Here is a 72,089-nt window from a genome sequence, read left to right on the forward strand (position 1 = left end):
GAGTTACGGAAATTTTATTTAGTCCGATATGTGAATGACATATTGATCATTGAGAATGATTTAAGACTTTTGGAGTAATATAATACATCTTTAATATCTAGATTTATGTAGATAAATCCACATGATATTAGCGTCAATAAGAAGTCTTATGTTGATAAGATTCATGACTACTTCAATTAAATTGAACATGTTTGATTGATTCCATTTGCTTCCTGGGATCAATTAAATAAGTAATGATGTATAACACTTCATATACTTTGAGTATGATGAATTGTTTTCAAAATCGAATTTAAGAAATCTTTATCAAGTAAGCCATGAAGATTACCCTTAAGTACTTGCAGAAGTATTAAGGAAGTAATGCAAAGTGTTTGTGATGCAATTTTGTGTAAGGGTATTACACAAGTGACAATTGACAATTGAGATTGCGCATGGTTTCCGACAAAACCATAATCAAAACACATTAGGATGGTTAAGAAACCATTGTGGCTATGATAATTAAGAAGTAGATTTTCTAGAATCGTTCTAGACAATAAAGAACAATGAGAGATATTTATAACGGAAATTGAGTACACTTGCAAACATGAGATGTGCAAGAAGGATGAGTCCCTTAATCGTGAAAACAAGTGGGAGCTATTCTACGGCTAGAGGTCCTATGTCTTGATTGGATCTCGACACGTACTCAGAAAGTTTTGTAATGCAAATGTATACATTACAAAGGAAAACGAGTATGTAGTAAGGTTGAGTAAGGTACAAGAAGTTGATAAAACCTACTAACCAAAGCCTTATCAAAGGCTAAACATGATGAGTCATGTCATTTCAATTGAGTTGAAATAAACAACTACGTACAAGATCAAATTAGATTATAGAATATGAAATAGTAATCAGGCATTGACTATTCATATGTGATAATCACATTTGTCGTTCGAGTTTTTCTTTAAAAACTCCTTTTATACTTTGTTACATCCAAACGGGTTGTAGAGACAATTGAACTCCGTTAAAGTGAACACGGATTAACATTGTATTCGCCCATAGTCACTTGTATGAGGTGACGTCTCGAAGTGACTAGAGTGTGATGCGATTGATGGCAAGTTCAAGTGCCATAGAGTCATGTGAGATGACTAGTCGATCACATAGGCGGAATGTTAGGAACATTTTGTCGGGCCTAATGACCGCTTATAGAGTTACGCAAATTTATATAGCCTGGTCGTGGCGAGAGTTGCTATAGTATTCAAATGAGTCGATTCTTTTGACTAAAGACTATTCTCCTAAGATAGCTCGGTTTCGATTAACTTTGATTTGTGTTACTACGACCTTCGTAAATGGGGTCAAATGGGCATATTTTGGGTTATGATGGGCTGTGGCTAGTCGAAGGGAATGAGTGCGATAGGAATTGTCCACCCCTTTGTCAGGGTTATAACAATATCTCAGGGCCACTCGAGGAGTAATGAACTGGAAATGCGTGGCCACGCTCGGAATGTATCCATGGTGGATAAATCCGGTCAATCAGTTATTCTCCAGATCGAGGAAACCACTCACGATATGATCACTTGCAAGTACGACCTGAAAGACACCTTGCATTAAGTGGGAGATAGTAATAGGACAAGAGAATTGGTGACGCACACTTGTCGAGGACAAGTGGGAGATTGTTGGGAAATGTGTCCTCAACAACAGTGCGATCATATGATTTAAATATCATTATTAAATCTCATTTTAAAGAATACATTTGGGAAGTATTTTTATCACAACTGTCCACACATATCGGTAATGATTGGCTGACTAGAGTTTGACATTATTGTCGTGCGACGGTGGTGATCAATTGATCCCCTAGGTCATACCTATAGGGCAACACTCTTAATTGATTATTTAATTAATCGTATAATGTTACGAGTTAATTAAATTACTTGAAAAATTGACGGACGATTTTGGAAGTAAAATTTACGTGTCTCATTTAGATGAGATTCGGTCGAGTAATCGTCGATTGTATCTTTACTCAGATGAAATTATTGTTTAAGGAAACAATTAAAATTGAATGAATAATTATAAATACAAGTTGTTGTGATTTATAATTGGCAAAATATTTTGGTACAAGTAATTATGAATTACTAAGTCAATTTTGTATATGACGTATTTTTATTAATACGTTGATTTTTAATATGTTAAAAATACATAACAATTTTATGTGACATATGATATGTAACATATTGACAAATTGACAAAGATAATATGGACCCATATTACCTAAAGTGGCCGAAATTTTGAAGAGCATAAACCTTCTACCTCCCTTTGTCCCACACGTTTTTGGTAGTGTAATGGTTGATGTTTTTTCTTCTTCTCTTTGCCCCACCTTGACTTATATGTCCAAAGTGATAATTCATGTCATCATTCATTCATAAAAAGATGCTGCATATAAGTGTTAAAGCAAGCACAAATACTTCTTGCTCTCCTCTTCTCCAAAAACGTGCACTTGGATGCATAAGGAGACCAAATTTTTGGTTCAATTTTCTCACAAAATTAGTATTATCTAGTCTTCATAATATTGGTTTTAATTAAGAGAAAGCTTTGGGTATAAAGCCTTGGGAGAGATCCTACACTTGGGTCTTGGGTCTTTGTTCTTCCATTTAAGGGATAGCTCAAGAACAAAAGAGAAGGAGAACTCTTTTGTGCCCATATATACCGAAAATCAATGTAAGGACATGATTTCTCCTCTATCTTATCTTTTGTTTGCATGCATAAGATCATTAGTTAATTTTATGACAAATTAAATTTATACATATATGAGTATGTTGTTAGGTATAAAGATCTACCTTTCCTTCAAGTCTTACTTCTTTCTATCTTACATATATTTCACCCATTATGAGTGCATGAGTGAAACCGCGAGAATCCGACAAAATGGTCTTGCAAGGTTGAAAGGTATTTGGTTGAGTCTCGGTATCATGTCACATCTTGAGTAAGAGCTGCGTGAGTCTATTACCCGTGCTTTTGAATTTGTTTTATTAGCACAACTTCGGTCATTACTTTGTTATAGATATGGACGGCTGAGTCTTGTATGTGCCTAGACATTTGCTCTGAGTTATTCATTCACCATATGTTTGTTGTTCTTTGTTTGGTCTGACTGCTTTGCTTGAGGACAAGCAAAGGTTTGGTTTGGGGGAGTTTGATGTATCACTTTCATATATGCTTTTATAGCTCCCTTTACATCATATTTCATACCGTTTCGTGCCTATTATATCATTTATATGCCTTATTTCAATGAATTGTCGAATCTGCGCTATTTTATGTTTTGATGCAGAAATGACTCGTTATGAGTATGATCAAGCTGAGATTGGCGTGGCGGAGACGGCATAGAAGAATACACGAAGCATGGCACGGGAAACGAGGAATCATGAAGACTGGAAGTCAAAGTAGAGAAGAAGGGACCTGTGAGCTAGTTCCTCGATCGAGTCACTGCTGACTCGATCGAGCACTTCTGACTCGATCGAGTCACCTCTGACTCGATCGAGGATCCTTTCTGGCGGATTTATTTCCGGAATTTCCTAAAACACTTATCTTTTATTATAAATTGGAAACTCGTGTTTATTGTTGAATTACGTTATATTTTTGCTAAATCTTTTGAAACTCTCTTAAGAACCCTAATCTTCCTTTTGTATGGTACTAATCTTTCCCCATTAATTTAATCATTGTTTTATGTTCTTCAATTATTGTTTTCATCTTGCAATTATGTTTTCGTCTTTAATTAAGTTTGTTGTTGTTATTACAATCATGAGTAGCTAATCCCCTCATCTAGGATGAAGGGGATCTAGGTTGATTAAAAGGGAAAGTCAATTAATTGCTAATGGTATCATTAAAGTTGTTGTTTGATTGTTGTAATTCTTCTAGTTAATCACTTGAGGTCTGAGTTATTAATTAGTGTAGCGAATCGATCCTATCGCCGACCGGGTTAGAATTGATATAGGCTGCGACAATCAAATAGAGAGTATCTAATCATAGCGACCGCATATTAGAATCGATCTAAAGGGCATAATGGAGTCGACCGATCTTATGACCTTAAACAACTTGATAGATTTAGTAATTGATTGATAATCCCGATTTGACCTAGCGAACCTAATTCCTAGACTTTTAATATTATTGTTATTCATCACTTAATTACATTGCAATTAGTTTGTTAGAATCAACTCAAAACAAAACCCCCGAAATTGGTTACTTCTAGGCAATTTAAATACTCTTGGACTTAGCTTTCACCGCCTCCCTGTGGATTCGATACCTGTCTTATCACTAGCTATTCTTGTTAGTCCTGAGATAGTTTTACTTTGATTTGGTAATACGACTTTAGCCATATCACATAACCCGCTACCGCGCACAAATCCCCATACTTAGCACACTTTCGCGAAAGCAAAGATCGGCCGACAACCGACGCCAGCGCAAAATCCGTCATCCCGATCCCGAGTCGAGGAGAAGAACCTGTCAAGTCGACGCACACATCACGCCCCCTGTCCCAAAAATAAAGCAATAAATCCGCAGGACGAAGAGAGCCACCATGCCCATCAACCAAACCGATATCAACCTCCTTTCCCGCAGTAATACCAGATCTAAAGCAGATGTCGAAAAGAGTGTCCCGGACAAGGTTATGCCGATGTTTAACGCCCACAGTACCAGTACAAGAAACAACGTGGTCCCCAAAAACATCCTCAACAAAAACCCGAGAGCAAGCAGGACAGGGCCTAGATACCGTGAATAACGGAACACCCAGACGATACCTAAGCACACTACGGTAAATCCTCCCGTTCATAGTCTGACCCAACCCCGAGATAGGAACCGCACGTAACCAATCAGAGGAGTGAGAACCCTGCTGAGTCTGCCATAAAGCAAGCAATCGTGGTGTCAAGGTGAAAACAGACTCTGAGGCAGCAACAACCGTCGCGAAATAAATGTCTGCCAATTTCTTCATAAGTTTGGGGGCAGCAATTTCACTAGGGTTACCTAAAATACTAGAGCCTGTAGTCGCAGTAAAAACCTGTGCGGCATCATCGAAAGCGGGGCAAGACTACAATACCGGAAGGGCGAGAGCTTAGCACGCAAAACCAAAGAGTCTACAAAACGGGACGCAATAAAAGCATAAAATAAAACATCTCCCGCCGCATAGACACCAAGACCACCAAGATGAAAAGGGAATGTAGCAAGGCGCCACTGCCAATCCCCAAAACCCGGGCTAGACGCGGTGACAATACGTTCCAAGCTGGAACGAAGAGCGGCATCAAAAGGAAGATGAACAGACCCAAAAACACTAGGGGAGCAAGTACGAAGTGAGAAATAGAGCTTAGAAATACCAGTATAGGCTCGAAGTAGAAGCAACTCACATTGCGGGTCCTCAATCCTCGCAACCAAGTCCATTAGCTCAATGGTCTTAGTTACTCTCTTCGCCACAATCTCACTGCCAAAACTAGGACAAGTACTGACAGGTCCACCCAAAACTGTAACACCACACAATGGCCGAGAAATAGAAGGGGGGGAAAACCCCAGGGAGCCGACTCTGGGGATCCTCAATAGGCCAAAAGACCTCCGTCTTGGAGACATTAAGATGCAGTCCAAAACGAGGGCCATCCACCATAATCAAATCCAAGACCTTCCCTACCTCCAAAGTATCACCCACAATGGTGCCATCATCTAAGTACCATGCCTGCATAGTGAGGTCAAAAGTGTCCCGGATTTTGCATACTAAGGGATGCAAAACCAAAGCGAAAAGCAAAGGGCCCAACGGGTCACTCTGCTGAACACCCTGACAAGACCACAAGCAGTGCTCCCCATAAAAAAGACGGGTCGGGCTGGAATAACAAAACTCCACCCAACGGGAAAGAACCGAGCAACGACAGCGGACCTCCTGAAGCATGGTCACACGATCAACAAGGTTGAACGCATTCTGGAAATCAACTAGCAACATAGAAAGCCCCACCTCAGCACCCCGAGCCTCAATGAGCCGGTTCAAGGCATGCAAGATAGCCTCTCCTCCACCGGACACACCCACCTAAAACTGAAGCCCATCAAAATATGAAGATAAAGAAGGACCAACCATAAAAGCACCAACCTTAGAGACAAGCCGTCTCCAGACCGTGCCAACAACAATAGGACGAACCCCACCACCCGGTTTAACGAGTGGCGTGAGAGGGGCGCTGGCAATGTACTCACCCAGAGGAAGAGGACACCGACCCTCAAGAAAAAGATTAACCACCCAATTAAGAGAAGTGATCAAATCATCAGAGATAGCCACAACAGCGCCACTCAAATAAATTCCATAAGGTGTCACACGAAAACCATCCCGCTCACAAGAAGTACCGCGTGGGAAGCTACGAATCATATCCAAAACCACTGTCGAAGAGGCAACCAGAGGATGATGATCTCCAGACAAATGAGGCAAAGAAGGAGGCGGGGCGACCGGATGCTTCTCACGCAAGGCCACAAGAGTGGCATCGGATTAGGGGTGACACCGAGAGGAAGAAAGCACCGACAAAGAAGAGAGTAGTGGCGTCACAAATCTTCCGCCGACATTGGCGGAGGTTATGCTCACTCAAATCCGATCCTCGTCCACGATAAATGAAGAAGGACCCTCATCGAAACACTCCCGCAAATAAAGTGCAACCCCCCCCCGGGACCCCCCCCCCCAAGCAAGGATAGCCTTGGCAATACTCTCCTCCTGACGCTGACGCCGAATAACAGTCCTACACTCATGATTACTCTATTATTATTATTATTATTATTATTATTATTATTATTATTATTATTATTATTATTATTATTATTATTATTATTATTATTATTATTATTATTATTATTATTATTAGAGTAATTTATCGATTACACCCACGCTTAATACACATTTTTACATTTACTCCCACGTCAAATTTTTTTTGAAAATTACACCCAAATTAATAGCTCCGTTTATAAATTGCACCCAATGCTATTTTCCGGTGAATTTTTTTATGAAATGACGAATTTGCCCCCGTGTATATGACGAATTTACACCCAGTATTTTTGAGACTCTTCGCTTACTTTCCCATTACAACTCTTTCACCTAATTTCTCCCAAATACTTCCCCAAAATACTTATCCTATAAAAATTCCCTAAAATTTCCGTCATAATCCAAATTAAACCTTAAGTATTGAGAGATTGTTCATCCATCAATCAATATCTATCAAGGGTCGAAGTAGGAAGAAGGAAGCAGGAAAGAATATGGGAAAAGGTTGATTGACATTCCACTCAATATGTGATTACATATAATCATATACTCAATCATGGCTTAAGGACATCCTTTGATAGCTTGGTATTGCAGGGAACAATTCTTTTCCCATCACTTCCCAATCATGGCTTAAGGACATCCTAATTCTTGTGAGCAGTAAGTTAAGATGTGTTTTGCAAGTCGCTAAAGTTGATTTTCAACGAATAAGCAGATGAGGTTGTTGGGTCTTGGACAAACAAGTAATTGTCAAAAGTATCACTGATTTCCTGAAGTATACGGAAATTGCACCCAATGCCATAATATACAATGAATGATTCCATGCCTTTTCTAGCCTTGAGAGCAACGACTCTCTTACGACATCTTTATTATCCACATTCCAATTAAAAAACCGGTTATTGCAAGTCCTTTGTTATGAGATGATGAGGACACCAGATCTGGGATGAAGAGATGAAGGGGTTTGTTGGGTTCAAGGTGAGTGGGCATTCATACGGTGGGACTCACGGCGGTGAGGCAGAAGTGGTGGTAAGGGGCGATTTGGGGGAGGGACAGAGTTTAGGGATGAGAAGATGGAGAAGATGATGAGTTTGGGTGATAATAATAATAATAATAATAATAATAATAATAATAATAATAATAAAGGAAAGAAGAAGGGCAAAATCGTCCTAAAATAAATGTTTTAACCAAAAGATTTTCAAATTTGACGGAAATTAGGCCTGAATCCGACATTGGATGCAATTTGTAAACGGAGCAATTAATTTGGGTGTAATTTAAAAAAAAAAATTGACGTGGGAGTAAATGTAAAAATGTGTATTAAGCGTGGGTGTAATCGATAAATTACTCTTATTATTATTATTATTATTATTATTATTATTATTATTATTATTATTATTATTATTATTATTATTATTATTATTATTATTATTATTATTATTATTATTATTATTATTATTATTATTATTATTATTTAAGTTCAGTTCAGCTCCAATCAGCTTGGTTCAGTTAAGCTCTATTCAATTCAGTTCAGTTCAACTCAGATCATCTCTATCCAATTTAGTTCATTTCAGTTCAGTTCCATTCAATTTTTAATTCAATTCATTTCACTTCCTTTAACAAGCAAAAAAAACCGGCCATACTCTAGTGTACTCTCACTAGACCTGTCAAAACCCGACCCGACCCGAAAACCCGACCCGACCCGTTTTTTAGGGTTACAAACCCGTTTTTTCGACCCGAACCCGAAATGACCCGTTATTTTAGGGTCGACTCGTTGGGTCAAAGGTAAATCAAGAATTTTATTAAAATATTAATATTTATATATTATATTTGAAAAAATAGTGAAAAAAATATTTTTTTTACTACTTAAAATTACAAAAACAACTAAAAAGTTAATTTTATATAACTTTTATATATTTGATAATAAAATAATTATTAAAAAAACTTTATTTTAATAATTATGTCAATATAATTAATGTAAACGTTGAATATGATTAAAATATTAATTTTAAATATGATTTACATTTTAAAATTTGTTTTTTTTTTTAATTAAGAAAATCATTTAAAAAAGACGTTAGAAATTATTTCTTGACCCGTATTCTGACCCTAACCCGACCCGTGACCTTATAACCCGACCCACCCGACCCGTTTGAAAGGTCTAACTCTCACTACTACTAAATGGACCGAACCGAGTCTCTTTGATTTCTCCGTTCATTGGAAAATCTGAGGACGTCACCATTGATTTCTCCATCCAACATTGATCATATATAGCAAAACACAGCACACTATCATCATTCATCACCAAGTCACTAAGTAAAGATGGCAAACCTCAGATTGTCATCTAATCATAGAAACTCAAGCTCCTCAACTTTTAAATTCATCCCAAAAAAGTTATCTCCTTTATCTCTCACTCTCTATACAATCCTTCTTTTTTGTCTCTCAATTACCCTTTTCATCTTATACTCTAAAGATGTTTTAGATGATGACCAAACCCCACTTTTTTCTAAGGATTTTCGATCTGGGTTTCATCATATTCGCCAGTTTCAGCAGGTAGTTTGCTTATTTCTTTGTTTTTTTTTTTTGCCGAGTTTTTCTGCCTTTTTATACTCGCAATTCAATTTTTATTGTCCGCTTTCCATTTTTGGAATGATTTTAGGATAAGTGATGAAATATCGACTCTACCCCTTGAATCAATGAGGGTGGGAACAATGTTGTTGTGACGGAGATGCTGGTAGTTAATTTAGGGGAAATATTGGATGTTCGAACTTTTTGCTTTTTAAATTTAGAAACGGGACAATACCTTTTGGAGTAAATTTAGAGGGGAGAGGGGACAATAAAAAACTGGGATGGAGGGAGAATGGATTTGTATGGTATGATAGTGTCCAATAGTGTGGAATTCGGTTTCTAGATTTTATCATCAGTTGAGAGGTCAGAGGTGATGGGTCTAGGGGATCCAGGTGTAATTGCATAGCTTATAATCCTGGCAAGGATCGACTGCAATTGAGTTGTTGGTTAATGTTCCTGGCTTCAGTTGATGGTTTAGTCTTGCTAATTTAGTTCTGGATCCATGTTAGTTGAAGATATACGGTTAGGGTCGTTTGAATGACAAACTAAACCGAACATTAACTCACCCCGAGTTTGTCAATTGTTTGGCTGTATTTTAGGTGGCCTATTCGCCGCTGTTCCTATGTTTTATCTGTCATATTTACAAATGCTATCAGGATTTAAATGGCGAGATACCAGAGGCATTGGCAATGCAATTCGAGGAGAGAAGAGAGTTCATTTCTGGATTAAGGACCAACTGCACTTCTGTAATTGAAACTAGCCCAAGTTTTCGGTAATAGAAAGTATGATCTGAAGAAAATGTAGCTTTCCATCTTGAAGGAGTTAATAACTTAATACTCATAAGGTGGCATATGATAATGTTCATGAAGTTTCTTTTACGATGGGAACTGTGTAGTATATAGCATATGAATTGTTTAGGTTCTCTTAGTTGATGTGGCTGTTTGATGTGCTCTGAGATTTCTTTTTAGTAAAAAATTGCTCCTCCGTCTCATCATGTTCCATTTTCAAAATTCCCCACATTTAGAGTAGGAAGGACGCTGTGAAAACGAGGTTACTTCTACCCCCTGCACAAGTTTATTGTCCCTGTTTGACTTTGGTAATCTACATCAACCAATGTGACGTAGACCGTCATTTTCTCCAAAAATATGTAGAGTTACTTAGTAAATTTGTCCTGTTTAATTTTTTAAGTTCATAGTATGTGGCTGTAAAAGTTGTATCTATTGCATACTGTGAGAAATAATTGCTCATATTCGACATCCAAAGTCAGATGAAGATGATATAAATGGGTTGGGAGAAGTATTGCCTTATTACATTTTTTAAAGAAAATGATTTGATGGAGAGGAAGATTGCCTAAGCAAAATAGTTTTGGGATTCTTTTTTTTTTTTTTTTTTTTTTTTTTTTTTTTTTGTTGTTGTATAATGTTCGTTTGAATCTACGTTTCTACAGAATGATTGGAATTACGTGAATGTTTCTTGGCTCTCACTGGTTGTAATTTAAGTATATTGTTATTATTTTTATTTGCTAATTTCTTTTGCAGGTTGCTGATGCACATTTATGGGTTTCAACCTTCAGCCGTAATCTGCGTCCTTGTGTTAAGCCCACTTCCAATTATAAAGGTTATTATGGAAATAGCAATAAGTTCTTTTTATTTTGTAAATATCTTTGCTTTATTAGTAGTAGATAGGTTGCAGATGCTGCTTCTGAGAAACCTTTGCTTAGGTCTCTCATAGGATGATTCTGTCACTGACTTGAGTTTCATATTTCCAAAATGCTTTTGCAGCTGCCTACCAGGATTCAAATAGATTCATTACTGTGAAATGTAATGGAGGGCTTAATCAAATGCGCACTGGTGTAAGTTAATTTTATGTTCTCTTAGTTTGTATAGTTGTACAAATGGCCTGAGGGGATCATTATTCATCTTACGTGGAGTACAGTATGTACATTCACTTACCCCTTGTTTGGATGAAGAGATTTGGAGGGAAAGGGCGAGGGGACAGTTTTTCTAGTTTGGTTGGTATATTAGGCTGGAGATAGGAAAGGGAGGTGACAATTTCTCTTGTTTGGTTAGCTTGATATGCTTTGCATTAATAATATTGGTGACTTATTCTGGTTTTGGTCATCCCTATTCCCTCATCTTACCTTACCTGGAAATCAGGAATACAATATGCACATTATCGGAGAGAAAGAATTCATGTTGAAGATGTAGATTGAGTTTTGGATCTTTTCTTACTTTTTACAACTTTTCTTAGAACAACTTTTCTTTGACTTAGACTTCTTTATTTCTTTCTTTTCTTACAAACTTATTTTGGTGCTTTAATTTTTGGTTTTCACAATTTTCTTACCTTGCTTTATGTTTAGTGTACTTGTTTCATTCGTCTTTATTTTATTTTCGTTTTACTTTGATTTTTTTTTTCTAAAACTACATTATATTTAGGGGTTTTGTAAAAAAAAAAAAAAACTACCTTACATTTTTTTTTTTGTTTCGACTACCTTTGTTTTCTTTATTTTTAGTCTATTCCTTAGGCTGGTAGTATAGACAGATTCGGTCAGTTTTCCGGCTTTAACTTATCTCACATGACTCTTTTATGTTCTAATCTTGCTTAGGCTCGATTTTGGGACGTTATGATTACACTTAACTTTAGTAAATGTTCGTAGTTTATTATAAAAATGTGAAAACATAAATTTTTCTTATGTGAAGTTAAATTGTAGTTTGGACGGAGTTGGTCTTTGTTGTTTGACGTTCACAGCGTCACGTGAGATAGATTAATGTCGCTAAATCGACCAAAAACGCCGGATTTTCAACATAGGTAGCTTTTGACTCTAAAAAAGGAGAAAACAAAGGTAGTTTACAACAAGAAAATAAATACAAGGTAGTCTTTTTACAAATAACCCTAAATATAAGGTAGCTTTTGACAAAAAAACCTTTTACTTTTGTTTACTTAGCTTTGACCGTATTGCGTCGCTGGATTCAAGCCTAAACGAATTCGAATGATGATTCATGTTACCCGACCCCAAGTCATGTTGGGATTTAGTCTTGTTGCTCCTCCTTTAGACGGAGAGCTTTGGAGGAAATGGGAGGGGGACCGTTCCTCTTTTTCGATCAGTAAATTAGATTTAGGTTGATTGAGATGAAGCCTCCATCAAGCCAAATAATAAACCATGTTTCGAAATTTGTGGATGTTTTATAACGAAACGAATCGTTGACACTTTTCATAAAAATGATGATACATACTCTTGGCTTTCTCTTTCCCCCTCCCTCTTACTCTCTCTTTGCCTCTTACACTACAACCACCACCTAGGCACCCGCACCACCACTAGCCACAAGCGCACCACCACTGCCACCCGCGACCTCCGTCCACCATGAACAAGTAAGGTAGTTCCATTTATTTTGTATTATTTGATTTGAATTAGGTTAGGATTTGAATGGTTTGGGATTGATTGTTTGCCTTTGTTGTTGATTTGAAAAAGTTTTTGTGTTGTTATTGCTTAATTCGTTCCCTCATTTTGCGTTTGTTTTGTGTGGTTGTTGATTTTAACGGTTTCGCCTTGAAATGAATGGGACGTTGAATTTCGTTGTCCACCACACGTTGAATTTCATGGTCTCCCCCCCCCTCTCGGGTTGGACAATGAAATTCGACGTCCCATTTCATTTTGAAGCAAAAAAACCGTTACAATCAACATCCAAGCAAAAACAACGCAAAATGAGGGCACGGATTAAGCAATAACAACGCAAAAACTCGATTTAAATTAACAACTAAGGCAAACAATCAATCCAAAACCATTCAAATTCTAACCTAATCTTATCTATATTAATACAAAAGACAATACTCAATCCTCAGCGCGCCACGTCATTAATGTAGGTTTTTTTTTTTTTTGGAAATTCATGTTATGGTGGGACCCGTGAGTGTGCAATGTATTTATTTTTCAGATTTCCCTCTTTTCAAACATGCGATAAATTCCGTCTTACAACAAATTCTATGAAATAATATTATGAAATTTTTTTATGAAATAATTTTATACATTCCGTGTAAATAAAATTAATAACATATACGCAGAATGAATTACAAATGCGAGTAATTGAATTTGAATTACATAATTTTTAAAACAAAATTACATAATAATAAAATTACATAATTTCAAGAAGGAATAACATTTATATACGGGATCGAACATAAAACGCAAATGAATTACATAGATACGTTAAAGTTGATTATATTAGATTATATTTCTTTTATCTGGATGTAAAGTTTTTTATGTATGCAATTTTTATTTACAAGAGTAGATTACGTTATTTCTTTATAAACCAGTGTATGTGAGCACGTGTTTGTAACAAATTTAAACATAAATTATGTAGATCGTAGATTTAGACCAACTAGATAAGTACAATAGAAATGCAAAAACAAATATACACCCAAAAATATTAATACTGGCCCAAACATACCCGTGCAATTTTGCACGGGTTTAAAACTAGTTGAAGTCAAATATCAAAAAATAACATATAAATGGTACACGTGAAATTATTATTCGTGCGACACTATGCTTATCCACACGTTGTACTCATTGATTCGACATACAAAACGAACGTTTATAAGATGACCCTCGGTGGTGTCACACCCGTCGTTTGTCTTTCCTAATTGCTTTTGTATTGGTTCCATATGTCGGAAGAAGGGTACACGTGGTTGTTGCACATTCTCGAGTTTACTGGTGCATCTCCTTCAGCCTTCAATTGGGTTTCATTGTTGCTCTTCGGAAGGTATTTTCTAGACACTCCTCGTTTTCGTTTATTGTGGTGTTGGGCATGTGAACCGTGCCATGGAGAACCGAGCACTGTTGATCCACAAAAAAGAGTGGTGCAAAGTTCATATCCTTAAGAATCCTTAAATCGGTTGGTGGAAAGTACGCATCTAGTGAGGAAGAGTTTAAAGAGGCTTGGTATGTTTTTAGTCAAAAATTGGAAGGTGACTACACTCAATGAGAGAATAGTGTCTTAAGGAGATTACAGACTTCGAATTCTACAAGGGCCTTTTTTAAGCAGTTTCACCAAAAAAACACCTTCAGACGCATCGAATTTTTCCACCAAAACAAGTTGTAGGGAGGATCATTGGATGCATTCAGATGATTTGTGTGTGTTTGCATCGGTCTTTAATTGGACCATTTGTGTCATTGGTCAAAACCCTTATGCAAAAGGACCGAATGAATGGTAATGTAGTACAATCTTACTCCTAAGGAGCTCAAATCAAAGCGTGGCGCCATATGGTGTTTTGTGGATTTTAAATCACAAATTACATGGATGCGCTTGCATTCTAGAGGACAGCTCATCAAGTTCTTATGCCTCCAATACATCCCGCGTGGCCTCCAATACATCCCACGTGGGTAGTGTTGAGAGACCCCACACCTTACACCTTAGAGTTAAGAGGAACATCATTGATAATTGGCATGCATCTATGGGAACGATACTCATAGCGCCTCACACAAGAGATGACGTAAGTGCAAGCTCCGAGGACCGACGTATCTGATTGATGTATGTATTTCCACATGTCTCTTCGTTTGACATTTAAAGAAAAAAAATATAAGAGATTAAAAGAAACTAACATTAAATAGATAATACAATTCATTGAATTCATAATAGTGTCTCAAAATTATTCCCATGAGTGCGAGTATCATAGTAAGAAGGGGGTGAAATCATAGTTAAAAGTGATTTCACCTCTCTTAATTCAAACGCGTCATTTTGGGTTCGCCCTAAAATATAAAATTAAATAACACCCAAATTAAAACATTTTGGTAGTATGTGTGTGTATATATATATTTCCAAAGTACCACCTAAAATACTAACTTCTAGTCTCATATTCGGTAAAGATGACCCTCCAAACATTAGATAAGAAAATTTTATTTAATTGTAACACAGGGCTAACGTGTGTACGCTAAAAGATTTTCACGTTTTGTAAAATGCTATAAATAGCGTTTTTAAACGAGGTTGTGGCATATAATGGTTTTTCTTTCCATGTAGAATCAGTTGTGTGATAAAACAACTCACACTTAAAATACCAAGGATTATGTAAGTCATACAACGATTGTCTCAATCAGTAACCGTGATTCTAACAAAATGCTCATGCTCCTATCACGGGAGGTGGCCGTGTTCCCGAGATGGAAGTACTCGTTTGTATAGCATAATACAAACCGTGTACTCGACATATAAGAAGCCAATTCCTTCCAATATTTGATTAAAAACATACAAAGCCTCTTTAAACTCTTCCTCACTAGATGCGTACTTTCCACCAACCGGTTTGAGGATTCTTAAGAACATGATCTTTGCACCAGTCTTTTTTGTGGATCAATAGTGCGGTGCCCGGTTCTCCATGGCACGGTTCACGTGCCTAACACCACAATAAACGAAAACGAGGATTGTCTAGAAAATACCTTCCGAAGAGCAACAATGAAACCCAATTGAGGAGATGCACCGGTAAACTCGAGAATGTGCAACAACCACGTGTACCCTTCTTCCGACATATGAAATCAATACAAAAGCAATTAGGAAAGACAAATCGACGGGCGTGACACCAACGTCCAGCCACGGTAGGACATTGAAATCCAACAACCAAGGATGTTGAACTTCAACGTCCGTGGATGGACTTTGGACTTTGAAATTCATCGTGTCCTCCCATGTTAGACGTTGAACTCAACGTCTCCACCATGTTGGATGTTGAAACTCAGCGCCTGGTTTGGTCCATGGTTCGTCTCCACTTATTAGATTCAAAATTTCGGCAATGTCATGCGTAAAACCTATTAGATTTAACGTAAAACTATATTTTTTGGATAATTCCCATGGTACCCCTAGGTTTGCACTTTTTCCCCGAATACCCCTACTTTTGTAAAAAAAAAAAACGTTTTGAGTGGTCATATCTCTTAGATACGAGATCGAAAAGTCGCGATTTTTTCATGAATCATCCTTTAGAACCGTCCATGGGTGAACGCACACTGCAAAATGCGAAAATATAGAAAAGAAAAAGTGAAAAACAAAAGGGGAGTGAAACATAATACAAAAGAAGGTAAACTTAAGGTTTTAAAATCGAAGTCCCGATTTCTTTTATAAAAACTTAGAATTTAAATCGAGAATAAAGATTAAAACGATTTTGAAAACCGAAGTAAAACTTAAGGTTCCGGAATACCTTAAAAGTGAACCAAGTATTAATATATAAGTTGTTGGTAATAAATCCGAAAAGAACAAATACATTTTTTAAAAATTAAATAAAAAACGTTAAATATCTCAAATACCGTCAAGTACTAATAATCCACATGTATCATTTCCGTCCATTCCTCTCCGTCACCATTCCCTCATCAAGCCCGAGAAATCTCATATCGTGCTCTATCACTCTCAGCCATACAGCCATGTCTTTGCTTTGGTCTCCCTCTACCCCTAGCAACCTTTTCAGTTCCCCATGTCTTCTCCAGCCTCCTAACAGGTGCGTCCATATGTCTCCTTCTCACATGGCCAAACCATCTTAGTTGGTCTTCCATCATCTTGTCCTCTATTGCTGCCACTTTTACCTTTTCCCTAATCACCTCATTCCTTAAATCGATCTTTCCTTGTATGGCCGCACATCCACCTCTAACATACGCATCTCCGCCACACTCATCTTTTGAACGTGAAAAAAAAAGCAATCGTGTTTTCTGATATCTTAGAACGGAGTTACGACTTGTCAAAGTTTGTTTGTTCAAGAAACTTTGGTCGGCTTTTATTTTCGATCACATATGCAGAAAATGAATTTTTTTTATAATGATTATCTTTCCAAGATCTACAGTTTTAGAAAAAGAATCAGTCGTGGCTTTATGAAATCGTGACTAAGAGATATGCGCAGTTAAAGTAATTTTTCAGAAAAGTAAAAGTAGGGGTATTTGGGGAAAAATCCAAACTTCAGGGGTACCACGGGAATTATCCCTAGATTTTCAAATTTCATCATTGTTATGTGAATTCTAATGTAAAACCTATTAGATTTAACGTAAAAGCAATATATTCAATGTAATAAATTATTTTATTTTTTATTTTTTTTTGGTGCGAAATGTTATAAGTTATTAGTTAGTTAACTTACCACTCATGCGGCGGCGTCCGACATTGATTTTGATCTTAAATTTGTTTTAGATTTGTTGGTTTAGGTTGAATTTAGGAGATTTTGAGAGGGGAGAGAGGAGATAGAATGAAATTAAAAGTATGACTAGGACAATTTGATCATTTCATCATAAAGCGTCGTTCGTTATAAAACGTCGACGATACTTCGCAACCCCCCATAATAAATCCATCCAATATAGGAAAATTTTCCCCTTCCCTCTTCCCCTCCTCTTCCCCTCCTCTTCCCCCTACTTCTATATCCAAACAAACCCTAAAACGCCCCTACTTCTATATCCAAACAAACCCTAAAACGACGGTTTGCCAAGTAATTTTGTCCATTAACTCTCACCTCTTAATCAGAGCAAGGTGATGCATGCTTTTACTTGTACACTCTTGCGTACAAATTTTCATTTGGGCAAAAATGTTTTACTTTGGATGCGTTCATATAGAATTATGAACATATGATAGAGACATGTAAATGTTTTTGCTGAAATATTTCATCGCATGTTAATGAAAGATATATAGTGATCTTATCCATTCGTCTAAATTGAATAAATTCTTCCCTGCATCAGGTGTGCTTTATGTCAAATTCATCACTTTTTTCCCCTCTGATCTAATAGCTCCTCTTGACTTAGATTGCTGATATGGTGGCTGTGGCACGAATAATGAATGCAACACTAGTGATTCCTATGTTGGATAAACGCTCATTTTGGCAGGATTCGAGGTCTTGTTGACAATCCTTTCATTAGCATCTCTTTGTTTCTGCTGTGGCTTACCATGCCATGTTCTTTATTCTTTAACAGTGGGTTTGCAGACATGTTTGATGTGCCTCATTTCATCACGAGCCTGCAGCAGGATGTTGATATAGTGAAGGAGCTTCCTAAACACTTCGAATTTGTTCCACGAGCCCGTAAACATTTCAGTTTGTGGTCGGGAATGAGCTATTATGAGAATATGACTCATTTATGGAAGGATTACCAGGTGCAATTATTTTTCTTAAATCTACAACAACAGCATTACCCCAGTGCCTTAATGGCTCCCGCAAATTGCAGGGGGGGGGGGGGGTCGAATGTACGCAGCCTTACCCTTGTGTTAGCAACACAACGAGGCTGTTTCCGAATGACCCAAGATGAAAATTGCGTCGAGAACTGCAACGAAAGACCGCTACTTTACAAAAGAAAGAAGCACAACCACTTCAGTGAGCCATTTTGATTTATTCCATTATAATCCATAACCAAAGAGTAATGAGTCTTTGGCTCCATTGGAAATATGGAAAGAATTTTTCTTAAATCTACGTTTAGATTAAATTCCACGCTACATAAGAGAATGTTCACTTACCAAAATTTGAGCATATTTCCTTGCAAATGCTCCACAATGGCGGGAATATTTTACTTTTCCAGTTTTTCTTTAGGCAATCTATTCCATTATTTCCATAAGTTGACACAATAGAGAAGACTTCTTTATTTCCAATACTTAACAAGGATGTAAAATAAATATGTGAACTTTTTTTGTCGTATGCTTAATTATCTAAAAAGTCTGTCCATAAATTCATCATCTCTTTCCTGAATTAATTTTGGTCAAAAGTGTGTGTCCTTGAAGATCTGATTATTAATTTTCCGCCACAAAGAAATAAACCCTTGGGATAAAAGGAAAGATGTCTAGTCAGTTGTGGAACTTCCACTAAAGGATATGTTTCCCACTTGACAATTTAGTTTTGACTTGGGAAAAACTAGGAAGGCTGCCTGTGTAATGTGATTCAACTTCCTATCTCCCATTGTAAAAAGTTTACTGTAATCTTGACCCCACTAGGAATATATCTGTGAAACATCGTAATCAAACCCAGAAATCCCTCTGTTCTCACCATTTACCAACTCTGGCCACAATAAGTTACTCGCTAGTTGCTGTGGGAATGTGCTTTGCTTGAAGTGTTTTTTTCTGTGTGTGGCTGGAGAGGAATCTTTGTCCTTTCTCTCGGGTTCACCATTGGCAGATTAGAGTGGGGGTCATACAGTATATTTACTTCCTTTTGGGCTAAGGCAGAAGTTGCTTTGTTAATGCCCCAATTACCTTTCTTCAAAGGTTTGGGATAATTTGTAGTTCTAAGTTGAGGAGCACTTCTTGTCCCCTAATGCTTTTTTTCTTTTAGTAATTTTATTATAGTTAAAAAGAAGGGATCTGTAAGAGTCTAATGTCTGGTGAGCGCCGATAATGAAGTGGGTTTTATACAAACAAGGTTTAGAGAGACATAACTGTCTCATGTAAGTAGTCTCTTAAAGAGAAATTCAGCTTATTAGAACCTTATGTACAATTTAGGTTCAGGAAGCTTCTGGGATTATTTGGGTTAATAATGAACTGAAGAAGAAAGTCTATGAGACTGTGATTTGCTTGAAAGTTCATTGCTAGGTGATTGTGTCTGAAAGTATGTCAACAAGCGAATTATATACTTCCATTTTGTTACACATTTACACTAGGTATAGTGTATCCAAAATATGTGGTGATAACTAAAATATGATTCTTTCAGCATCGAGCTGCATAAAAATTTATATAGATAATTCTTCTACATGCCAGGAATTTCAATTTCTTCTTTTGATATTTTCGTATTGTAAAAATTCGAATCATGTTATTTTGGTTCATTCTGATAAGCCCTTGACTCTACTATTTTTGCAGAACAAATTAGTCGCAATAGATAATTCTTCTAGATAATTATATGCAGCATCGAGCTGAATAGAATTTAAATAGAACTCTTAGATAATTCTTCTACGTGTCATGTGTTTAAATTTCTCCTTTTGATGATGTTGTGTTGTTGAAATTGCAATCGTGTGGGTTTCGGTCCATTCTGATAGCTTGAGAGCGTAGTGGTACTGCTTGTCCAGCTTTGCCTTTTATAGATAACCTCTGTTATGCTCGTCGTAAATACCAGAAAAGTTGTAAAATAAAAATAAAAATGTAGCACTACATTTGCAATAAAGCTATTATGTAGATGTGCTAACTTGTTAAGTAATATTGTCAGGTAATTCATGTCGCAAAATCAGATTCCCGGCTTGCAAACAATGATCTGCCTCTGGACATCCAGAGGCTGCGATGCCGTACCCTATACCGTGCTCTACGTTTCTCCCCCTCTATTGAACTTCTGGGAAAGGTGAACCTCTGATGCAATTAAAATCAAATTCTGAACAGCAGATTCTTGTCAGTGAAGTCAGTATAGTAACATAGGTTTGTCACCACTCACAACTCACAGGATCACAATGTTTTACAAATGTTAGTTGCGAGTGTTTTTGAACCCTATTAATGTGTATGATTTATATAAAACGTTCTGACTTCTTGACAATAACACCACAGAGGCTAGTGGAGCGACTAAGATCACGTGGGGGCAAGTACATAGCTCTTCATCTTAGATATGAGAAGGACATGCTTTCTTTCACTGGCTGTACTTATGGACTCTCTAATGCCGAATCTGAGGAGTTGAGGATTATGAGGTATTGGCATATGTATGCTCTATTTAAAAAATATCTGTATAAGTGTGCTTGTATTATTCTGGTCGCAATGTACACTGTGTTTACCTAAATGCATTTCTACTTCTAGACCTCTCGTCAAAGGTTCTAAAGGTTTGTCAGAGATTTGGTCGTAAGGGGGCTAATGAGTAACTAGAGCCTGCCCAATTGCAATTAACTACCCCATTCTCTAAGCTAAGAGCCTAAGATTACATGTTTAATAAAGTTTTGTAGAAGTTCCTACTTTTATACCGTAATTTCTTTGTTTGAGCACCTCACCATTTTTTTCATTTTTTTTTGAATTACCTAGGGACGTTTGGTATGGGGGTGTTAGGAAAGGGAAAGGTAATGAAAAGCCTTCATTTGATGCCCATCACTACCACTGTCGCTACCACACCCCCGCCCATACCGCCCCCTATTACAGTCCAACATAGCCGCCCTCCTGCCACCATGGTCGCCAACGACCCCACAACCAGTGGTGACGACTCCTCCCAACCTCCACCTTCACCTTATAAACACCACCACCCCCACCCAAGACAACTCACCACCTATCAAACTCGTCCCCCATCACCCCCAGAATGCTGATGCACCACCATCCATTCCACCACTAAAGTCCTCCCCACTGCCTCATACCGCTGGCACACCACCCATAACACCACTCCCCAAATTCAACCCTAACCCCACACTCAAAACGCCACTCCCAACCCTAGAAAACTCCCCCCAGCCCACCCCAAAAAAACATTGGGTCTGGTGTTTTGGGGGTGGTGGAGGGGGTTTTAAGGGCAGGGCAGCGGATTTTGACGGATGGGGAGGGGCGATGAGGGTGCGGCGGGGAGGGGGTTGCCGGCAATGGTGAGGAAGGAGAGCCGCTGATTGTGGTGGTTGTAGGTGTTAGTAGTTTTTGTGCTGGGCTTAGCCCTTAGGGTGTTTGTTGGGAATGGATGGACTATGGAATGTCATTTTGTTTTAGGTTTCAGACCAAACAAGGTTTTTAGTTAAAGGAATTTGATACCTTTCCCCTTGTATCCCCTTAGTTGATTTCATTCCCTTTCCCGAACCAAACCACTCCCTAGAGAAAATCATGCCATTCTCTTTATAATGTTCTACACTGCAGCAGAATCACACCTATTTATTTAACTTATGTGCTTCTTTATTATGTATCCAATGAAAATATTCAATTCGAGAGCGCAAGGCCATCTGCCTTCGAATTTTTCAAGTTAAAGGAGCTCAACTGGATGGCTTTATGTCATTGACCCATGCTCTTTGTGTAGCAGCTTGCAAGTTTCTGTCATTTTGGTGAATATGTTAATTCTCACTCATATACATGCATGAATGCTTCAAATGCCGTTATATACGATCTCTATCCCAAATTTATCGTCTTCATTTGACTTTGGTGCTTAACCAAAATCAACTTCAAACAGTGATGTCTCCAGATACAAGTGGAGATCCACTTTTATATCTCTCAGGTGTCATTCATCGAAACGACTATTTTAATCAACAACATTTACATGTTATCATTCAAAATAATTTGTAACTAGCTTATAGTGTGAGAAAATATTAGTCAAATTCGACATCATTTGACAACCAAAATCATATAGGGATAATATTAATGATTATGGAAAATGTAGGGAAAACAGGCTTTGTGCTGATGTGGAAGTAGTCCGATTTAATGTGATTTGAACTTGGCCGCTTGGTGCAGGTGGTAGCCCTCCAAATCCACATTGAGAATCATTGTTCTGTTAAAATTTATTACACTTTCATGTACTTATTAATATACTTCTCTGCTAATATTTATCAGGGAGAATACAAATCATTGGAAGATAAAGAAAATAAATGCCACAGAGCAAAGGAATGCAGGCTATTGTCCTCTAACGCCGAAGGAGGTTGGAATTTTTATTCAGGCACTTGGTTATCCTTCATCAACATTAATATATATTGCTGCTGGGGAAATTTATGGTGGTGCACGGCGACTCTCAGACCTGACTGTTAGGTTTCCTAATGTGGTTATCAAGGTAGGCGCTAAATTGCTGTCCTTAAGGTCAGTAACAGGGCTGGACATTTTTAGAAAGCCGAGTTCAAGTTTGTCATCAACTAGTTTTTTAATGGCAGGAAACATTGGCAACCCAAGATGAACTAGAAGCATTTTCTGGCCATGCTTCTCAAACTGCTGCAATTGATTATATAATCTCTGTAGAGAGCAATGTGTTCATTCCTTCTCATTCTGGTAATATGGCAAGAGCAGTTGAGGGGCACAGACGGTTTCTGGGCCACAGGAAAACCATCACGCCAGACAGGTAATCAGCATCTGACCTGTAAATTAGGAATGTGTATGGCAGCAACTCATGGATAGTTGATAGACATTAGTCTTAAACAAAACTACCCCAATATCTGGTACATAGCCTTATCCCAGTGTTTTAACACGAAGAGGCTGTGTTTAGATGATCGACGATGTGCATTACATCGAGATTTGCATCAGAGACTACTACACAATAAAAAGAAGCAGAATAAATTTAGCGAGTTATTTTGCTTTATTCGTATTGTAATCTAGAACCATAGTCCATAGATACAAAGTCTTTGGCACTGTTGCAATAGAAACTTGTATAGACACTACTCGTTTTGAGAAGAGAGAAAATATGCAAGGATGAATTTAGTAAGAAAGTAATTTATTCATCATCGAATGTATAGTTTCTATAGGCACGATTTCATAAACTCATATTAGTGTCTCGTCTGAATATATGGGTATGTACATTTTAGATAAAATGTCCGTACTTGTTTTGATCAATTTTTTATTTTCGTTAAGAACATCTTTCTTTAATATTGACTATATTGAGGGCAAGAACTTTAAAACCTTAGACATTAGAGTGTTCATTCTGCTGTCAATGTGATGCATATGTTTAATTTTCTTCGTAAAGCTAACTCAGAGGAACTTGTTTTCTGCAGGAAGGGTCTCATTGAAGTATTTGATAAGTTGGAATCTGGACAACTAGAAAAGGCTTCATCTTTGTCTGAGATTGTCAAGGAAATGCACAGGACGAGGTTGGCTCATCTTTTTTCTCTGTGTCTCTTTTCATAGCTGGACATTGCGACATCATTTTCGCACCTTTATAAGTGTCTCACTTGTATTTGGTATGAAAACAGGCAAGGGGCTCCTAGGAAAAGAGGTGGCCCACCATCCGGGATTAAAGGGCGAGCACGACTCCGGTATGAAGAGTCCTTCTACCAGAATCCATTCCCAGAGTGTATATGTAATTCACTAGAGAATCGAGACAAGCCTTGATCGCATAATTGTTCCTCCCAGTTGTAGTCCGTAGTACGCTACGAAGTACTTTGTGGCATTTATGGCAGTCTAAATCATCCATCAATTTTGGTAAAAAATTAAAAACAGTCAAGCTGTTGCAGTTCTCACTTTGTATATTTTCATCATTCGTTAGCCTTTTCTTTTTCCCCACAATTTAGGGCACAATTGTGGATCGTCGTCGTTTTATTCTAGTACTTCTTGTAAAGCAGTAGACCCTTTGTATATCGAACAACAATAAGTCTTGTTTCAGACGGTATGAAATAAGACGGATTAAATGTCACCATTTTTTAATAGAATGTAACTATTTAATGACAAAATGTTATAACTAAAGTAGTCACTTTTTTTCCCTAAAAATGACGGTAACATTTTATTGGAAAATAGTACTCCACATTTTATCGTAAAATGGCTACATTTTCTTCGTCTTATTTTAGATGGGAAATATCCCTTTCTGAAATAAGAATTTACGATCGAACCAATGTTCTTTTCATTAAAAATAATTCATTTTTCAACAAGTTATTTTAGGCTAAAAGCTAAGAGGTTACCAAAATGTCAAAAGGTCACAAGTGTAACATACCAACACCAAAGAAATAACAAAAAAATTCCGTAATTGCTCTTTTATATATATATATATATATATATATATATATATATATATATATATCTCTATATATATATATATATATATATATATATTTTTTTTTTTTTTTTTTTTTTTTTTTTTGTCGTAGAATGTGAAATACATTAAACCTGCTTAAACTTACTGACAAACCTCCATTAACGTTACATATCACATCACTACCTAGCTGCTTACCAACTTCATAGCACGAAGCCAACTAATATTCCTAGCACTTAACAAATCTACCCTCAATATATGTAGCCTATACCTTACAACCTCTTGTACTCTGCGCAGCACCAAATCAGGGCGTTGTACTGCACCCTTAATTCTGGTCTGATTCCTTACTATCCATAGAAAATATAGCAGGCTAGCAATGCTAGCCATTACTATCCGTTTCTTCAGCAAACTCTTACATCTCCATCTCAGCAACCAATCCAAAATAGGATCAGTCCATGTGATGTCTAGCCAGTCAGTAAACATTGTATTAGGATATTAGGTCCATTAGGGTTTGCATAATTAGGGTTAGGTTTAATAAATATGTGAGCTATATTATAAATAGCTCACCATATATTAGGTAAAACACAGCAACTATTATCAATATAATTTCTTTATGCAATCTCCCCTCTATAATCTTATCATGGTATCAGAGCCTCTTCCTTGAGGACTCTAAATTCGTTTCTAAATTCGTTTCCTCTTTCTTGCCGGTGGGCAAAATATGAGGCGATGCCCACCGGCGGGATATTCTGATCTAATAATTACTCCTATAAGATTAGTTTCATTTTAATTTTCGTTAAAAAAGAGAGAGAGAGAGAGAGAAATAGAAATAAGTACGGTGGACTAGGAGCATTGTTATATGTTCCAAAAGCATCCAGGCTTTGTCGCTTTGTCATCTTATGGTGATGAATCAAGGAACGGTTAAATCGGCAAGGATGCATTTTCGAGTCTCTTGATTCACTCGAAAATCACCCCGACCTTATTTCTTCGGAATTTCATTATTAATCTTCAAGTCCGTTTAAGGTGGTATAAATTAACTGGCGAGTTACGCAATCAATTTGGAGTCCGAAAAAATTAACGTTCTCCAAGTATTGAAATTAACGGATAGTTTTCCGTCTTGATGAAATTTGTCTAGGTCCGATTAGTGTTCCTAACAAATTGTTTGATTTTTGACAAGTCCGAAAAACTTAACGTTCTTATTCGAAGAAATTTCTAACGAGTCTTAACACTCGTTTATTTTACCAACCTTGCGAAGACGGAGATGGACAATGAAGACGAAGAAGTCGATGAAGATTGATTTTTTTCTTATTTTGATTTTATTGTAATTCTCCAATCGTAAAGTTCGTACTATGTACCGTCTTTACGATTGCGGGAAGGTATTAGGATATTAGGCCCATTAGGGTTTGCATAATTAGGGTTAGGTTTAATAAAGATGTGAGCTATTATAAATAGCACCATATATTATGTAAAACACAGCAACTATTATCAATTTAATTCCTTTATGCAATCCCCTCTCTATAATCTTATCACATTGTTTACTGTAAACACAGTCAAATAATATATGATCCTGTGTTTCTTGAGCACATCCACATATGTAGCACATGCCATCAGTCATAATAACAAACTTGTCCAGCCTCAGCTTAGTAAGTAGTCTGTTCCTTGCATATAGCCTATTAATGAAATTTACTTTAGGCAGGCTAAGCCTATTTCAAACATAAGGTTCCCATCTCACCTTCTCCCCGGTGCCAAGAAGCCAATCACATACTGTATGAGTTGTATATGGACCATGCACCCAGTATGAGTAGAGAAACCAGCTTTCAATCTCTCCTTCACCTTGCAGATCTGTCTCCAAGCCCAGCTCAAGTTAACGGTTGGAAATGTTTGATGAATATTATTGCTTACAAGATGTACATTATATAGTGCTAATTACAAGTATGAATAGAATACTAATTACATAATCAATTCCTAAGATATACAAATTATAGAATCAATTAGAGAGGAAATCAAGGGTGTGAATAAGTGATTGATACACATTAGACAATCAATTCTAGTTTATTACGTCTGATATGGAGGGATTGATTTTCTTATTTGATAAAGATTGGGTTTGACTTGATTTACTCTTGATAAATAGGACCACCATTCAGCTTTGTTTTATATATATATATATATATATATATATATATATATATATATATATATATATATATATATATATATATATATATATATATATATATAGGGTCGGTCACGTATTTAACTAAAGTTCAAGCATTTAACCGTATTTAACTAATTTAAATTATCATATCAAAAAACAAAACCCATCGGACTTCCCTCACACTTATCCTTTATGTTTGTTTATTCACACACCCCACCTAACTTTCCATCTCCTTCATCCACCACTATCACCATCACCATCCGCCGTTGTTTCCGGAAGACCGCCGGAGATGATGCTATCCTCCGCCGGCCACGCAGACCAAGCCACCGCGCTTCTTTTGTCGCTCTTATGGCCAACAACCAAGTTATGGATTTTCGGACATCTTCCATGAGGTGCAGTTTTTGACTCTAAATTTTACAATTTCTTCGACTTCGACGGTACTATATTTTTTCTAAAATCTTAATTCGTTTATCGTAGATCTTGTATTCCGATTGAATTTTGCAAAAACAAATTTCACTGGTTAATAGAAACAATTGCGATTCTGAGAGGGTTGAATCTATTATGAGGTACAAGGATATGATTACTAGAGGTAGTGCTAAATGAACAATTTCTTTTTATTTCAATTTTTATATTTAAGTGTTTTGGTTGATTAGTTTTGGGTTTGATGAAATGTAAAGTATTGTTGTTTAGGAATGAATGATTAGGGAGGACGAACTGGGATTATTAGTTGTTGAGATGTAAAGCTGGTTTGTGGAATTATTGGTGAAAGAGTGCATCTAGCTTGTCAAAGATGTGTATCTAGCAAGCTAAAAGAGTGTGTCTAGCATGTCATAGATGTGTATTTAACAATATAAAGGAGTGTATCTAGCATGTCAGATATGTGTATCTAGTAAGGTAAAGGAGTGTATCTACCATACGATGGATGTGTATCTAGGTTACCATAGATGTGTATCTAGCAAGGTAAAAAAGTGTATCTACATTGTCAGAGATGTGTATCTAGCAAGGTAAAGGAGTATATCTAGGTTGGTATTTTATTAAGAGAATGACATTCTTTCGAATAAGCATCTGAATTTGTCCCCTTGTATCGAAGTATAGCATGTTTTGTTGGTATAGACTGCTATCTCCAATAGTGCTCGAACTTTTAATTGTCTTTGATTTTAAAATGTTTGTATTTAGTCTATAAGATGATTGAGTGCTACCTCATACTGTTCAACAAATATGCTACACTTCTTTTAACTGTGAAGTAACAATCAGTTGATGTAATTTTTGACAACGTTCATTTGGGTCATTTGGAAAGAGCTTTAATATGTTGCTAGCACAGGGGTAAAGTTGCGTTCATCCGACCTTACCCCATTACTTTTTTTCTTAATGATTGACAATCAAATCTCAAATGATTTAGGATTGTGGTTTACCTCGCGGTTCGGTACCTAGTCTCTCGTCTTCCTACAAATCAAAAATCGTATGGGGGTGATGCTTTTGAATGCCTCAAACAATGGACTCCGGTATGAAACAATTGTTTTTATTATTATGCTATCTCCTTTATTCTTGCATCTTAGTCAATGTGGAGTGGGATAATTGCATTTAAGAATGGGAAGGAAAATAGTTCAAGATTTAAATGAAGGGTTTACAATCATGCTGTGAGCTTTTTATGTTCTGTTTCATGTGAAATTTGTTGTGAGATTGTTTTACACATTTCTCTGGGCAATTTCTGTTTAATCACATGTCATCTAGAAATGACGTCACAAACTGTCTTCATTCATACCCTCTTACCCCACCCGAGGCGCAATCGCTAAAGCCTTTGAGGCATATTGGGGTCTTGTTGTTGGTTATAGAGTGACCAACAAATAAGCATCATTGAATATTATCTTCCTTTATACAGTCGACTTGATGTAGTTATAAAATCGAGAGCAGAGGCGAAACCGTGTGGAGAAGATCATAAGACGAAAAGTGAGAGTATCGAGCTTGAGGCAGTCAAGCTTCTCAGTGTATTAACAGTAGGTGTTATCAGAGCTTCTAGATATGCTGCAAATAAAATGTCAAAGGCGTGGAAGTCTCGGGTTTAATGCTCTCCGTTTGAAGGCCAAGTCATCAAGAACTTGTAAGAACAGGGCCAAGACTCTTATTACTAGAATATGTTCAAGGTCAATTTTTGGCAGAGAATAGGCTAGCTCGGTAGAATTAAATTTGGTAGAACACCTCGGATGCATATAGAGGTACTTGTAAGGATCCGTCGAAGAATCAGAGGAGGCAAATTGGTGATTGCGAGTAAGACAACAATCTTAGTCAGTCTTTGCTTTAGTTTGAGTTTAACGAAGATACAAGACATAATTTAGTTATGCGTTCTCATTTTGTCTATTATTGGATTGCTCAACACAAATTGCCAGAATTTTTAGTAATGATCTTAATTGTCACTATTATTATCTCTGTTCTCCCAAATTTCAAAATTTTCCTTACGGATGCCTGATATCTCTTGCGAATTTAGAAATGCTTGCTAAATAGCAAATGTGCATTACCCATGGAAACAAAATGAAGTTAAATCTTTCGACAGGCACGACAAGTAGGTGGCAATGAAAGGTGGTGTTTTTGCCATTTCGAATCTGGTCCAGCTTCTAGTCAAAGATTAAACACTTTAAATTATTTCAATAATTTCACCATTTTTATCCTACCAAAGAAAAAAATTAATTTCACCATCTTTAGGTGACAAGTGACAACCAACGTGGGGAAATTACTCATGCTCGAATACATGTTTAGCAATAATAATTCATTTAACACTTGCAGATATCAGTATAATTAGCAATGGACAACTGAAGCCTCAAAGATGCTTTGAAACAAACTCATATCACAGTTTGGAAACAGAAGTAGGTTGTGTGAATTGCTGTCGGAGGACCCTCCTAATCACCTTGTTCGTGGAAGTGAAGTCATAGGTACTACCGAGGAAACCTGCTGGATGATGATGAACAAGTGAAGCTATGGATGATGATGAATGAGCTTTTCCACAGAACGGTCAAAATACTAGGGGAATATAGAACATAAGTTCACCTTGAACAAAGGGTTTACAATCATGCTCGAATGCATATTTGTTGAGCCACTTAAACCACCAAAACATGAGAACGCATAACTAAATTCATGGCAATGAAATATAACTACTAGATACACATGTACCCCGTATTAATACTAAGTGTATCCCGTATAAATACCATGTGTATCTGGGGTGGTATTTTGTGTATCCACTTCCACCACCTTCATCACAACCCCCACCACCAACATTTCCCCCACCACCATTACCGCAACAAACTAACACAAGACAACGCAACCAAATCAACGCTGGTAACAACTCGACCACCTTATAGAACCACCGCACGACGACACCAACATCTACCGCACGAAGACACCATAGGCACCACGAACACTCTTACCATTTTCCACACAAAATGTCATCATGTGAGGTAGAGAAACATTCGCCTCATTTTCAATCTTGCACACACTCGTCGGAGATCACCGACAGCCGCCCACCACTAAGAAACGCCATAAACATTGCCGGAGTTCGCCAATCTTAATTAATTTATTAAAATCATTGTTGAATTAATAGATCTGAAGTTCTATGATCTCAATCGCATCGCCAAAGAGAGACAACATTGTCGGCGGCGTGGCGAGGCGCTGCCAGGTGAGGAGAGCCCACGGTGACCGGAGATAGGGTGACCGTCAGCAAGGGGATTTGCGTGCGTCGTCATCCGCGGCGTGCGATTGTGCAAAGTAATTCAGAAGGGATGTCTGTGTCATTCGGGTAGTCCCTGCGACTTTCAAGGTGGCTTGGTGGTGAAGACGTCGTCGGGGATATGACGGCCGTGGACTCTTGTTGTGGTTGTATTAGTGTGTGGGTGGGGTAAGCATAGAGGGGTAAGATTTAAGGGAAGAGGGGGATTGGTTTTAGTGCGCTTTATATGGCCATAGGATCTGTGTAAATCGACGATTCATACGAGTTCGTAAGTTCGCACCGAACTATAGGTTTGCACAGATCCTATTTCTATATATATATATATATATATATATATATATATATATATATATATATATATATATATATATATATATATATATATAGCCGGATCCGATGAGTTTAGGGTTTTAAATGAGTCCGTCCTATCATTTCAGACCATCAGATCCAACACAATGGACGCTCAAGATGCTGACACGTTGCATGCCATATGTCAGACTCCAGAGTTGAACAAAACGTCCAAAACACGCGATGTTTCAAAATTTTCAATTTTTTTACTTTATCTCTCCTCTTCAAACATCTCTCAAACGTTTTCCCCAAAAATTATCACCAATACACCGTTATAACAATCAAAAAAATTAAAATCATCAGTTGTTCAAAATTCAAGAACAATAATCGTTGATATCACTCAATTATAGGTATAATCGAAATTTAAATCTCCTTTTCATGGTGTATATAAGTTTTATAATTTAAATTTTAGTGTTGTGATATTATTTTGTTGTTTTCTGCTTCGATAATGGTATGTAACAATGGTAGTTTGTATACATGATGATGAATTGAAGCAATGTTAACAAAAAAATGCAGAAACCGAAGAAGTATAATGACGAAAACGAGTAAAAAAGTAGATTCAAGTCCTAAAACGAAAAAGGGGAAAAGAAAAAACAAGGACGCAGACGATGAAGTTCCTACTACTAGTGCGAAGAAACTAAAAGTGACTTTGAAGAAGAATGTTGGTAATGAATTGAAAGCAAACAATATGGAGAAAGACATTGTTGAGAATGCTGAAAAGTCTAAAAGGAAACAAGAGTATGTAGTGTTTCTATCCTTCATTAAGTTCTAGTAATGATTATGTATGTTATATTAATGAACTGTTGATGTTGTTTGTTTACACGGTTAACCTAATTTGTAAACTGTCATAGAATGGATAGGAATGTTATACTGAAGAAATATGTATGTTATAATTTCTATTTGGAAAGTGGAATGTGTAATTGTATCTGTAAAATATTTATTATGACTGTTAATCAATGTGTCTGTTACTGTTATTCAATGTGTCTGTTACATTAGCTGTTATTGCATGTTACAGTGAGTGAATTTGTTGTTTCTGTAATTTGATTTACATGAATAAATTGTTGTTGTTGTTGTTGTTGTTGTTGTTGTTGTTGTTGTTGTTGTTGTTGTTGTTGTTGTTGTTGTTGTTGTTGTTGTTGTTGTTGTTGTTGTTGTTGTTGTTGTTGTTGTTGTTGTTGGTGTTGTTGTTGTTGTTGTTGTTGTTGTTGTTGTTGTTGTTGTTGTTGTTGTTGTTGTTGTTGTTGTTGTTGTGGTGGTTGTTGTTGTTGTTGATTTACTTTTCTGTAACATGTATAGTTTATGTTGCAGAATTTGTAGTTAAATGTCGATCAACAACTTTGGTCGAAATTATTAACAATCTCACAGATGACCAAAAACAAGCAGTTAAAGAGATTGGTTTTGGGGGCCTGTTAGAATTGAAAATAACCGAATTCCCAAAGGGGACAATAAAATGGGTGATAAAGGCATTCAACCACAACAACTTCCTGTTCAAAGCTTCTGGTACGAAGGAGTTTATTCTGAAAAAGGATGATATTCATGACTTTTTCATGTTACCTAGGCAAGGTAATGAAGTGGAATTTACACCGATTGGTCTTTGTAAACAGTCAGCAGAGGAGCCTTTAAAAGAACAATGGTGCCAAAGGTTTGGATTAGGAGGCACAACAGAGATGATCAAGATGAACCAGTTATCTGAAAGGTTAAAGCAAACAACTGAGAGTGGAGATGACTTCAAGCGGATGTTTGTGGTCTACAGTATGTGCACATTCTTAGCACCTAACACAAGTCATATCCTATATTTCAAGATGCTTAACGCTGTCCAAGATGTTACGAAAATCAAAGATTTATATTGGTGCAAGTATATATTTCAGAAATTGGTTAAAGCAGTGGAAGAGTTTAAAGGTGGTAGTAAGAGTTTTTGCGGATGCACTATGTTCCTCATGCTGGCATACATGCATAGAATAGAGTTTAGAGGAGAAGTACAACCAACTGAACTTCCATTAATACAACATTGGACAGATGAAAAGTTGAAGAAAAGAGTGGGTTATGATAAAGCTGTAGGATACTTGGGAGATGGGACAATGACAAAGACAAAATATCTAATCTGTCTGCAAAAATCAGAAACTGTTTCGCAAGTAAGGGGAAAAAAGATGGGAGTCAAAAAACTAGATTTGAGAGAGGGAAAGTGTATGTAGAAATGGAACTGCCTCCAGGAATTGAATCAGACGAACAGTTAAAGAAGAAGGCCATTGATGTAAGTTCATAACATAGTAGTTATTGTAAAAATCATTTTTAATGTTAATTCTTTTGAAAACTTAAATAACATTAGTACTTATAATTCTTCCTTGTAATGTTATAGAGGACATTCATTTGCTCTTCCTCGAGATAAAAAGGGATTCTGACCTTTTCCATGCAATAAATGTTGAACGTATGCATATATTCAAGCGAAAAGTAGGGTCGGAAACAGGTGTTCCTGATAAAAGCAATGCAGAATCGAGTACCCCAGTTGCTCCAATACAAACTCAGCAACTGTACAAGAATCCCGTGTACCATGCTTATATGGACGAGTTGGTGAAGAGGACGAAACATGCCCAAAGCCTTGATATACCTTCTTTTGAAGAGTTTGAAGAATTAATTAATGCATACAACAAGTCCTTAGATGAAGAACAACATAATGCTACAAAGGCAAACAAGTCACCACAGAATATTGGAAAAGGCTTAGAAGAGATTGTTTTAAACATAGCCAAGGAAGCCGTAAAACCTGCTGCTAAAGAAACATTGAATGAGGGGACAATAGACAAAGGGGATTTGCTGAATTCACAGAATACAAACAACAGCGACTTCAGCTACGAGTCTGACCATGTGAATGAGTATAAAGACATGGCAGAGACTCCAACTAGAACAAACGTGGAAGAACCAGCAAATGGAGATTCAGATGCCACCGAAGATAGAACAATTGATAAGCATTCATATCTACTACACACAAACATAGAAGAAGAATGCATGGATGTAGTCGATTATGATTTCGGATGTTCACTGGTATGTGGACATGCAGAAGAGAAGACAATTCTGTTGTCGGAGTACATGATTGAACATAGTGAGTTGATGAGGCCTCTTCTTCGACTGAGAAAGGAGGTAGTAGACTACTGTTACCTAACTGACCACAACTACAAGAATGAGTAAGTATACAACTCAACTTTTTACATTCGTATATATTTTCTATATTTGTATGATATACATTTGCATTTTGCAACTTCCTTTTTTTTTTATTTTTTTATTTTTTTTATTTTTACAGTGAGAGATTAGCAACATTTGGATTGCTGCACTTTCTGTCAAAGGATGATGCAAAAAGTATGATGGCCAATAAGTTGATAACAACATCAGTCATAGAATATTGGTCAATTATGCTTAATGAACTGATTGTGAAGAGGGTGCTGACTGATGAACCCTACAGATTATACTTGGGAATTAATCATATGGTATGTTATTCTGAAGGGTTATATATGTTATAGTAACTGTAGTAGTATGTTATACTGGTAATTATATTGTATGTTACTCTGAAGGAATGTATATGTTATAGTAATTGAAATAGTATGTTATATTGGTAAGCATAATGACAACATTTAAGCTTTCAATTTTTAGGAACAAATCATTAGCTTATTGACAACAGAAGATGATAAAAGGGCATGATATGTGGAAGAAATATTTAATGAATGGAGAGGATGGTGCAAGTGTTGCAAAAGTCCATTGAATTTGGATTCTGACATGGTAAGAAAAAATAGTTTCACACTTTTTCAATAACGAACTATAAGAATGTATGACCGCCAATATCTAAAAAGCTTGTTTCTTGATATTTTCGTAGGTATTCATTTCAATGATATTTAATAAGCACTTCTTTTATGCTTGTATAAATTTCATTGACAAGAAGATTGACTACTTAGACAACAGAGAGTATGGAGGGGTCTTTACAGGAAATGAGTATGTCGACATGGCAATGATAACAGTACGTTTTCTAGTGGCTTTTGCAATTGCAATTTGATATATTGTTGTAAGCCTAAAACTGAGTATCTTAATGTGTTTACAGTATCTGAATGTGTATTGTTGTAATGCAGGCCCATATGTTTGGAGCATTTCTTGCTGAAAATGGTGTTCAAAAGGGCGAAATGGTTAAAAGTTTTCCAATGAGAAATGTGCAATTGAAGTGGAAGTGTACAGAATTGTATGACAATGTCGATTGTGGAGTGTTTATGATGTTTTACATGTTGTTTTACATTGGTAAGCTATTTGATTGTGACCTTGGAAATGCGACAACGAGGATTGTATATCGGGCAGAGATATTAGCAATACTTGTGATGAGTGAGCTTAATAGTACAAGAGATAAACTGATGGAGAAGGTTGAAGAAATCAAGACTGAAAGAAAAGTTTTACTGCCTGTGCTTGTTGAGCAGCGTAGGAAAAAGGCTGAAGAGAAAGCAAAGAGTAAGTGTCTTGTAGAAACTCTTTGGATACATATTATATTCCATACGTTTTGCGACTTGTAAGTAATATTATTTGCATGAACTGAAAATAGGACTTGAACAAGAACGATTATGGTCAACACCAAAAGCAAAAAACCAGAACAGCTGTGATGACTATCTGAAGACACCTATGTCAGTCGTAGGCAGTCGAATAAAGGGAGCATCAGATGGCATTGGCTGCACATTATACTACGGAGAACCAGAACCTAATTCTATTCTTGTGTCAAGATTTATGAGAAATAATAAATCGCGTTTCTCATTGATATTGATTACGAGGAAGGAAGTGGCTGATTATTGCTTTCTGGATGACTACATATTTGATCAAAGGTATTAAAAACTGAATCCTATCTACTGTAAAAGGGAATGTAATTACACATGTAAGCTGTTAACTGGTAATTTTTTTTTTTGGACATAGAGAGTCCGTGGTGGTGTATAATGCAAAAAAAGAGTTTAACGAGAAAAGATATACAAACGTTGATGCCAACAGTACATCTAAATCAAAATGTCGTAGAATGTTGGGCTATGCTACTGAATAACATAGAACACACTGAGAAAGGCACAAAAACACTTATGTTTTTTTGGAATAAATCACATGGTAAGTAGTCATACTGATCATCTTCAACTGTTACTGTGATTATGCATGTATGTTACAGTGATTGAATAAGTCTGTTATTGTGAATGAATGTGCATTTATTTGACTTGTTATTAATATCTCAGGAGGACGTCAATGCTCTGATTGAAAGAGAATCCAATGATACACAGGTTGATACACAAGCTAACAGTGTGTATGAGTGTTGGGATAGGTTTATAGTTGATAACTCAGAATGCAATCTTGAGGCAGAACTGATTTTTATCCCCTTATATGCTGAAAGACACTACTTTTGCATGTGTATCGACATGTTAAGCAAGAAGGTGGATGTACTCGACAGCCTGATTCATAAATCATGGAAGGATAGCAATGTTTATAATATTACAAGAGTAGTGGTACGTGTCAATATCTATTTGCACATTCAAATATTCAAATAACACTTTGTGACAGTTTTAAAAGACTAATTAAAAGAGTGTTGTCTTGTTTGATGTAGGCTGGTGTACTCAGTGATTACTTGGAAAGTAAAGGAATGAAGGATGCAGAGGCAATAGAAGGATTCCCTATCTTTGAGACAAAATTGCCATGGCGGACACATGATGCCACTGACGAGGAATCGGGATGTTTTTTAATGATGCACATGATTGCATACGAGGGGGAACCGTATGAATCTCAATTGGGCAAGAAGATTACAAGGCGCATATTTTGTGCTGAAATGGCAACATCATTGGTCTTGGCAGACATAAATGAGAAGCGAGATGAAGTTACTGCAAAGGTGAAGGCATTAAAAAGTAAAAAGGAAGATATGTGGATAGAAATTAAGCGTAGAAGGGATGAAGTGACTGAGAAGAACAATGACAACACTGAACCTGTTGCAACAAATCCCAACGTAACAGATATTCCTGTGCTACATTCAAGTCCACAAACATTTGCAACGTATGGGAGGAGAGTGAAGCAAGCAGCAAGGAGAGAAGGCTATCCAAAAAAGAAAAAGTAGAAGGTGGACATGCTGAAAAGAATTGAAGTTAATTCATTTTGATGCATTTTGTAAATGTGTTCTGGAGAACATATGTTAAGCAGAAAGATATGTAAAAATAAGTAGTTAAAACAGATTGTTATGGTAATTGTGTTTCATTGTTACAGTATTGAATCAATGATGTTATATTGAATTAAACCAGCATTTCCAGCACGTGTTCACTTCGAGCATTTTCAATCAAAACAGTAATCGTGTTAGCATGTTATACTTACAGGTTGATGATGTTATTGTAACAATGCACATTCAAAGAACATCATTAATATTTCATTCTGATAGTTGTATTATGATGTTGTAGTAACAGTTTGATGATGTTACAGTGGAACAGCGGGACTACCTAGAAAATAAAAATGAAAAATAAATAGTGTCTATTGCAGCAACACTTTGAATATGTTATAGTAACATTAGAATGATGTTATTGAGAATCACAATGACATTGTCTCAAGTACAGTGATCTTGCTGCCAAAATCATCACATTGCCATTCTAAATGTTATTACAGTAGTTTTATTATGATGTTATAGTAACAGTTTGATGATATTACAATGAAACAACATGGTTACCTTGGAAAAGTAAAAGGAAACAATCAATAGTGTCTGTTGCAGGAACACTTTGAATATGTTATAGTAACATTAGAATGATGTTATTGAGAATCACAATGACATTGTCTCAAGTACTATTACAGCAAGCATCATAGTTTCCAAAAAACTGTGTAGATATAAAATTGTATGTCTCAAAAAATCACAATAATCGTTTGATAGGACTGTATTTTCTTATAACCTAAGATATGAAGAATACAAAAAACGTAAAGTAATGTTAAAATTGAATTGTATTAATGTCCATGTTGATCATCACTAATTCCACAAGTGCAACAGCATCAGTCAAATAGCATCATCATCTTCTGAAGTTTCCTGTGAAGAAAAGCAACCGTAAAATGGTGTTAATCACAGTAACAATGGAAGTTAATCTGAAAAAAAAGTAAGATAATTAGATAAAATGTAAGAGAGAATACATCATCTAGTTCCTTTTAAGGGCAATTACGTTTGTCATGGTTAGCCATCTGTTTGCAGCAGGCGCAAAGTCTTTTAGGCTTCTGTGCTTTTGCTATCGACTCGTTCCTGCTGGACAAAAGCCTTTTGCCGCTACCCTTGTTCCGGACTTGTTTGGGTGGTAAGATCCTCACTTCTGAAGAACTTGTAAAACCCAAAAGCTGCTTTATCTCTTTCTCCTTGGATAATACCTCTGATGAGGACGAAGGACTGACTTCTTCTCTAAAAGACTCAAAATAGCAGCTAATTCTTTGATGCGATCTACAGGCAAGCTTTTTGCAACACCGATTGTCGAATAGAACTCTGACCAAACATTAGAAATCTCCATCTTGATAACATCAGCAGGGTCACAGTCCTCTATGATATTGCCAGGAAGAATTGAGAAAGGGTTTCTATATGAAGCCTTACACCAACGAGGAACGATGTATTTGGAAGGAATGCTTTTAAGGAGATTAGCTAAGAAAACCCAAAATACATGCTTGCAAAGTAAACCTTTACTTTCAAAAAGCTTGTAACTGCAAGTAACCTCGTGTGTTGCGACATTATATGAAACCTGGAATGTAGAATATCGCAACTCATCATTAATGTCATATACACGAACGTCCCCATTAGTAAGGCCGCAAGAAGAAGTGTTCTTCAATTCAACTTGAACATCATAAAACACTTTATGGGTGTAGACAGATGCAGCATGTAACTCAATTTTAGTAGCCACCGCAGAAGTGACTGGTAAATTGTGCTCACTGTCCTTATCATGACATTTTTGCAAATAACGCTGTTGTTCCATGGCAGTTTCAAACCGCATCCAAAACTCAACCAAAGTTCTAAAATGAGTCTGTTAACGCTTATAGAAGGAATTTGAACTCTCGGATCTCTGAGTTGTTCTTAACAGCCCTCCCATTGGTATGTCTCTAAAATAGGCAGGGATCCAACGGTACTTATCACGATACATGCTTGAAAGCCATTTATGGCCAACAAGGTTGAAGTCATTCATAACTGCAAGCCACTTCTCTTCAAACTCTTTTGGTTCTAAAGTAGAATCCCAAACAACCGAATACAAACGAGAGAGAAAATCAGTCTCTTTGCATGTGATTGCACCTACTTTAGAACTAACTTTTTCCATAATATGCCACATACAAAAACGGAGGCGGGCTGTTTTAAAAACATTAGGAATAGCAAGTAACATCCCAGCATCTTGATCTGTTACGATACATAAAGGCTCCTTTTCACCCATACAATCCAAAAACTTTTTGAAACACCATGTAAAGAAGTCTTCATTCTCATGATCACAAGCAAATGTGACAGACCGTTTGTGGTGATCAACTCCAATAAACGGAGTGAAAATCATACCATATTTATTAGTTCCGTATGTAGCATCAAAGCTAAGAGCATCACCAAACTCAGCATAGTTCTTCCTAGACTTAGCATCTGACCAAAATACCCTGCTCAAACACTTCTGATCATCAATCTCGTATGCAAAGTAGAAACCAAGTTTAATTTTTGCTAGCTCTTCAAGGTGATTAACAAAGAGAGTTGCATCCTTTAAACCTATAAAACATTTGAAATCCCTAGCAAAATTCTTAAAATCTGTCAAAGTTGCTCCAACATTAGCATAACCATCTGCATATTCTTTGCATTGCTGAAAACTAATGGACGCCCCCAGCTGCAACTTTGAATTATCAATGATTAACTTTTTTTGGAAATAAGAAAGTTTCCTTACAAATTTCTGGAACTCGTTGTCGTTAATAAAGAGAAGACAATGATTATGAACACCAACAAATTGATCGACTCTACAACCTCCACCCCCCGTCGCTTCAACCCTCATCATTGCTGGACACCCAATCCTAGTAATTTTAACATTCCTTGAAACATAAGGCTTAACAGTAGAATCTTTCTCAACATCTGTAACAGGACACTTCAGTTTATTTTTATTCTCTCTGTATCCTTGACGATTACAAACAATAGACTTCCTCAGTAATTCACCACCACGGGTACGTTTTGTAGTATACACCCTTGACTCAAACCCACAGGAAATTGCATATACCACAAAAAAACACATTGCTGAATCAAAGTCAACAAACTGCATTTTCAGTTTAGGTGTGAACGACTCCTCAACTAGCCTAGTACATCTCTCACTACCACCAGGAGTGTTGCTCAATTGAAGTGGATGTATTGCTGTTGGATGTGATGTGCAAGTTGGGGTAAAAACAGATTCACGACAAGATTGAACCTCTGAATAATATAAAGGTAAAAAAACACAATCAGAGAATAAACAAGGTATGTTACAGGGGTATGTCATACATGTTATAGTAACATATCATGGTTGTTACGTTAATGCATCATATGTGTTGCAGTAAGTGAAGATGTGAAATTAAGATTGAAAACAAACATGTTACACTGATTGTACAAATTCTGGTACAGTAATGTATCATATCTGTTACAGTAAGTGACCAAGTGAAATTGTAAAACTTTTAACTTATATTCAAATATAGCATGTTCCAGTAATATATCATATGTGTTACAGTGGTATAAATATCTGTTAAATAAACATGTGGATTAATGAAAATTATCAATTAAAATTCAACAATAAAATAGAAGAAAACACATAAGTTAGCATAACATGAGTTCTAATCAATGAAAAATAGGTAAAAAATGCACATGCATGTATAGAGAAAGGAGTATAAAACGAAAAACAGAGAAACGATGTTATAACCGGGATGAATGTCATATTCAACGGAAAAATTAGTCAATGGAGTAGACGGAACTGTCGACATTAAAACAGAGACCTGCAAACACAAAGTAAATATTGATTAAAACGATGAATAAGCTAAAACGAACAATTGAAATCATAATTTGATGAAAACGAAACTGAAGATGAATTACGATTGAAGCCTTGTAGAGAAAAGTGCAGGAAATACCTAAATCTAAAGAATAACAGAAACGGATTTAGATGACGATCAGAGTAAGCTTCAACAGCTGTGCACAAATTAAACAATAAATCGTCTAAGAACAATAACAGTAACAAATTAGGAAAAAACAGTAACAAATTTAACATAAATAATGAGAATTAAAAGTAAAGATGATAAGCAGAATTCACCAGAAAATTGCAAGATGACGGTGAAGTAACAATGTGAGAGAATTTTGAAGAGAGATAAAGAAGAGAGAGAAAGTTGTTATGATTTATGAGGAAGATTAGGCAGAAAGATGTGTTTATATAAAGCTGAGTTGGAATATAAATCTGAAAGTAAAAAAATAAAATCTGAGATTTAATCTCAGCCATACGATTGAGTTGATTAAGAGATGATCGGATGGCTTGGAATGGTAGGACGGACTCACCCTAAGACCATCCCCAAGCAAAGGTCATGCTAATTAGGTCACCATTTATACTTCACTCTTAATTATTTTCCATTTCCCCAAAATTTTTCATTTTTCCAATCATTTATCATTTATTCTCCCTAAATAAACTCTCTTTCATCCTATTACTTTTGCTCCTACCCAATAAAAATACACCACCTCATTTTCACTAGGTCATGAAGGAGGTCATGAGGAAGGTCAATTTTGTTGGTAAAGGTCACAAAATGACCTTTTGGCTTTAAAGGTCATCCTAATTTTTGTGTTAAGTGGTAATTAGTGTGACCAAGCAAGGTCATGACCTAGCAATTGACATTGCTTGGGGATGGTCTAAGAGGGTAGACTCAATAGATTCTATCTATCTATCTATCTATCTATCTATCTATCTATCTATCTATCTATCTATCTATCTATCTATCTATCTATCTATCTATCTATCTATCTATATATATATATATAGATTTAGGATCCTATAAGAACCCCCTACCCATGAGAACCATGAGAACCCCAGGTTCAGAACTTTAATACCAAATGTTTAGAACAAAAAAACTCCCTTATTTTCAAAACCGCAAGCTTAACAACAGATTCATAATCACTTAAGCTACCAACCACAGTCCTAATACACTCAAAAAACACAGATTTCACCATAGTACCCTTCGTAATCTCGCAAATCGGATCAACTATCTTATTAGCAAGCCTAGGTTCTAAAAATGCCAACTTTGCAAAAATCTTCAACACCTTGATCAACACCCAATTATACTTACAGTCAATCAAAATTCTATAAAACTCGGGCGCTAATGGAAAATAAGTTTTAAGATCACGGGAACAAAGATCACGCCAACTTTGTAAGTAAGTGAGTTTGAGGAGCGAGGTGGATTTAGTATATGGGTTAGTTGATTTGATTTCGCGACGGATTTCTTCGACGGATTTGGAAATGAAGGTTGATAATGGTGTTGAGGCTTCGGGTGTATGGAGACGGATTCCTTTGATTAAATTGTCCAAGGTTCGTTGAAAAGGGTGTCCATTGTTGATGAATTTGACATTTTAGGGTTTAATTGTCTAGGTTTTGTTGATTGATTGATAGGATAATTGGGGATTTTTCGATTGAGATTGAGAAAATGATTGATGCTCAACTGCTCATTGCCAGTAAAAATGGTTTAATTAAAAGGTATGAGGAAGGTGAGTCACCTGGGTTTGTGGGATTGTTACTTGGTTGGGACTTGGGCTGGTTCAGTGGTATGTATCGTTCAGTGGTGAAAAGGTTGAACCTTTGGTACAAAGGTTCAGAACTTATGGTATAAAAGTTTTGAACTTAAGGTACAAAGGTTCTGAACATAAGGTTCTCATGGTTCTCATAGAAAAGGGGTTCTCATAGGATCTCAACCCTATATATATATATATATATATATATATATATATATATATATATATATATATATATATATATTTTTGGGATCCAGTGAGAACCAACAATATAATGAGAACCATGAGAACTCCACCTTACGGAATGTTTTTAAGAAAAATAATGACATATTTGGATTCGGCATAGAATTTTATGGCTAGAAAACATATTTCTTGATCCAAAAAGTATTAAACTATTGACGAAAATCGAGGCGAAATACATTTTATTAATTTTCATGCACTTATTACTCATTTTCAAGTATCTAACAATTTTCATGCACCTAGAACTCGTTTTCGTGCATCTAGAACCCGTTATTTTCATGCACCTAGTAATCATTTTCATGCACCTAGAATTCGTTTTCGTGCATTTATAGCCGTTTTAATATACCTAATTGTATTTTTGTATATTAAGTCTATATTTTGTTAATAAAATCGATAAATTTTGTTTAGTTATATTAAAGAATATGTTTGAATAAACTAAACTAATGCTAAATGATCCATCAAAACTTTCGAAATAAGTTTTGGTGGAGATTTAGTGAGGGTTCTCAAGGTTCTCATTATGTTAGTGGTTCTCACCGGATCCCGACCCTATATATATATATATATATATATATATATATATATATATATATATATATATATATATATATATATATATATATATATATATATATATATATATATATAGGATCTCGTGCGAACCTTAAGTTCGGTGCGAACTTACGAACTACCTTATAATAGTCAGGTGAAACATTATTAATGGGTCCCCGTTCATTTCTCAACTACTCATCTTTTCCCACATTCAACTACACTCCTCTATTAATCTCCTCCCCTTCCCCGCAGTAAACTCTCCCCGGAGACCGGAGGTCCGACCACCGTTCATATACCATACCTTCGACGACAAGCAACAAATGCGACTTTTCTCTCCTCTCCCAACCTCCTCATTTTCTTATGTCGTCGACGTGCCACACCAAGTCGTCACCACCGCGCCAATATGAACCATCGATGTGCCAGATCTTGTTTAATTATATATTTTTCAAGATCTTTGAAGGTGCAATAAAGTAACGCCAGCGCCTAAGCTCAATTCCGGCAAACACCTTCGTTGTTCTCTTCGTTGATTTATTTTGGTATTTAAAATCTCAATTATTTTTCATTTTTTCAAAAACTTTGTGATTTTAATCTCATATCTACAACTAAAGTAGAATTTCGAAAAAATTCGAGTAAAAATAGACTACTCGAAATATTTAAGTAGATAAATGTTCTTAATACGAGTCCATCGGTGGTGCCGGAGTTCGGGTGGTAAGTGGTTGACAGATCGACGGTGAGAGGAGACTCTTGTGGAGCTCCGATGTGGTTCAACAAGAAATAACATGCGGTTGTGGTGGTGTTCAATAGTGGTCGCGGCAGTGCTGAGAGCTGATGGTGGTGTGGGAAAGGAGTAGTGTTTGGGTGGTCAGTGACGAATAATGGTTTGGGTGGCGAGTTGTTGGTGGTGGTGATTTCGAGTGGTGATTGGAGAATGTGATGTCTATTAAGGGGGTGGTCATGGTAGCTGGGATGGTGGTTGTAGAGGAGCGTTGACGTGATTGTTGTGAGGGGGTTGGTGGTGTTGCGTCGGGGTGGTGATGGTCATAGATTGGGTGGTTGATTGTGGCGGTGGTGGTCGCGGCGGTTGGGTGCATGAATCTTGATGTCAAATACACTATCATATTGGTAGATACATTTTTTAAATTTGTGGTGGTGGTGGCGGCGGTGGCAATGGTAGCGGTGGTGGAGGTGGCAGTTATGGCCATGGATACACAAAATTACACCCTACATACACATGGTATTAATACAGGATACACTTGGTATTTGTGATACTACGTATTTATGAGTCTCTGGGTACTCTATCGAGTAGGCCTTACTCTGTCGAGTAAGGGTGAGTTGCAGTTTAAAATAGTTTCTGACCTGTTGGGTACTCGATCGAGTAACGTGGATACTCGATCGAGTAAGGGGGCACTCGATCGAGTACGTTGGCTACTCGATCGAGTAACCGGTTTACGGGGATGATTTCTCGGGTTTTGTTAATAATGCGATTAGAGTATATATTACTTCCGTCATTGTTCTTTAAACACTTTTTAAAACCTAATCACTGTGAGAAGAGAAATCAAACTACGTCATTCGCTTTAATCGCATTGTTGGCAAATCCCGGAGCTTGGAAGGTCGGATTTTACCTTTCTTTATACCGTTGTGATCCTTGCGTCGAGGGTAAGACCTATATACCATTTTTATAGCATTTCATTAAAGTTGGTTAAACCCTAATATTGGGATTTGGGGTTTTGTTGTTTTGTACGATTGGTAGTGATTATATGTTTGTATGTTAGGAGGAGGATTCGTAGAGGAAGCGTTTTGATATTAGCTGTGAGATCGTCTGATTGTGTTGTGCTTTCCAGGTAGGGTTTCCCTACTCAGTATTAGTCCCATAATGCATTGTTGGTGTTGTGTAATTGATGATTATTATCGTATTGGTTTTATGACGGTTGTTGATTGATTGTTGTTGATGGTTGTGATTGTTTGTCTCTGGTTCTCGAGATGCGTTCTCGGCTGAGTGGGGTCACTTGCGGGAGTGGCTTCACGCCCTAGTTTCGCCCTTCGTGGAACCCGCCACGGAAGGGGAAGTGCACATTAATGGGACAGGGTTATCGCTCGGTATGATGAGCGGGGATTTGGTGGGTACGGCTGCGGTCCCCCATTGGCAGGTCTGGTCCAGTGGACAGTCGGTGACGGAGATTGATTGGAGTGGGTGATTGTGTGTGACTGTTTGAGCTGTGTTGTTTACTGTACTGTTAATTATATATATTGTGTAATTAGTACTGACCCCGATTAATGTTTTAAAAACTGTGGTGATCCATTCGGGGATGGTGAGCAGTTATTGAGCAGGTATGAGTCGAGTTACTGGGATAGCTGGGATGTGCCACGATTTGATGATAGAGGTCTTCCGCTGTAGCTAGTAGTTTAATAAACATTTCAATTAGCTGATTAGATAGTTGGTTTGAGACATGTATTCGTACTTTTGGTTTTGGTTTTGAGATTGTAACCTTTTGCTAAAGTATTTATATTTAAATGTTGTTTCGTTATTGTTTATTTGATTATCATTGCCTCGGGTAACCGAGATGGTAGCATCCTTATACCTGGGCGGTCCTGGTAAGGCACTTGGAGTATGGGGGTGTTACAGTATTAATGTGGATGCATGTGTATCTGGTAGTAATACAATGTGTATCTAGAAGTATTATAATGTGTATCTGAGAAGTTAAATACTGTATATTTGAGTAGTTCCCACGGTTCACACCGTACTTTAGTTCACACCGACCCCAACCCTATATATATATATATATATATATATATATATATATATATATATATATATATATATATATATATATATATATATATATATATATATACATATAGGGTCGAGATCGGGTGAGAACCACAGTTATAATGAGAACCATGAGAACCTCTTAAATGACTTATATCATATCGCATTTTTCGTCTAACCCTTTGTCATTTAACAAAATTACGTTTTCTGTCAAATTTCTCGCTCTCCCCTCACGAAACTAGAATTGAAGAACAAGCTTCAATATATTCTGCTCCTACCTTCATCAATGGCGACATAAATCGAACCATCTTTCAGTGGCTATCAAAATTCGATGAGGTTTGTTTAATTTCTCTATTAATTTCCCTTAATTTCAACTTTATGTGTTTCGAATTTGTTAATTCGTCAACAAATTAGGGTTGACGAATTGATGATTCAAGTTTATATACATATAATTAGGGGTACGGAATTGAAATTAAGGCTGGGTAAAATTGAGAAATTACCATTGTTTCGAATTTGTTGATTTGAATTGTGCTTAAGATCTGATTTTCAGGCTGAACAAAGTACACATTGTGCACTACGATATTCCAAAATTTTATAAAAGGTTTATATATGGAAGGGCTCATATATTCCATACGGCGAACTAGCAAAGGGCCTTTGGCAATCAAGTTATCAACACAAGCTGCTAAGAAAATCGAGGCTTGATGCCTCACAAAGGTTCATAAAGGCCGATAAGGTGACCATCCAAGCATCTCATTGCTCCAATCTGGTAGCAGGGGAAAGAGCATAACATTACTTCTTTTGTTTTTGGCTATTAATGAACACAACATCATATGCTTATGAATAATTGGATGAATTAACAACTTTTAGAATTTTTGCCGCTTTTCAGGAAAAGCGCAATGTAGCTAATTTTGATTCACAACTTTTCCCATATTGAAATTCAAGATCTTATGCACAAATTTCTTTGATTGATTCAATTTTTAACCTAGGATGATATGCAATGAATTAGGGTTCATAAACAATAAATTTGAAGTAATGTACGAAGTGCAATTCTTTGTGTTTGAAGCACTGTACGAAGTACAATTCTTTGTGTTTGTTTTGTGTTTGTGTATCTGAGAGGGTGAACTCGTGAAGCTAATTGATGTAACCGAGCTCTATTTTTGTGTTCCTGTGACGTGAAATAGTGTATCTTAGCTATAATTTAGTGCATTTGTGAAATGTAATATTGCATCCGAGTTATAGGTTGGTCTTAACCAATTCTTGCTTTCTATGCCATGGTTTGGTTATGTTGCTGGAGTTAGTGTCCTCCACAATAGTGCGTTTACATAATAAATCTCATTAAAGGAATATCATAAGAATATTTATTATTTGATCCTCGTCAGTTGATTAACGTAAATCAATAATGGTTGGCTGACTAGAGTTTGACGTTATTGTCGTGAGACGGCGGTGATCAACTAACCCCTTTCGGTCACACCTATAGGAACGAACCCCAATTGATAACTAATGAATTGTATGAGATACAATTTATTTAGTCCCTTGATTTACAGACTAAAAGGTTAGTCGATTATTTTTAGAGAGATTTCGAGTTGCGAACTCGTGGCACGGCAGTTATTATTTAATTATGCGATAATTAAATAATAAATTTTATGAGACGGGTTTTAGTTAATAAATTGTTAATTCATTAAAATTGTACTAATTGATTAATGTGATTAATATTAGTACGTAAATAATATGTGTAGCGGTACACGTATATTTACGAAGTGTTTTGAACAAAATTTAATCGGGAAGCATTTAAACATAAAACGATGTTTAAATAAAATTTACACGTATTTGGGCGACAAATATAAGAACTAAAATGGACCCGTAAATGGGGCATTGGACCGTATAAAATAGATTGTTGTAGATGATTATAAACATAATCATTTCACTTTGCTTTATATTCTTCCATAAGTTATCTTTTGTTCTTATACATGTGATGAATAATTGGACACAAAATAAAGCAAAGTCCACTCCCACACTCTCCCCCTCTCAACCGGTTTTCCCCTCCATATAGACCAAAGGTTTTGTTCATTTTTACACGACTTCACTTGTGCATTTTGCATGTGAAATCTTTGTTGGTCTTTCTCTCTAAAAACTAATAAAATCATTTTTACTAAGTTGTTAGTAATCAAAATAATTAAGAGTATTAGTAATATTTACATATAATCAAGGGTATATCTTATCAAATATCTAGTTAATATTTGTTAGAATTTTGGGTGTTGTTCTTGGGTGCTACTAGAAGGAGGTCTTCTCTTTGAAGATTTGGTAAAGGAGGATCTTGTAATTTATTTTTAATTAGAGAGTCTAATTAGGATCTATGATCTTTCAAGTGGTATTAGAGCTAGGCTTGTAATTTGCATGTTGATTTTAAGCATATTAAACAAATTATGAGATAATTTGAAAAACTCAAAAATTGTGTTAGAAGAGGTTTTAGCACGAAAATTTTTGGGCATGCATACCTACTGATTTCAAAAGGTTTTTGGTAAAATTTGGTGATTTGTGAAGTTATTTTGCTATATTGAATGGTTTTTGGTAAAATTTGGTGATTTTTGGTAGAAAACCGTATTTTGGTTAAGAGTTAACTAAATATAGTTAAAGGTTGATTCGGGTCATAAAATTTTTATGGTGTTTCATGCATATTTTCTACAGATTGTATGTAAAATTTTGAAGGTTGGTTTGAAGTTTTGCATGTTTATTGATTTTATGAGATAAAAGTCTATAAAAGTGAAATAATTTAACCATATACTTGAAACATTTGTTTCTGGCCTTGATAAATTTATGTACATTTAAAAATATGATTTAAAAGTGAAAAGTGAAATTTAAAATGTATTTTCACCTTGTTTTAATATTTATTGGTTTTAATGGTTAAAAACCGATAAATATCGATCTTTTTCTTCATAAATATTTATCCGAATTTTTTGGGCATTTTTCATGACATTTTGGTGTTCTTGGGAGTGTTCCAAAATACTCAAATTTTGTTGTTTCAATATTTGGTAATATTTTCAATTATTTTGGATTTATTACTTAAAAGTTATGATTTTTCCGATTAATTTAGCAAATATCACCAAATCAAACTAATTATTCATCATTAAATTAGTGAGGACTAATTTGAGGTCCAAAATAGTTTGGACAATTATTTTGGACTTAAATGAGATTTAAGAGTTGATTATTGATTTTTACAAGTTAAAAATCGATTAAATCTACAAAACCGAGATGGATACCAACGATTTTTAGATAGGGCGATTTTGGCATCATTTTACAGCATTTTAAGCATATTTATTTAATTTGAATGAATGATTGTCATTTATTTTAAGTATTTATTTTGTTGTACCTAGTATCGCCTAGTTTATTTTAATCGTTATTACCCGAAATGAATGGTAATAGCGATTTGTTTGTAATTTAAATACGATCTCGTATCATTGGTTTGTAATTAATTAATAGTTTTATTTATTTTATTAATTAATTTATAATAGGAATAGCTACGTAATTTAATTGTAATAGTTATTTTTATCGGCGTTTCCAAAAGACGGATTTACATCGAGACCGAGTCTATTTTTGGAAGGTGTTCCAAATCCCACAAGAAGAAGCCACTTTTGGAATGAAGAGGCAAGGGACCAAGGAGTTGGTTTCCGATATGTAATAGTCTAGTTTTTATTAACTAGGTGGCCATACTAGGATTATTCATATGCTTGCTTGCTTTTATTTTTCCGCGCATGCCAAAATCGCCATTCACATGCATTTTATTTTCGCGTTTGTTAATTCACATCATTTACATTCACCGACTTAGTTCAATTTTAGGGAATTTATGACTAAATTGACAATATCTCTCACATAACTAAAATTGAGATTAACCTTACCAATTAGTAACACCTATGAATCCCTTGTTCATTAGAACCACGCTCGCCTAAGCGGGGTGTTCTCTTTTTACCTCGGGTAAGTAGGGTGGTAAACAGTTATCACGTGCTAAAGTTGGTTGGACTCAACGGGGTATAAGACGGTCTTGTATTCCGGGGCTAGTATATGGATTTAAGGAAATTCGTCAACCAAGAGGTAGAATTAGTCAACCGTTGACTTACCGAATTTACACGATTATGGGATGTTTCGCCCAAGCGATGCTCATTTTTTTTTAAAATATGGGTCTTGGAATCATTTATATAATTTAGTGGGAGATCATTATATAAATGTTAAAACATGTTAAACATGTTTTCACAAGTATTTTTTAAAACAATGAATGTTAATATTTCCTTATTTTGTTGTAGCATTTTAATTCGCAATGGCAACTTCTTTAACTCCATCGACTACTACACTAGGCAAAGATTTATGGCTAAGGTCCGTAATGGACAAATGTATCTTAAAAGATGACGGTAGTAAATTTCTTGAATGGGAATCCAACATCCAAATTGTCGCGTTGTCCGATAATGTGCTTACTTACTTAACTGATGCCCCTCCCATCGAGCCCGGTTCAAGGGCTTCATCGGCGGTGCGGACCGCCTATGATGACCATGTGTGGATGTCGAATGATATAAAAAATGTGTTGATATGGTCGATGTCCCCAAATCTCAAGCTTTTGTGCATTTCTTTGAATGCGTACGAGATATTCACTCGTATGAATACTATGTTTTCACAAACACCTAAAGTCCGCCAATACGATGCGGCGGCACGCTTCTTTGAAGCAAAGCTTGAGAGGGGCCAAAAGGTTGGTCCTCATGTGCTAAAAATGGTCGAATATGTCGACATCCTAGAGCGTCTAGGTTGTAAGATTCCTAAGACTCTTGTGGTGGATCGAATCCTCCACTCATTTCCTTCCAAGTTTGCCCATTTTAGGGTGAACTATAACATGAATGGCATGGATAAAAGTTATCATGAAATTCATGCGCTCCTCACCCAAGTGGATAGGGATATGGAAGCTAGTGGGAGTGAATAAGGGGATGTTCTAACCATGAAGTTAAAGAACATGTCCCTTGGAGTTAAGAAGGGAAAGGCGAAGGAAAAGTCCCAACTCAAGAAATCGTCAACGAAACAAGACAAGGGAAAAGGGAAAGCCGTTGAGAATGGAAAACCCAAGGCAAAAAGTGTCACTCTCCGAGGCCAAATGTTTCCATTGTAATGGGAAGGGGCATTATAGGAGGAGTTGTCCTAAATACTTGGAAGACCTCAAGGAAGGGCGTATGACGCCTATTAGTATGATTTCCTCTCTCTATGTGATGAACGGTAATTATGCTTGCACTTCCACTTGAGTACTTGATACCAGATGTAGCTCTCACCTTTGTAATCATTTGAAGGGTTTAAGGGACGTGCAAGCACTAGCAAAAGGTGATGTGGATCTCCGCATGGGCAATGGAGCTAAAGTAGCGGCCATTTTCGTGGGGACCTATGTGTTCACTTTAGCTAGTGGTCTAGAGTTGTATTTAAATAAGTATTATTTTGTACCAACTTTAACCAAGAACATCATCTCCATTTCCGCGTTAGACGCGGAAGGATTTTGTTTTATGATTAAGGACAATAGTTGTACTTTTTCATTGAATGATGTGGTTTATGGCAAAGCCATTTCAATTGGAGGCATTTATGTTTTAAATGAAGTTAATGACGTTTATCATGTGGAAACTAAAAAGCTCAAAACGGGTGATCCAAATGAATCTTACCTTTGGCATTGTCGTTTAGGTCACATAAACAAAAAATGCATTAAGAGACTTGCTTCATCTAAAGTGCTCAAACCATTTGATTTCGAATCTTATGGTATATGCGAGTCTTGCCTTTTAGGCAAGATGACTCGTGCACCTTTTGCAGGAAAAGGGACACGAGCTAGTGAGGTTTTGGTTCTCATACATACGGATGTGTGTGGACCATTAACCATCACCGCTAGAGGAGGTTTTCAGTACTTCATTACTTTTACTGATGACTTGAGTAGATATGAGTATGTCTATTTGATGAAGAACAAGAGTAAAGCTTTTGACAAGTTCAAGGAGTTTCAATATGAAGCAGAGAACCAATTGGATAAAAAGATTAAGACCCTACGATCCGATCGTGGTGGTAAATACCTAAATTCTGAATTTGATTCACACCTGAAAGATTGTGGTATAGTATCACAATGGACTCCTCCTGGCACACCACAATTAAATGGTGTAGCTGAAAGGAGAAACCGAACTTTACTAGATATGTTTTGGTCTATGATGAGTCTTACCGAGCTTCCTAATCCGTTTTGGGGTTTTGCCCTCTTGTCTGCAATATTTTCACTAAATCGAAGCCCAACTAAAGCGGTCGATAAGACTCCATATGAGATATGGACAGGGAAAATCCCTCATTTGTCTTTCATGCGTATTTGGGGTTGCGAGGCTTATGTCAAGATCAAGTCTGACAATAAACTTGCACCCAGATCTGACAAATGTTTTTTTGTAGGATACCCAAGGGAAACACGTGGCTATTACTTCTACAATAAACACGAGAACAAAGTGTTTGTGGCTCGTGATGCTGTCTTCTTAGATAGGAGTTTATTTCTAGGAGACAGAGTGGGAGAAAAGTTGAACTTGATGAAGTACGAGAGCCACAAACCGAGAATGAAGTAGAGGAGAACGTGGAGGATAGCATTCCCTCTTCCTCTAAAACGGTAATTATTCCTAGAAAGTCAAGTAGGATTTCTAATCCACCTAACCGCTACCTTGGTAACATCGAAGAGGATGGTGTTTTGTTACTTTTGGAAAGTGATGAACCTACTACCTACAAATCGGCCATGTCTAGTCCCGACTCCTCGCATTGGCTAGAAGCCATGCGGTCCAAAATGGATTCCATGTACGAGAACCAAGTATGGGACTTGGTGGATTTACCTGAGGAAGTGCGACCCCTTCAGTGTAAATGGATATATAAAATTAAGCTCAGCGTGGATAAACATATATATGTTTACAAAGCTAGATTGGTGGCAAAAGGTTTCACCCAAGTTCATGGTTTACACTACGACGAAACCTTCGCTCCAGTCGCTATGCTTCGGTCCATTAGGATAATCTTAGAGGTTGCTGCGTTTCATGATTATGAGATTTGGCAAATGGATGTCAAAACAACCTTCTTGAATAGGATTCTAGAAGAGAAAGTGTACATGATCCAACCTGAAGATTTTGTGGATACATCTAACCCTAAGAAGGTGTGTAAACTCAAGAAGTCCATCTATGGTCTTAAGCAAGCATCTAGGAGTTGGAATCATCGCTTTGATCATGTTATTAAATAATATGGTTTCAATAGAAGTGTTGAAGAACCGTGTTTATAAATGAAGTTTAGTGGGAGTAAGGTTGCATTCCTTGTCCTATATGTGGATGGCATATTGCTCATCGGGAATGATATTCCATTGCTCACTTCCGTTAAGGAGTGGCTAGTAAAACACTTCCAGATGAAGGACTTGGGAGAGGCACAACGAATCTTGGGTATCCGGATCTATAGGTATAGGTCCAAAAGGATACTAGGATTGAGTCAAGAAGCATATATTGACAAAGTTCTTGACCGGTTCAATATGAAAGACTCTAAGAGAGGATTTCTACCTATGGTCCAAGGGATTACTTTGAGCAAGTTATAGTCTCCCTCTACCCCTAAGGATATTGAACACATGAAGACCGTCCCTTATGCTTCCGCTGTTGGGTCTATCATGTATGCTATGATTTGCACTCATCCCGACGTTACATATGCCTTGAGCATGACAAGTCGTTATCAAGCCAAGCCTGGTGAGAGTCACTGGATAGCCGTAAAGAACATCCTTAAGTAATTGAGAAGGACTAAGGATTCATGGAGGGACTAGGAGTAGTCCATTCCGCCAAAAATACGATCACTCTATATTGTGATAATAGTGGAGCTATTTTTCAAGCCAAAGAGCCGAAGTATAGTAATAAATCTAGACACATTAAAAGGAAATACCATCTAGACAGATGATAATATTGCTGATCTTTTAACCAAGCCTTTATCAAAGGCTAAGCATGATGGTCATGTCGTCGCAATGGGATTGAGACGAATACCAGATTTTCTTTAGATTATGGATATGTAATAATTGGATAGTGTATCTCTTATTATATATATGATAATCGCATTCATTGTTTTTGTATTCATTTATGAATCTTTTATTTAGTGTGACTAAATTTTTAATACCTTGTTTATCTGAATAAGTTGTGGAGACAATGTTGAACACTATTCAAGTGAATAAGATGAACATTATATTTTGTCCCTAGTCACTTAATGAGGTGACGTCTCGGAGTGACTAGATTGTAAGTCGATTGATGGTTGTTCAACACCATGAGGTCATACGTGATGACTAGTCGAATACCTAGGCAGAGTGTGTAACACTTTGTCGGACAATGACCATTTAGAGAGTCCCTAAGTTCTATTATAGAGGCCTGGTCGTGGCAGGGATCTCTAAGATGTTCCTATGAGTCGATTCTTTTGACTGGAGACTATTATCCAAGTCAATGCAGTTTCTGAGTGACTTTGGTTTTTGTCCTAGGTCGTGCCGTGAAAGGAGGCCAAAGGACATATTCCGAGTCATGATAATCTGTATTGGGCAAAGATAGATAGGGCATACAAGAATTGTCCACCCACGTTGGGTAATTATATCTCAAGGCCACTCGAGGTGTTGTGACAATAAATGCGTGGCCACGCTCGGAAGTAATCTGTGGGAGATTTTTCCGGTCAAGTAGTCACACTCTCGATCAAGAAAACCACTCGCGATATGTTCATGTGCAAGTGCGACCTGAAAGACACCTTGCATTGAGTGGTTGATTAAAACGGATAAGAGAATTAGTAGCGCACACCTTCTGTCGGACAAGTGGGAGATTGTTGGAGTTAGTGTCCTCCACAATAGTGCGTTTACATAATATCATAAGGATATTTATTATTTGATCCTCGTCAGTTGATTATAATGGTTGGCTGACTAGAGTTTGACGTTATTGTCGTGAGACGGCGGTGATCAACTGACCCCTTTCGGTCACACCTATAGGAACGAACCCTAGTTGATAACTAATTAATTGTATGAGATACAATTTATTTAGTCCCTTGATTTATAGACTAAAAGGTTAGTCGATTATTTTTAGAGAGATTTCGAGTTGCGAACACGTGGCACGTCAGTTATTATTTAATTATGCGATAATTAAATAATAAATTTTATGAGACGAGTTTTAGTTAATTAATTGTTAATTCGCTTAAATTGTACTAATTGATTAATGTGATTAATATTAGTACGTAAATAATATGTGTAGCGGTACACGTATATTTACGAAGTGTTTTGAACAAAATTTAATCGGGAAGCATTTAAACATAAAACGATGTTTAAATAAAATTTACACGTATTTGTGCGACAAATATAAGAACCAAAATGGACCCGTAAATGGGGCATTGGACCGTGTAAAATAGAGTGTAGTGGATGATTATAAATATAATCATTTCACTTTACTTTATATTCTTCTATAAGTTATCTTTTGTTCTTATGCATGTGATGAATAATTGGACACAAAATAAAGCAAAGTCCACTCCCACACTCTACCCCTCTCAACCGGTTTTCCCCTCCATATAGACCAAAGGTTTTGTTCATTTTTACACGACTTCACTTGTGCATTTTGCATGTGAAATCTTTGTTGGTCTTTCTCTCTAAAAACTAATAAAATCATTTTTACTAAGTTGTTAGTAATCAAAATAATTAAGAGTATTAGTAATATTTACATATAATCAAGGGTATATCTTATCAAATATCTAGTTAATATTTGTTAGGATTTTGGGTGTTGTTCTTGGGTGCTACTAGAAGGAGGTCTTCTCTTTGAAAATTTGGTAAAGAAGGATCTTCCATATATTATTAGCACAAGAATAAACTAGATAGGTGATCTAGTTTGTGCCCATATTTACCATCAAAATCAATGTAAGGGAATTGTTTTTCCTTAATCTTTATTTTTATGCTTTTATATTAGCATGCATGTTACATATATCACTAAAAGGACATATTATGAGATAATTTGTTTTTAATTAGAGAGTCTAATTAGGATCTATGATCTTTCATATGTATATTTTGCCCCACGAATCGATTTATGTATCTAGATGTCTGACTTGTGAGAGTACTAATGTGTGCATCTACGTGGTTTGTCTGGTTCATGGTGGAGATAAGTGCGGTTGTACAATTTATGAAGTTAGATGTTGCCGAAACATGCCTTACACATGTGGCGGAACTTATTCAGTTGTAGAATTTTTGTTGTAGGATCAATGGAATTAATTGTCGCGCCTTAATATCTGTTGTGAGTTGAAGAAAACATGGACCCAATTTAGGTGATGATGAAGAGTAAATTTTCCACTACCTTTACAAAAAAGGTTTCTACAAGCACCAATACTTATATTTTACTTATTTTGAAAGCCAATTAGCTTAAATGGTAGAGCATTGTGCAATGCACAAGATGTGGGTTCAACTCCCACATTGGCTAGGAAATACTAGTGTTTTACATTCAAATCGCCGAAGACAGGATGTATGGTCATAGTTTCTATGCATAAGTGATATGTCTGTCGTGTACCTATCAAAAATAAACTAACTAAACTAACTATATAGCTAGGGAAGTCAGGTCGGCGGGTGCGGGACTAGGAGTAGGAGTAGGAGTCGGGATGGGAGTAGCCGTGGAAGGCTGGACACTCCCAGAAGGTGTGGACCCCTCTCCAGTCTCAAGTCTACGCCGCTTCTTAGCGGAGGGTAAAGTGGGAGGTGGTCGGAGGGGAAGGTGGTAGTCAGGCAGTGGTGGAAGTCGGGCGCCCCTAGCGACAGTAGCAAAGGGGCTAGACGGGGGAGAGTGTCACAAGGTAGGTCCACAGACAAGGAACCGTCTATCTTCCATGTCTGGTAGTCTATGGTTAGCCAATACTGAGAGTGCATGGCATCCAGGCTCAAGTACCTCTCTACCCGGAGGTATGGTAAGTCACGAGGCCAGGCGGGGAAAAGGGAACGGGTAAGAATGGTGGCCATGCCACCACAGGCAATAGATCCCGTGACCTTCAGCCCCTGGGCCTGGAAGTACTGGGCGGTCAGATAGGCGATGTTGAGGGTAAAAGGACCCTCGCAGTCAATGTTCAGGTAACCGCCTAAGATGGAGAGCTCGTTGTTGTTGATGTTGTTTGGCTCCTTTTGGCCAAAAATGGTGCTCCCCATCAGTGTAAGAAAGTAACGGGCAGGGGGAAGGTGGACCTGTGCGAGCTTTCGCTCGGGAAAGGTGGTCTGGGCCAAGGTCCGCCAAAGCTGACGAATGACCCTCCTAAGGGCAGTAGCGTCGTTCGTAGAGGAAAGTCCAAGTCTGCTTCCAAACTCCTCCAAAGTCATCGAAAAAGTCCGGTTGAACAACTGGAAAGACACAGAAGAACTAGTGGAGGCAGCGTCGTGTGCCCCGGAGGAGAAGGTGAAGCAGCTGAGGAACTCAAGACTCAGCTCCAGAAAGGTACGGCCACTCATAGTAATGAGTTCGGCCATCCTCGTGCCCCGTAAAAGCTCACAAACTGACTCGTAGATGCCGAGTCTATCGAGTGCCGGTTTATCTAAAAACCGGGTAGGTAAAAACTCACAGCCTAGGAGGTTATAAAAAACCTCTTACGATGTACACCGTTAATGAATATTACCTCCGGGTTGTCTGGGTGAGAGTCGAGAGAGTTGTCCCCTCGAACAGTGACCGTGCCAGAAGGAGCAGCTGAAGTGGAAGTGCTAGGAGCTGGCGTAGAACGGGAACGTCCTAGACCTCGGCCCCGGCCTCTAAAACCCGAAGTAGAAGCCCGTCCAATGACGGTGCAAGAAACTAAGGCCGCTCTAAAGGCAGCTGCAACTGCAGGTGAGAGTGCCACAGGCGTGCTCACCGTGGCTGGAGTAGAGGCGGTGGCTACTGTGACCACCACTGAAGAAGAAAGACTAGCAGCAGTGCTAGCAGTGGTGGTGGCTGTGACAAGGGTAGCAGCTGAAACAGAGCTAGCAGCAGTGCTAGCTGGCGCAAAAACAACACCGGCCGCCGAAACTAAGAACACGAGAGTGCTAGCCGGTGCGGAGACGGTAGTAACAGCAGGGACTACCGTCTCAGACAGAGACAAAGACGGACTGGAAGAAGAGCTCGACGAAGGCATTGAGCTAGAATCCATCCTAAACAAATTGGGCAGGGGAATTTGATAAGAATAAGACATGAAACAGCGTGAAACTACATGAATTCGGCATGAAAATTCCTCTAACCAGTCGAAAAATTCGACTTACAGCACAAAAATTCCCAACTTTCCTCAAGAAATTCGAATAAAAGCGTGTAAACAGCGATAGGGCGAGGTAGCAGGCATCAAAATCATGAAATTAAGCAATAACTGAGGTAAATTAAGAATATGATAGAATGAAAACCCAGTTGACAGTATGAAAACCCAGTCTGACAGTCGAAAAATTTCGACTGTACTGAACCTTTATCGCATATTTCTCGCAAAATTCGAATTTAAACATGTAAAAGCAATGAGGCATGGGGATTGATCATCAAGTAATACAAAGAAGGGCAAGCAATGACAGTTATAGTCGAAAAACTCGACTAAGCAAGGAATTTCGAAACCCTAACCTAATTCACCTCATAAAAATGCGAAATAAATGAAATTAAAATGCAATGAGGTGTAGGAATTACTTACTTGATGCTAAAGGTCCTACAAAGAATAATTAATCGACAAGAAATAAGCAAATCATGCGATTTTTTGAACGAAAACCGCGGAACCCTAATTCCCTCAGAAGACCATGTAAATGGGCGTGAATCAAAGAGAAAACAGAGGGCAAATGACGATTAATCAACAATAAGCACAATGTAGGTGACGGATTTGGCAAAAGGGCAAGAAAAATGAGGGATTTGGGGTGTTTTTAATCGCAAAATAGGAAAGGGTCGAAATATTAGGGATGAAATGAAATAAGAACCAAAAAGAAGGAAGTTAAGGAAAAACTCTCTGCGTCTCTTGCGATTTCACTCGATCGAGTGGTTTAGAACTACTCGATCGAGGAATTTATGGATCCATCTACTCGATCGAGTAGAAATTTACTCGATCGAGAACTCCCCATTTCTGCTTTACTCGATCGACTGATATGGCATTACTCGATCGAACAGAATCCACTCGATCGAGTACAAAAAGTACTCGATTGAGCTCTTTTCCTCGTGTTAGCTCTTTAATTCATCATTCTTCCTTTAAATTTGCGTAAAATTCCCCAAACCTGCATAAAAACACTTGCAAAAATATCCCAAAATACCAAATACGCAAAGTAACAGTCTATAGTCTCTATCTACGCCAAAAATTGTCTAAATTCTAATTGTCCTAATTAAAAGCAATAAAATAAATTCAACGGAAAATTAAAAATTGTTTATACAAGATGGTACACGGGGCATTTCCCCGCTCACTTCCCAAAGCAATTTAGTAGCCCCTTGGAGGACTCCTGATTGGAGGACGTCACCTCAGCAACATTGATCGTCCTCTTCAGCTTCCATGAGCTTGAACTTGAATCATGAGGAGGAGAATAGTTCACATCCACATATGCGCGACCTTTTCTCACCCTTGCTCCTTTTTCACCAGCTTTAACACTGTCACTCCCACTTTGACTGACATTAATTGCACAATGCCCTTTGACAGCTCCTTCATTGTTTTCATCTGTACCTGCAGCAAGGAAAACAGACGAACTTTCCTCCTTTTTGCTCTTAACCTGAGGCGGAGGGGTCACAATAGCAGCACAATGCTCCAAATTTTCATTTGGAGTGTCAATAATGGGGTCAATAGAAGAGAGGGCATTGCAAGGTTGAGCTTGCATGGGAGCCCTCCGGAACTTAGACTGATGGAATATCAGCTCCTCGTCCCCAACCTGAAAAGTCAATGTCTTGCCCCCGACGTCTATTACTGAACGGGCAGTAGATAAAAATGGTCTCCCTAAAATAATAGGGGTATGTTCATCTTCGGGGATGTCAAGTACAACGAAGTCAACGGGAATAAAGAACCTCCCGATCTTAATAGGTATGTCTTCTATTACACCTAGTGGTCGTGATATGCTACGGTCGGTCATCTGAACAATCATGTTGGTGCAATTAAACTTTGTCAAACCAAGTCTCTTAGCCAGAGACAACGGTAAGACACTCACGCTAGCGCCGAGATTGCATAACGCGTTATCAATCAAGTGGGTACCAATATGACACGGAATTGAGAAACTACCCAAGTCTGACTGTTTGGGAGGTAACTTATTCTGAACTAGGGCCGTCCCTACCTCAGTCAAGGCTACCGTCTCATTATCACTAATGTGCCTCTTACGTGATAAAATCTCTCATAAATTTAAGGTAAAAGGGTACCTGTGTCAGCAGTTCGGCGAATGGCACAGTGACCTGCAAGCTTCTCAGGATCTCGGCAAATTTGCTGAATTGTTGATTAGCTTTAGTACTCTGCAGACGCCTCGGGAAACCGTGATGGGTATCTCGAGTCCCTTGTTTCTCTCTTCGAACGTGTCAGCCGGATCAAGCTCTGTATCCTTTGGACGCTTTTTTCCTCTCGAACGAGGTATTTCAGGCGATTTCTCACTCGATCAAGCACTAGCAGGCTCTCGATCAAGCTGTCCATTATCCATACTACTCGATCGACCAAAATTCCCATTCGATCGAGTAGTTTCTTCAACAGAGTCACTCAATTGAGTAGAAATTTCACTTGATCGAGCAGTTGCATTTTCCTGTTCACTCGACCGAGTAGAAATTTCACTCGATCGAGCACTTTCTTCAGCAAATCTACTTGATCGACCTCCAGAAACTAGTCGATCGAGTACCTTTTTAGCTGTCAGCTCATTTCCTTTGACAGAACACTGTTCATCAGCTATTATTTCCTTCCTCGGGTCTGATTTCAACACTTCCGGTCCCTCATATGAACGACCGCTTCTCAAATTAATTAAATTTACCGTCTCATGTGGATTTTTGTCAGTTTGTGACGGTAAATGACCCGGTTTCCTTGTGGACTGGTTAGCGGCTAACTGGGCAACTTGAGTTTCAAGTGCCTTGATAGAAGCATCTTTTTATTGGTCGCTTAACTTCCACTGCTTTGTTAAAGACTGCAACATCGTCTTCAACTCACGTATCTCACTTACCTCACCAGAAGGCGAGGCACCTTAATTAGGTGTAGGAAAGGAAGGAGGCTTCTGAAAGCCTTGTTGAGTCTTATGTGGGGGAACATATGACTGCTGCTGGTGTGGAGGAGGGATAGGATTGAGCACATTTTGACTAGTCCACCTCAAATTGGGCTGGACTGCCCCTTGGTTATTATAATAGGAACCCCCTCCTTGCCTGTATTGTTGAAAGGCAAGGACTTGCTCCTTCTCTGTAGGACATCCAACAACAGTGTGACCGTCGTTGCTACCACACCTCTCATATGTGACGGTCACCCCTCTAGAAAGCATATGGACCGTCTGAGGCTCCCCAGCAGAATGTAACTCTAACTTATCAAATCTAGCATTTATGGCTTCCAGCTGAGCCACAACTTGCTTATCAACTGCATGAACTGTTCTAATACCATCCCTTGGATTTCCATATTCAGCACTGTGGTTCGCCATCTCTTCAATAAGGGCACATCCCTTATCATCATCGGCATTCTCTTGGAATCTCCCATTAGATGACGCATCAAGTATGGCTCTATGATCATCATACAACCCATTGTAGAACTGGTTAGACAGAAACCACGGGTCAAAACCATGGTGAGGAAGAGACCTCACCAACTTCTTGAAACGGGACTATGCTTCATAGAGAGTCTCATCAGGTGCCTGCTTAAAACTCGTAATCTTTGCCCTCAGCTGATTGGTGCGCTGAGGAGGGAAATATCTCTTATAAAAAGCAAGAGCAAGGGTCTCCTTGTTTGTAACCCCTGTGGCCGTACGGTCCAAGTCAGTCAGCCACTCCCTGGCTGCATCGGTCAAAGAAAAAGGAAATAGAAATTCTTTAATCTTGTCTTGAGTTACTCCCTTTGTGGCGGGGATAGTAGAACAGTAGTCCGTAAAGACCTCCATATGCTTCCTCGGGTCTTCACCTACCACACCTCTATAGAGATTTCTCTCCACCAGATTGATATAGGAAGGACGGATGTCAAATGTATTCCCATCCTCAGTCTGGAGATTGAAACCTTTAGGAATATACGATGCTTTAGGCTCCGAGTGACTAGCAATGTTCGGCATCTTTACTGGTTGATTGGCATAAATAGGAATGTCTTCTTCTAAAAACTGGTCTTCTGCAAAAAGAGAATGATGTAGCTTTGGCTCGAAAGTACTCAAGTCTTCCTTTCGTGAATAGTCTCTCTGGCTCTGAATCAGCTGAAACTAACTCAAACCTGTCTGACCTGGGCATAAACAACACTGAAAGAAAATAAATAAGAACTGCCTCAAGGAATAAAAATTCCCTGAGACGGATAAAATAAACGAAACAAAGACAGATAGGGCAATTGCCTCCCCGGCAACGGCGCCAAAATTTGATACGTCTGTCGTGTACCTATCAAAAATAAACTAACTAAACTAACTATATAGCTAGGGAAGTCAGGTCGATCTCCTCAGGGAGGCAAGATATCTGTAGAAGTCCGTCTATTTGGTCACAAATGGGGGGTGTTTAAATTGGTTTTCTAAACTAAAAGGTTTAAAGTAAAGAGAAGAAGAGATAAGAGCAATAAAGGTAAGAAAATAGAATTAAACTACCGGCTAATTTTGTACCTCCACCACCCTTTGAGGCGTCCTCGGTCATGGACCAAGGGCGTCGTGACGGTTTGTTAGTTGAGATTGCAGAGAGACAGGCTCGTATGGAGCGGGACTTAGCTTTGACTTTGTTTACTCTATATGAGTACCACTTGAGTCGACACCGTCCGATCCCAGAGGGTTGGCCACACCCTTCCTTTTACCGGTACCCAGCCGAGGGGTACCCGGGGTCTGCTGAGGAAGAGGAGGAGGACGAGGACCCGAAGGTGGCAGCGGAGAGAGCTCGAGCTGAGCAGAAGAGGAGGAGAGAGGAGGAGGAGGATCCAGAGTTCACGGTAGAGGACGTCCGTGACGACGAGGCTGATGAGTAGCTACTGGTCTACTCACTTCCCCAGTTTTCTGGCTGATTTGAGGAAGTTCGTGTTTTGTATGTACATCTTACTCTTTTATTTTTGTCTCCTTTTTATTTTCTTGTTTTTATTCTTTATTGGTTGTATATCCCCGTTCCTCTGTATAATCTATATATATCTATGGTGTATGCTGGAGGACAACGAGGGCGTTGTCCGTTTTGGTTTGGGGAGGGTATTGCATCCTTTTGAGTCTGCATTTGCATTTGCATTCACGTTTATTTATTTCAGTTTGCATTGTTTGTTTATTTCATTAAAAAATAAAAAAAACCAAAAAAATTTAGAAAATTTCAAAAAAATCCAAAAAAATCCACGTTTATTTTTGCATATAGGTTGAGTCGGAACGGTAGATTTCCGTGATGAAACTGCACTATAACTTGTCATTTCACTTGAGCCTTGCACTTCTGTTGATAGTTATTAGCTTTGTCATACGCATAGTCTACGAGTTTCTGTTCAAATATAGCTGACTGTTTAGACTTGACCTGATAAATTGGCAAACTACTCCATAAATTCTGAGTTTTAGAGCCCATAACTGGTGACATTCATGACCGGTTCATTAGGAATTGAGAGTAGTACTCCTTCCATAGCATGTTCATCGTTTTTGCACTTTTATGACATTCAATTTCTTGTCAAATGCACACATTCGGGTTTTTGGTTGGTGTCACATGTAGGGAGGTGCTTGCAAATTTCCCCTTTTCCTTATATTTTTCACCCATTTAGTTCCACTTAAGCCAAAACTTGCCTTTTTGACCCATTAGCTACATCCCAAACTGAGCCTGCCTAGTCAAGCTAGTTTAGTATATCTTTTGTGGTATGATTTTCCGTCTGCAGTTTAGCCCGTATCTTTTTGTATGGAGTTGGTGTAAATAGAGGAAGGAGAAAAAAAAGAAAGAAAAAAAAAGAATTGAAAAAGAAAAAAAAGAAGGAAAAACGTGAAAGAAGAAAAAAAAATGAAAAAAAAAGCTGATTCACGTGAAAAAGAAGAAAGAAAAGAAGTTTGAAAAATAATTGTTTTGTTTCATTTGATTCATTTAGACGGTGTTAAAAAGGAAAGTTTGTGACCGTCTAACTCCTCCATTCTTATTCCATATTTTTGAGGAGATTGTGTTTGAGTTTAGTGAGCTGTGTGCCAAATAAAGGGCACTTGTACTCTATTTTTCAATCAGTTGAGATTCGGATGGTTTATTATGGTCCTGTTAGGAACTAGCTTGACGCTTTTACCTCCACATTACCATAACTTGTTTTGCCTTTTCTCACCTGAACCTCACTATTCCCATATTATTTGTAAGCCCTCGGTTGTGACGGATATTATTGGTTGGAGTGTGTGCATTAGTACTTGAATTGTCTTTCATTTTTGTTGCATGCATGCTATGTAGGTCGCAGTTAGGTGAGTGACTGTCTTTCCTTCTCTCTTTTACATATAACATTCACCCTTTGCTTCATGAGAGAAGAGTGACCACGAGAGAGTCCGATTTTGTTGGTCTTGCAAGGTCGATAGGTTGGCTATATTTCTGAACAGCTTATAACTCGTTTGCGTATTGACTGCTTAGCTATAAATGTTAGTTTTGTTGCATTAAATTGGTTCAAGTAGACAAGTTAACCTAGCTCTGAGTTATCATTTCCGTTCCATTAGTTGCATTTCAGTTACTCGAGGACGAGTAAAGGTTCGGTTTGGGGAGATTTGATACGTGCATATTGTATTATCTTTTTAGCCTATTTTAGCACGTATTTCCATGCATTTTTGTACTGATTATATAGTATTATGCCCCAAATTGGCTACTTTGGTTTGTTTTGTCCGTTTTGTAGAAACGAACGCGAAAGTAGTGGAATCGTACCATTTTTCGTCCTTTTTGCATGCCTTTAGAGGAGACGGGATTTTCCAGAGTGAGATACTGCATTGGAATGCGTGAAGGCATGGTTTACAAGGCAGTCGGTGACGATTTTAGGCTGATTTGAAGGAAGAAGACTCGATCGAGTGGTTTTATTACTCGATCGAGTGGTTTTTATGGCCTTAGTTGATCGATCGAGCAGTTATTTACTCGATCAAGAGGTGCTGAAAAGAGAGGTTACTCGATCGAGTAACTAATCTACTCGATCGAGTAGATTTTCTGGTGTTTTACTCGATCGAGTGGATTTTTTCTACTCGATCGAGTGGTTTCTGCTAGCGTGGGATTTAATTAGCCCGTAAGCTTGTTTTAGCTTTTGGACTTAGTTTATTTTCTATTTAAGCATTACGTTACTAGGTCATTAGGATCATCTATTCTATTATCATCGATACTTTATTTCAGTTTTTCATCTATCATTTTCATCCTTCACTGTAACTTTGCTTTCGGGATTATTTCGCTTGGATTTTGTCGTTCTTTACGCCGGATTCGCATGATTGTAATCTCTTTCTCCTTTCTTAATAATAATCGCTCTATTGTTTACTTTAATTCTTTGTTTTACTTGATTTAATTTCTGCCCTAATTCACTTTTATGCAATTTAATTATCATTCTAATATGTTGAATGCTGGTCATTTATCTGCTGTTAGTTTTGATAATATTAATTGCGATATGAGTAGCTAAATCTATTTCATGTTGGTATTAGGGGATCTACGGTAGAAATGTGACGATGTAGTAAATAGGTTAGATGAATTAATTGTGAGATTCTGTCACCATAGCAATTTAACTGTATTTTTACCGACTTAGTTGAGTGCACGCTTCTGAGTCACCCTTTAATCTGCCTAAATTTAATCCTGGATCGGAAGATTGGACTAAATAGGCCTGCTATGAACAGTAGACTACTCTGACGAGGACGGAAGTTAAGTTAGTGGAAGTTTAGGGTAGAAAGTGGACCGGAAGGACCTTTCCATATCTGTCTCGCATTAATTTGTCTAAGTTGTTTACAGTTGAGTCACTGGACTACCGTAGTGAACCGAATCCCAACATGAAATAGATTTAGCTACTCATATCGCTATTAATATTATCAAAACTAACAGCAGATAAATTACCAGCATTCAACATATTAGAACGATAATTAAATTGCATAAAAGTGAATTAGGGCAGAAATTAAATGAAGTAAAACAAAGAATTAAAGTAAACAATAGAGCGATTATTATTAAGAAAGGAGAAAGAGATTACAATCGTGCGAATCCGGCGTAAAGAACGACAAAATCCAAGCGAAATAATCCCGAAAGCAAAGTTACAGTGAAGGGTGAAAATGATAGATGAAAAACTGAAATAAAGTGTCGATGATAATAGAATAGATGATCCTAATGACCTAGTAACGTAATGCTTAAATATAAAATAAACTAAGTCCAAAAGCTCAAACAAGCTTACGGGCTAATTAAAGCCCACGCTAGCAGAAACCACTCGATCGAGTAGAATTAATCCACTCGATCGAGTAAAACACAAGAAAATCTACTCGATCGAGTAGATTAGTTACTCGATCGAGTAACCTCTCTTTTCAGCACCTCTTGATCGAGTAAATAACTGCTCGATCAATCAACTAAGGCCATAAAAACAACTCGATCGAGTAATAAAACCACTCGATCGATTCTTCTTCCTTCAAATCATCCTAAACTCGTCACCGACTGCCTCGTAAACCGTGCCTTCACGCATTCCAATGCAGTGTCTCACTCTGGACAATCCCGTCTCCTCTAAATGCATGCAAAAAGGACGAAAAATGGTACGATTCCACTACTTTCGCGTTCGTTTCTACAAAACGGACAAAACAAACCAAAGTAGCCAATTCGGGGCATAATACTATATAAATATTACAAAAATGCATGGAAATACGTGCTAAAATAGGCTAAAAAGACTATAGAATATGCACGTATCAATAAGCTAGTCTTTCAACTTCTGATCACTACAAAGCTATTACATTCCCTCCTTGGTGGGGTCATATTATGCCTACCGACGAAGAAGGGATTCATTGGAGTTTGACCTATAAAGACTATTCTCAATTTTTGTTTATACGAGGAAGATCCCATCAACTTAGTTTTAATTCATTTTAAGTGAACGAAAAACTAGCATTGCGTGAATGAATTAATTTAGGTGATGGCTTATAAAAACGTGTGATATTTGTATATCATAGAAAACTAACGCGTCACCTCTATATGAGTCAGTTTTCATGCAAATATTAGGTGGTTTGGTTTTAGGCGGAATATGATGCAAACTATCGTTACGATGAAAAACATAAAAAAATGCAAAACGTAAATAAAAGTCCTAGTGTGGCCTATCCTAGTAAAAAGAACATAATACAACTTTGGAATCCACCGTTGGACCCGAGAAGCTTGTCTTGATGTTCCATCTTCGTCCATGCAGCGGGAGTGAGCATCCGATCTCCATCTTTGGTCTTCTCAAAATTACAATTTAAAATTTACAAAATATAAACCTATTTACATTCTAAATTAAAACTGTAATTACAAGGAAAAATCAAAACGGAGATGCGAGATCTCAAAATACAACCAAGACCGTGTTCCATCATTACGGTAACACGTTCTACTAAGGCCACACTAAGTTACAACTGTTTGTAAAATTAAATACGTAATAATAAAAAAAAAATATTCATGGCATTCAAAAGTAACGATAAATAAAAGATGCATCAACTAAAACAAAATTTATTCTTGACATAATTCCGTAATTATGTTAAATTTATCCAAACCACCTTTTAACGATTAAAATTATGTGACAAAACCGCTTCTATCAACTTAATTTTAATTCATGATAATCCGTTACTTTAAATTGCTTTAAAATAACTAAATGGTACGTGAGTGAACCGTTTCACTATCAAGCGAGTGTACAACATCCGTATAATGTACATGTTATGGCCAAAAGAGAAAAATTTCGAACTAAAAAAAATTCAGCTCGGCCAAAAGAAGGAAAAAAAAAACACGGAAATTTTTGTTTTTTTTTTTTTTTTTTATTTTCCAGCGGTTTTTTCCGAGAGCAAAGAGAGCAAAAAAAAAATATTTTCAGCGGCTCAATTTTCAGCGCGGCATCCAAGAACAACAATTGAACAAAAAACCAATTGCAATTTTGATATAATCCGTATTAAATTAAAACTCCAATTGATAATACTTTAACATATTGCTATGATTATCGTTTAAAATAACAATATGCGAAGAACAAATCGAAAAACAAAACAGATCAGCCGTGTATATACATATCACGGTTTTCAATGCACGAGAAAAAAAAATAGAAAACAGCCGTGTAAAAAGTTTTCGGCCGCACGGTTTTCTATGCAAAAAAAAAAAATTATCGATTCAATTCGTTTAATGAAAATCACAATGAAAAATTTACGTGCCCTCGCTCTGATACCACTTATAGGGAAATATCCGTAAAATTCCCTTAAATTTTAGGACTATAACGTAACTTTAACATGTGATTAATGGTCATAAACGAAAACAAGGGAAAAACGATAAAGAACAAGAATCAACCTCGGGTCCTTTTGCAATTCGGCCTAATGAACAGAAATCAATATAGACTTCCTCCTAATCGTTGCACCCAAGATCGTCTGAGACTATGCCCCTCGTGCTAGAAATTACTCTCTAATTGCCTTGCAATATTGAGAGAGTTTTTGTGAGTTTTCGATGTGAGATCTAGGTTTCAGAGAGAATGCCTCCAAAAACCTAATTTTTGTGCAAATGAAATGAATTAGGTCAAAAGGAGAGAAGCCCTCTCCTTTTGTCTTACTCGGCCAAACCGTGTATTAGGGAGAGAGTGGGCTTTCCACTTTCTCCTTATTTTAACTCGTGGTCCGACTCATTTTTGCTAAATGTATATGACGGTTTTTAAATTATAAATCGTCATCCGTTATCGGTTATTAAAATATCAACTAGTAACATGACTAAGTCGATATATTAATACTTGTCCGACAATGATAATATAGTATAATTAATTAAATTCAATATACATTAATTAAATATAATCATTTATATTCAATTTATGAATTAACCGCTTAATTCACTTTAGCCAGTATTATTTAATCCGTATTAAATAATTATCTCAACATCGCGTTTGACTAATTATTAGTCAATAACTCCGACTAACTGCTTAGTCAAATTAGGCATCAACATGACTGTATTTTCATACCGTCACATCTCTCAAACGTATCCTATAGGTGTGACTTTTAGGGACCAGTTGATCACCGCCATCAGTATAACAATAACGTCAAACTTATCTAGCAAGCCAACCGTTATTGATAAACGTGGACCAACTGATAATAATACAAAAGTATACCCTTTAATCCTTTTAGAGATTTATATGTCATTGCACTAACTGTAGAGGACACCAGCCCCAACAGGGACGGCCCTAGTTCAGAATAAGTTACCTCCCAAACATTCAGACCTGGGTATTTTTTCGATTCCGTGTCACACCCACTTGATTGATAACGCGTTATGCGATATTGGCGCTAGCGTGAGTGTCTTACCGTTGTATCTGGCTAAGTGACTTGGTTTGACAAAGTTTAATTGCACAAACATGACTGTTCAAATGGCCGACCGTAGCATATCACGGCCACTAGGTGTAATAGAAGACATACCTGTTAAGATCGGGAGGTTCTTTAATCCCGTTGACTTTGTTGTACTTGACATCCCCGAAGATGCCCATACCCCTATTATTTTAGGGAGACCATTTTTGTTTACTGCCCGTGCAGTAATAGACGTCGGAGGAAAGACATTGACCTTTCAGGTTAGGGACGAGGAATTGATATTCCGTCAGTCTAAGTTCCGGAGGGCTCCCATGCAAGCTCAGCCTTGCAATGCCCTCTCTTCTATTGACCCTATTATTGACACTCCAAATGAAAATTTGGAGCATTGTGCTGCTATTGTGACCCCTCCGCCTCAGGTTCAGAGCAAAAACGAGGAAAGTTCATCTGTTTTCCTTGCTGCGGTATAGATGAAAATAATGCATGAGCTGTCAAGGGGTGTTGTGCAATTAATGTCAGTCAAGGTGGGAGTGACAGTGTTAAAGCCGGTGAGAAAGGAGCAAGGGTGAGAAAAGTTCGCGCATATGTGGATGCCAACTATTCTCCTCCTAACGATTCAAGTTCAAGCTCATGGAAGCTGATCAAGACAATCAATGTTGCTGAGATGACGTTCTCCAGTCAGGAGCCCTCCAAGGGGCTACTGAATTGCCTTGGGAAGTGAGCGGGGAAATGCCCCGTGTGCCAATTTGTAAAAACAATTTTTAAATTTTCCGTTGAATTTCTTTTATTTCTTTTAATTAGGACAATTAGAACTTAGACAATTTTTAGCGTAATAGACTGTTACTTTGCGTATTTGGTATTTTGGGATACTTTTGCGAGTGTTACTATGCAGGTTTGGGGAATTTTACGCAAATTCAAAGGAAGAATGACGAATTCAAGAGCTTACACGAGGAAAAGTTCTCGATCCAGTACTTTTTGTACTCAATCGAGTGAAATGTGGTCGATCGAGTGATTCCATTTTAGTCGATCGAGTAAAGCGGAAATGGGGAGTTCTCGATCGAGTAAATTTCTTCTCGATCGAGTAGATGGATCCATAAAGTCCTCGATCGATCAGTTCTAAACCACTCGATCGAGTGAAATGGGAAAGACACGTAGGGAGTCTTCTTTAACTCCTTTCTTTTCCTTTGTTATTTCATTTAACCCCCATTTTTTTCGACAACCCTTCCCTTTTGCCCTTTTGAAAAACCCCAAAATCCTCCATATATCTTGCCCTTTTGCCAAATCCGTCACCTACATTGTGCTTATTGTTGATTAATCGTCATTTGCCCTCTGTTTTCCCTTTGATTTACGCTCATTTACACGGTCTATTGAGGGAATTAGGGTTCTGCGGTTTTCAATCAAAAAATCGCCTATTTTGCTTATTTCTTGTCGATTAATTATTCTTTGTGGGTTCTATATCATCAAGTAAGTGATCCTTACTCTTCTTTATCCATTAATCTCTTTAATTTTTGCTTCTTGTGAGGATAATCAAGGATTAGGGTTTCGATTTTCTGTTTGGGTCGATGTTTTCGACTATAATTTCGATTTAATGCTTAATTTGTCTTGCTTGATGATCAATTCCCATTCCTCATTGATTTTTACATGTTTAAATTTGAATTTTGCGCGACATTTGCGTTTAGGGGTTTTTACAGTCGAAACTTTCGACTGAAAATTGGTCTGTGCTGCTGCATTAAGCTTAATTCGCCTCTATTGATGCTTAATTTGTCGCCATTGATACCTTCTACCCTTCCCCTATCGTTGTTTACTTGCTGTATTCGAATTTTTGAGTAAATAGTTGGGAATCTATGTGCTGAAGGTCGAATTTTTCGTCTGGTTAGGAGAATTTTCATACCGTTTTCATGCTGATTTTCATGCTGTTTAGCTGCTATTTTCTTATCAATTCCCCTGCCCTATTTATTCAGGATGGAATCTAGCTTTGATGCCTTCGTCGAGCTCTTCTGCCAGTCCGTCTTTGTCTCTTTCTGAGATGGTAGTCCCTGTTGTTACTACCGTCTCCGCACCGACCAGCACTTCTGTGTTCTTAGTCTCTCGCCGTGCAGTTTTACACTGCTAGCACCGTTGCTAGCCCTGTTTATTTGCCACTTGATGTGACCACCACCACCAGCTGCTAGCACTGCTAGTCTTTTTCCTCGGTGGTGGTCACAGCGACCATAGCCTCTACTTGATCCACGGTGAGCACACACGTGGCGGACTCACCACGATTCTGTTTG

General features: G+C 37.4%; 2 protein-coding genes and 1 non-coding gene across 4 annotated transcripts; 2 read left to right on the forward strand and 1 right to left on the reverse strand.

Annotated features, from left to right (window-relative positions):
- The first annotated feature begins 8,925 nt into the window (after positions 1 to 8,925).
- Positions 8,926 to 24,494, forward strand: LOC141633416 (O-fucosyltransferase 38-like). Of its 2 annotated transcripts, XM_074445891.1 has the most exons (11): positions 8,926 to 9,268; positions 10,822 to 10,900; positions 11,065 to 11,135; positions 18,024 to 18,112; positions 18,192 to 18,369; positions 20,399 to 20,527; positions 20,728 to 20,864; positions 22,678 to 22,891; positions 22,989 to 23,173; positions 23,820 to 23,915; positions 24,018 to 24,494. In XM_074445891.1, exons 1-11 carry the CDS (start codon positions 9,038 to 9,040, stop codon positions 24,154 to 24,156), a joined length of 1,548 nt encoding a protein of 515 aa, XP_074301992.1. In that variant the 5' UTR covers positions 8,926 to 9,037; the 3' UTR covers positions 24,157 to 24,494. The 2 variants fall into 2 exon arrangements, with proteins under 2 accessions (XP_074301992.1, XP_074301993.1); XM_074445892.1 differs by lacking the exons at positions 18,024 to 18,112; positions 18,192 to 18,369 and having other exon boundaries at positions 8,941 to 9,268.
- Positions 24,495 to 38,030: 13,536 nt separating this feature from the next.
- Positions 38,031 to 38,969, reverse strand: LOC141632843 (protein FAR1-RELATED SEQUENCE 6-like). The gene is made up of 2 exons (XM_074445352.1): positions 38,377 to 38,969; positions 38,031 to 38,103 (listed from the first exon to the last, which is right to left on the reverse strand). Exons 1-2 carry the CDS (start codon positions 38,967 to 38,969, stop codon positions 38,031 to 38,033), a joined length of 666 nt encoding a protein of 221 aa, XP_074301453.1.
- Positions 38,970 to 62,014: 23,045 nt separating this feature from the next.
- On the forward strand, positions 62,015 to 62,120 carry LOC141636330 (small nucleolar RNA R71). Its single transcript, XR_012540949.1, has one exon. It is a non-coding gene; the product is annotated as a small nucleolar RNA R71 (small nucleolar RNA).
- The last annotated feature ends 9,969 nt before the right edge of the window (positions 62,121 to 72,089 follow it).

The sequence above is a fragment of the Silene latifolia genome, chromosome Y, assembly GCF_048544455.1.
Source record: "Silene latifolia isolate original U9 population chromosome Y, ASM4854445v1, whole genome shotgun sequence".
NCBI lineage: Eukaryota > Viridiplantae > Streptophyta > Magnoliopsida > Caryophyllales > Caryophyllaceae > Silene > Silene latifolia.

What these genes read in the sequence shown, in the direction of transcription:
- LOC141633416 (XM_074445891.1), top strand. Translation starts at nt 9,038, where the DNA reads ATGGCAAACCTCAGATTGTCATCTAATCATAGAAACTCAAGCTCCTCA. An exon ending in ATTTATGGAAGGATTACCAG is followed by an intron (nt 18,370 to 20,398) that starts GTGCAATTATTT and finishes TAATATTGTCAG; the next exon opens with GTAATTCATGTCGCAAAATC. An exon ending in GAGGAGTTGAGGATTATGAG is followed by an intron (nt 20,865 to 22,677) that starts GTATTGGCATAT and finishes AATATTTATCAG; the next exon opens with GGAGAATACAAATCATTGGA.
- LOC141632843 (XM_074445352.1), bottom strand. Translation starts at nt 38,969, where the DNA reads ATGGAACAACAGCGTTATTTGCAAAAATGTCATGATAAGGACAGTGAG. An exon ending in GTCCTTCGTCCTCATCAGAG is followed by an intron (nt 38,104 to 38,376) that starts GTATTATCCAAG and finishes CTTTTTTTTCAG; the next exon opens with ATTAACTTCCATTGTTACTG.